The sequence below is a fragment of the Grampus griseus genome, assembly GCF_964374135.1.
Source record: "Grampus griseus genome assembly, chromosome: 11".
Taxonomy (NCBI): Eukaryota; Metazoa; Chordata; class Mammalia; order Artiodactyla; family Delphinidae; genus Grampus; species Grampus griseus.
The window spans coordinates 43,861,476-43,933,564 of NC_139005.1; the positions used below are offsets into that span (position 1 = coordinate 43,861,476).

The 72,089-nt window shown below is 41.6% G+C and overlaps 1 protein-coding gene across 1 annotated transcript; it reads right to left on the reverse strand.

Moving 5' to 3' along the window:
- Window positions 1-7,701: 7,701 nt before the first annotated feature.
- Window positions 7,702-38,109, reverse strand: TESPA1 (thymocyte expressed, positive selection associated 1; the record flags this gene model as incomplete). The annotated part of the gene is made up of 10 exons (XM_082666729.1): window positions 7,702-7,907; window positions 19,386-19,479; window positions 20,641-21,437; window positions 23,005-23,213; window positions 28,186-28,284; window positions 28,558-28,594; window positions 29,340-29,393; window positions 30,157-30,206; window positions 36,767-36,809; window positions 37,947-38,109. 10 exons carry the CDS (start codon window positions 38,107-38,109, stop codon window positions 7,702-7,704), a joined length of 1,752 nt encoding a protein of 583 aa, XP_082522855.1.
- Between the last annotated feature and the right edge of the window lie 33,980 nt (window positions 38,110-72,089).

Here is a 72,089-nt window from a genome sequence, read left to right on the forward strand (position 1 = left end):
GTCAAGATTTAGGCCTGCCTTGCAGGTTTACCTATTCTCCCCTTCCCACCAGCATACCGATTTATTATAAATATTTTTTAATCTAAGACTTCCGGGCACCATGTTAAATATTTCACATATTAAATAAAAGTTTCATCTTACACCAACTTTTAAAAGTAGCAAATTGTGAAGAAGTGGAAATGGATGTACAGAGATCGTGTGTAGCTGTTCTGGACACATGGCATATATGGCCAAGAACTGTTTTGTATTCAAGTAGTCTAAGTTCAAGTAGCCTAAGGAGGCTGTTACTAACATTGCTTTATATTATTTCACTGTCTGGCCATATGTTGGCACATGATCAAGGATCTGTATTGGACTGCCTGTGACTAAAATTTTGATCTTCCTTCTTTTCACAGTAAGGCTGTCTCATTGCATATTTTTGGAAAAAGATTTAATAAGTCTTGGGATTCTTCTCATTGTCAAACTTTCAGCTTGTGGTAGGCTCCTATGCTGGGCTGCATAGACCACCACATTCTTTTGGAGAAAAGTTGATCTTCTCCCATGTACTGGGCTCTAGGAGCTCAAAACTCAGATCCTTTGACTCTTATGAATTCAGTGACATTAGGCACTGTTGTTCCCCGGCAGGTAGTATATAAGGGAGCCACATTCTGTAAACGTCTATGGAACTGTCGACAATCTCTCTCTCTTTCTCTCTTTTTTTAATGTGTGTTACAGTTTTATTTGCATGAATTGCCTCACTAGTGGGGGATATTTGGTGAAGTCACCCAGCTGGTCAGTCATAGGCACACGTTGCCTTTTCTGCCTTTGGCCCTGCTGGGCTGGAATGTGCCCACAGTTCATCTCACCTGATTGCCTACCTTCTCTTCCCATCTACTCTTCTCAACAAATGTATCAGTATTCAAATAAAGCCACATTAAAAGTAAAATACATTTCCTCTTATAAAACTATCCAGATAGGAATGGAGAAGTCTCAAGGAACAGAGTTAGAGCTGCACTTTGGAAACTTAGAGTAATAAACATGGAGCACCTGCATTAAATAATATAATCTGTGATATAAAATGTGTGCTAAACATGCAAAAGACCTTAAGAACCCAGGTTATAGGTAGTTTCTTTCTGCCCGAAATGATAGTTTTTTTGTCTTTGTTTTTTTTCTGCCTGCTTAATTATTTAATCAGTATAACCAAGTTGGTCAATCTTCTTTCGTTGAAGACAAACCATCAAGGAAGTAAAGGAATGCAGGTGACCCAGTGGAATCCTGTTATCAGCTGGACGTTGGGTAGGTAGACGAATATTCATTACTAAGAGGCAGAGACCATATTTGTAGAACGGCCTTAGCTGGGTGTCCAGATTTACGGTTACTTATAGTAAATAATCCCAGAATCTATAGATCTATAGCACAGATTTCTGGAAATGGCTATGTCAGCCATACATTTCATTTAATCATTTCACATATAAAAGTTTGTTTTAGGGCTTCCCTGGTGGCGCAGTGGTTAAGAATCTACCTGCAAATGCAGGGGACATGGGTTCGAGCCCTGGTCTGGGAAGATCCCACATGCTGCGGAGCAACTAAGCCCGTGCACCACAACTACTGAGCCCGTGTGCCACAACTACTGAAGCCCACGTGCCTAGAGCCCATGCTCTGCAACGGGAAGCCACCGCAATGAGAAGCCCGTGCACCACAACGAAGAGTAGCCCCTGCTCACCACAACTAGAGAAAAGCCCGCATGCAGCAACGAAGACCCAATGCAACCCAAAAAAAAAAAATTTTTTTTTAATTTTAATCTTATACCAACTTTAGGATATATACATATCTTCTTTTTCAAATTCTTTCCCATTATAGGTTATTACAAGATGTTGAATGTAGTTCCCTGTGCTATACAGTAGGTTCTTGTTGGTTATCTATTTTATATATGGTGGTGTGTATGTTAATCCCAAATTCCTAATTTATCTCTCCTCTCCCCGTCGCCCGCACTAGCCCTTTCGTTAAACATAAGTTTGTTTTCTATGTCTGTGAGTCTATTTCTGTCTTGTAAATAAGTTTCTATTATTTATTTAGATTCCACATATAAGTGATATATGATATCTGTCTTTGACTTACTTCACTTAGTATGATTATCTCTAGGTCCATCCATGTTGCTACAAATAGCATTATTTTATTGTTTTTTATGGCTAATATCCATTGTGTATATATACCGCATCTTCTTCATCCATTTATCTGTTGATGGACATTCAGGTTGCTTCCATATAAATAGTGCTGCTATAAACATAGAGGTGCAAATTACAGTTTTCTCCAGATATATGCCCAGGAGTGTGATTGCAGGATCATATGGTAGCTCTATTTTTAGTTTTGAAATGAACCTCCATACTCTTCTCCATAGTGGCTGCACAAATTTACAGCCCCCCCAATAGTGTAGGAGGGTTCCTTTTTCTCCACACCCTCTCCAGCAGTTATTATTTGTAAACTTTTTTTTTTTTTTTTTTTGCGGTACGTGGGCCTCTCACTATTGTGGCCTCTCCCATTGCGGAGCACAGGCTCCGGACACACAGGCTCAGCGGCCATGGCTCACGGGCCCAGTCGCTCCGCGGCATGTGGGATCTTCCCGGACCGGGGCACAAACCCGTGTCCCCTGCATCGGCAGGCGGACTCTCAACCACTGCGCCACCAGGGAAGCCCCTATTTGTAAACTTTTTAATGATGGCCATTCTGACTGGTGTGAGGTGATACCTAATTTTAGTTTTGATTTGCATTTCTCTAATAATTAGCAATATTGAGCATCTTTTCATGTGCCTGTTGGCCATATGTATGTCTTCTTTGCAGAAATGTCTATTTAGGTGTGTCCATTTTTTGATTCAGTTGTATGTTTTTTTGATATTAAGCTGTATGAGTGTTTGTGTGTATGGGAAATTAATCCCTTGTCTGTAGCATCATTTGCAAATATTTTCTCCCATTCTTAGGGTTGTCTTTTCATTTTGTTTATGGTTTTCTCTGCTATGCAAAAGCTTTTAAGTTTCATTAGGTCGCACTTTTTAATTTTTGTTTTTATTTCCATTGCTCTCGGAGATAGCTCCAAAAACATATTGCTGCAATTTATGTTAAAGAGTGTTCTGCCTATGTTTTCCTCTAAGAGTTTTACAGTATCTGGTCTTACATTTAGGTCTTTAATCCATTTTGATTTTATTTTTGTATATGGTGTTAGAAAATATTCTAATTCCATTCTTTTACATGTAACTCTCCAGTTTTCCCAGAAGTGGGAAAGCAATCTTGAACTTTAAATCTGGAACACATACTGTAGCTCATTCCTGACTTACTACAAAGATACACACATACGATCAAAGGATTTTTGCAAAGCTAGCCAAACAATTCAATGAGGAAATATAAAAACTCTTCAACAAATGGTACTTGATAAATATCAATATTACAAAAGAGAATCTAAACCTTATGTAATACCATTCCAAAAAATAAATTTATGATAGATTATAGATATAAACCTAAAAGCTAAATGAGAAAGCTACTAGTAAAAACACAGAAAGGTATTTTATGAGCTTATGGTAGCCAAAAATTTCTCAGAAGGAATACAAAATGCATCAATATTAAAACAAAAAATTGATGAGTTGGACTTCGTCAAAATAAAAAAGTTTGACTCATCAAAACCACCATCAAGAGAAAATAAACAAGCCACCAATTGAGATAAAATACTAACAACACATATCTGATAATTAATGAAAAGACAAGCAAATTGAAATGGGCAAAACACCTGAAGATATAATTTACAATCAAAGATGTAAATAAGCACGTAAAAAACCGCTCAGGTTCATTAGCCATGAAAGGAATACAAAATAAAACCAAAATGAGATATCATTACATATCCACTAGAGTGATTAAAATGAAAAAGTATGACAACAGATGTTGGCAAGGATGTGGATGAACCAGAATTCTCATTCATTGCTGGTGGGAGTGTAGGATAGAATAAGGACTTTGGAAAAGTGTTTGGCAATATTTAGAAAATACTTATATCTATCCTATAACCTGGCAATTCTATTTCTGGGTGTTTATTCAAGAAAACTGAAATATGTCACAAATGGTTTCATAAATGATAATTCACAGGAACTTTATTTGCAATTGCCCAACAGCTGGTGAACCTTTCTAATTTTTTCTCAAGTTTAATAGAGGTATAGTGATGACTCCTGCTGAATTTTTTATATTTAATAAGAACTTTTTTTATTAGAATGGTAAGAAAGACATCCGTATATTAATAGGATGAGGACTAAATAAAGCCATACAACGTACATGCAGGATGATATGTGCATATTCTTGCTGAGTTTAATCAGCATTTGCCAGTCAGTAAATTCAAGCGTCTTGCAATTGCTGATTAGCTTTCTGAGTTCCTGTTTTTGTAAGTTGCCTATTCATATCCTTTGCTCATTTTTTCTATTAAAAGTGTTTTTTGGTTGATTTTCTGCAGTTCCCTCATTATTTTAAATATTGGACATTTGTTGGTTTTAGAACTAACTTTTTATGTCAACTGTCTATTAACTTTGCCCATCATGGACCAAGAAGAGTTGAGGAATTAGGCATAATTAAGAAAAACATGAGAATATACTGGCATTTCCCAATAGCAGAGTTTTCACCAATTACAGATAGAAATCTTGACTAGAATAAATATATTATACCCTGGATCTTTTGTAGCATATCCACACTATTTATTTGCACCATCCTTTGAAAAATCCTTAATCAATATGGTTTGTGTTAGTGTATTCTGTTAAAATGATGAAAGAGTTTGGGAAATTAAGCCCCACTTTGTAGCATATATGTGTTAAAACGAGCTCATACATAGGATATATTTGGCTTTGTTTTTCCAGACAATTTCATTCACTGGAATGATCCCATCCTGGCACAATAAAGAATCTCAAAGACTTGATTATATAAATGGGAACTAATTAAATTAAAAAAACTAAATATATGATCCAGCAATCCCACTCCTGGGCACTTATCCAGAGAAAAACATGGTTTGAAAGGATACATACCCCTCAGTGTTCACTGCAGTGCTGTTTATAATAACCAAGACATGGAAGCAACCTAAATGTCCATCGACAGAGGAATGGATAAAGAAGATGCGGTACACATGTACAATGGAAATTACTCAGCCATTAAAGAGAATGAAATAATGCCCTTTGCAGCAACATGGATGGACCTAGATATTGTCATACTGAGTGAAGTAAGTCAGACAGAGAAAGATAAATATCATATGATATTGCTTATATGTAGAATCTAAAAAAATGATACAATGAACTTATTTACAAAACAGAAATAGAGTCACAGATGTAGAAAACAAACTTATGCTGATCAGTGGAGGAGAAAGGATGGGGAGGGATAAATTGGGAGATTGGGATTGACATATACACACTACTATATATAGAATAGATAACTAATAAGGACCTACTGTATAGCACAGGGAACTCTACTCAATACTCTGTAATGGCCTATATGGCAAAAGAATCCAAAAAAGAATGGATAAGTTTCCCCAGTTTCTGTGGGAGGGTAGGAGCCTAACTTAGGGGTGGGGGGAGGAGGGCTAGTTCCAAGTCGCAAAACTACCTCCTGTCAAGAAGATACCAGAAAGTTTACTTTTCCTTTGGGTAAGGACAATTAGCAAACAGAGGTGGTCTAAGAAGCCTGCACTATAGCTCTTAAAAACTCTCCAGCCCTTTGTTTCCACCTAGCTAGGCAACCAGACTGGTCTATGCGCTATGACTGGCAATAGTATCAAAATAAAATAGAGTTCTGTTTGCTCATAATATCTGGTATGATTTTTTTTTCTTTAACACTCATGGTTATCCTTTCTGTCTAATCCCTTTCTCCTGATCTTTGCTATGGTCGACTAAAAAATTATTCACAACCTAAAAATTGAGAGCTGTTTTTTTAAAAATAAATTTATTTATTTACTTTTGGCTACATTGGGTCTACGTTGCTGCCCCTGGGCTTTTCTTTAGTTGCAGTGAGCGGGGGCTACTCTTTGTTGCAGCGCGCGGGCTTCTCATTGCGGTGGCTTCTCTTGTTGTGGAGCATGGGCTCTAGGCACACGGGCTTCAGTAGTTGTGGCACACAGTCTCAGTAGTTGTGGCGCACAGGCTTAGTTACTCCGCGGCATGTGGAAATCTTCCGGGACCAGGGCTCGAACCCATGTCTCCTGCATTGGCAGGCGGATCCTTCACCACTGTGCCACCAGGGAAGCCCTGAGAGTTATGTTTTATTTGGCGGGAATTTTTAGGACTTCAAGCCTGGGAGGCAGAATCTCAAGTAATCCTCAGAGTACCGCTCTGAGGAGGCCAGGGAGGGGAGCTAGGATACACAGGAGTTTTTAACAAAGCGCAGGTGGTCGGGAACATCAAAAGATTACTGTTAATTAAAGAAAACCAGATATGTCAAGTTAAGGAATTTCGTGCTTTTCTATGTATGAGAAGATGCAGGAATATGGGCTCACTGAAATCATTCCTTTGATATGCACCTCAGCTATCTGGGGCCAGTATCCTGTGTTTTCATATCCTGAGTTTCCTCAGGGCTCACCGACTCACATTGAAGGGCTGCAGTCACTGATGACTGTGACATCCTTTGTTTACTGGTATGGTAGGCAATATTCTAATTGTCTACCATACACTATCTTGCAGTGTATTAGGTAACCAAGTAATACATTACTGTAAGCGTGCGTGCACGTGTGTGTGTGACCTCTCCCACCCTATTAAAATTTTCTTCGAGAAGGAATATATCTAAAATGCTCTATACCACATATAGCCTGGTAGAGTCCTGTCAGTGTTCAAGCTCTGTTTATTGACAAAACATTTTCCTTCTGACACAAACCACAACTGCTTATTCTTTTTTAAAAATGCCAAGGTTGGGCTTCCCTGGTGGCGCAGTGGTTGAGAGTCCGCCTGCCAATGCAGGGGACGCGGGTTCGTGCCCCGGTCCAGGAAGCTCCCACGTGCCGCGGAGCGGCTGGGCCCGTGAGCCATGGCCACTGAGCCTGCACGTCCGGAGCCTGTGCTCCACAGCAGGAGAGGCCACAGCAGGAGAGGCCACAGCAGTGAGAGGCCCGCGTACCAAAAAAAAAAAAAAAAAAAAAAAAAGCCAAGGTTTAAAAACATATTTTTATTTGTATTGTTTTCTGCCAGCAGAAAATACTGTGAATTTTTTGCAATGGCCAAGAGGAGGGATTCTGAATCCCGCTCATCTCTTTTCTTATGAAGATCTAAAATTTAGGATACAGGGAGAAAATGGTTTTAGTGGGGAGGCTCCAAGAGTATCTCCTTGGATGAGGCCTCAAGAAGAAAAACAGGACCCTGTATGGTGGACGACTTCCTGGAATTTAATTGGGAGCACAGAGGGATGAATAGAGGCTCAGAGGGAATCCTACTGTAGGCTGCACCAAGGTTTCAGGGCCTGAAAGTGGGATTTGTGCTTCCTCATTTAGCTTGAGCCCTTTGAGAGTATTCCAGTAGCAACCCTTGTTCCTCAAATTTGATCATCCTTAAATCTTCTAACTGTCCTAGGCAGTGTCAAAGCTTGAGAGAAAATTAAGTATTTGTCCAGGTTACCACTGTCCCTATCATGTAGATCATGTATTCTAATACCCACAGAGTAGAAAAACCAAAGAGAAATGAAGTGACTGCCTAAGGTCTGTCTCTGTGCATGCTGTTCATGATAGCATCAGGATGGAGATTCCAAGTCTCTTACTCTGGTCTTCTGCCCGGTGTACCATGCTGCTTTTCTCCTACTGAGATTAGGAGTTTGTAGGGCCAGAGAGCAGGAGCTGGATACTGGAGGCCATACAGCCTCCTGCAAGAGGAGGTGGGAGTTAGGCTCTTCTATGAAGCTGCTGCTGTCAGAGCACGTGCTGTGGTGGTGGTAAAAGCCTGCAATGGGAATTTAAAAGAAACACATCATGCATTTTTTTAAAAATTGAAGTATAGTTGATTTACAATGTTGTGTTAGTTTCAGGTGTACAGCAAAGTGATTCAGTTATACATACATTCTTTTTCATCATAGGTTATTACAAGATATTGAATACAATTCCCTGTGCCATACAATAAGACCTTGTTGTTTATCTGTTTTATATATAGTAGTGTGTATCTGTTAATCCCAAACTCCTAATTTATCTCTCCCCCTCTCCCACTATCCCCTTTGGTAACCATAAGTTCTCTTTCTATGTCTGTGAGTTTGTTTCTATTTTGTGAATAAGTTCATTGGTATCATTTTTTAGATTCCACATGTAAGTGATATCATATGATATTTGTCTTTGTCTGACTTACTTCACTTAGTATGATAATCTCTAGGTCCATCCATATTGCTGCAAATTGCATTATTTCATTCTTTTTTATGGCCGAGTATTATTTCATTGTGTATATATACCATATCTTCTTTATCCATTCATCTGTCTGTGGACATTTAGGTTGCTTTCATGTCTTGGCTATCGTAAATAGTGCTGCTATGAACACTGCTGTGCATGTATCTTTTTGAATTAGAGTTTTCACTGTATATATGCCCAGGAGTGGGATTGCTGGATCATATGGTAACATTATTTTTAGTTTTTAAAAGAACCTCCATACTGTTCTCCATAGTGCCCGCACCAATTTACATTCCCACCAAGTGTAGGAGGGTTCCCTTTTCTCCACATCCTCTCCAGCATTTATGGTTTGTGGGTTTTTTAATGGTGGTCATTCCGACTGGTGTAAGGTGATACCTCATTGTAGTTTTCATTTGCATTTCTCTGATAATTAGTGAAATTGAGCATCTTTTCATGCACCTGTTGGCCACTTGTATGTCTTCTTTGGAGAAATGTCTATTTAGGTCTTCGGCTCATTTTTGATTGGGTTGTCACATCATGCATCTTTTTTTTTTTTTTTTGCGGTACGCGGGCCTCTCACTGTTGTGGCCTCTCCCGTTGCGGAGCACAGGTTCTGGACGCGCAGGCTCAGCAGCCATGGCTCACGGGCCCAGCCACTCCGCGGCATGTGGGATCTTCCCGGACTGGGGCACGAACCCGTGTCCCCTGCATCGGCAGGCGGGCTCTCAACCACTGCGCCACCAGGGAAGCCCACATCATGCATCTTTGAGACAACTTTGTGTACTGGATTGGTAGAAACTTTTATACCCTACCTGGGGAAATGTTTCTCACTACTATAAGTAATATTTAAAGTTATTATTATTAGCAGCAGCAATGGGATCAAAGAGTCATGTGACTTAGGCTTTCTGCTCTTCTCACCATGAAATGAGATTCCTGAAAAAGTTCACTTCTTAATGTTTAGACTTATAAAAGTATACCTACGCTTTTATTCTTATTCTTTTGCATAGACTGCTGAGCACTGCTGGAGAAAATGACAAAACTATTCCCAATCCATGTTCTGCACCTTGAGCTGAGCCCTAATGCTATTCACCAATTCGACTATTAATACGTATTTCTATTAATAAATATTATTCTTGTCCTTTCTCCATAGAGGTGATCTCAAATCTTTATGATCCTCCTCAAATTTCTTGCCTCATGCTTTTAATGATGACCCAACAGGAAAAAGAGAGAAACCAGTAAGCATATATTTCTTGACCTCCGCTCCAGACAACCAATGTAACTGTATTCACACCTGTCCTTTTTCCTTTCCTCTAAACTCTGGTAACCCCCATCTGTTCTCTGTATAATGAGTTTTGTTTTGTTTGTTTGTTTTGTTTTTAGATTCCACATAGAAGTGCAATCATATGGTATTTGGCTTCTCTGTTAGACTGATTTCCTTTAGCATAATACTTTTTTAAAGACGTTTTTATTGGAGTATAATTGCTTTACAATGGTGTGTTATTTTCTGCTCTATAACAAAGTGACATATACATATATCCCCATATCTCTTCCCTCTTGCGTCTCCCTCCCTCCCACTCTCCCTAGCCTACCCTTCTAGGTGGTCACAAAGCACTAAGCTGATCTCCCCGTGCTATGTGACTTCTTCCCACTAGCTATCTATTTTACATTTGGTAGTGTATATATGTCAATACCACTCTCTCACTTTGTCCCAGCTTACCCTTCCCCCTTCCCGTGTCCTCAAGTCCATTCTCTAGTAGGTCTGCGTCTTTATACTCTTGAGGTCCATGTATGTTGTTGAAAATGGTAAGATTTCTTTTTTTTTTAATGGCTGAGTAGTATTCCACTGTATACATATACCACCTCTTCTTTATCCATTTATCCATTGATGGACACACGTTGTTTCCATATCTTGGCTATTGTAAATAGTGCTGCCATGAACACAAGGGTGCATGTATCTTTTCAAATTAGTGTTTTCATTTTATTTGGCTAAACACTCAGAAAAGCATTTACTGGTAGTTCTAATTTTAATTTTTTGAAGAACCGCCATACTGTGTTCCATAGCAGCTGCATCAATTTACACTCCCATCAGCAGTTCATGAGGGTTCTCTTTTTTCCACATCCTTGCCAACACTTGATATTTGTTTTCTTTTTTACCATTTTGACAGGTGTGAGGTGCGATCACATTGTGGTTTTGACTTGCATTAGTGATGTTGAGCATCTTTCCATGTGCCTATTGACCTGATCTGTATGTCTTCCTGGGAAAAACGTCTATTCAGATCCTGCCTATTTTTTAAATAGATTGTTTGTTTTTCTTATTAATTGAGTTATATGAGTTCTTACATACTTTGGATATTAACCGCTTATTGGGTATATGATTTGAAAATATCTTCTCCCATTCAGTTGGTTGCCTTTTTATTTTGTTGATGGTTTCCTTCACTGAGCAGAAGCTTTTCAGTTTGATATAGTCCTATGTATTTACTTTTGCTTTGTTTCCATTGTTTCTGGAGTCAGAGCCAAAAAAAAAATATTGCTAAGATCAATGTTAAGGAGCCTACTGCCTATGTTTTTTTTTTCCTAGGATTTTTATGATTTCTGGTTTTACATTCAAGTCTTTAATCTATTTTGAGTTGATTTTTATGTATGGTGTAAGATAGTGGTCCAGTTTCATACTTCTGCATGTGGTTGTCTAGTTTTCTCAACATAATTTATTGAAGAGACTCTTCTTTCTTCACTGTATCTTCTTGCCTCCTTTGTTATAAATTGGTTAACCATACATGGGTGGGTTTATTTCTGGGCTCTCTTATCTGTTGCATCAATCTGTTTTTATGCCAATACCATATTGTTTTTATTACTATAGTTTTGTAGTATAGTTTGAAATCAGGGAGTGTGATGCCTCCAGCTTTGTTTTTCTTTCTCAAGATTGCTTTGGCTGTTCAGGATCTTTTGTGATTCCATATAAATTTTATGATTGTGTATTTGATTTATGTGAAAAATACCCTTGGTATTTTGAAAGAGATTGTACTGAATCTGTATATTGCTTTGGGTAGTAAGGAAGTTTTAATAATATTAATTCTTCTACTCCATGAGCATAAAATATCTTTCCATTTATTTGTGTTTTCTTCAATTCTTTCATTAATGTCTTATAGTTTTCAGTGTAGAGGTCTTTCACCTCCTAGGTTAAATTTATTCTAGGTATTTTAATTTACTTTATGATGCAATTATAAATGGGATTGTCTTCTTAATTTCTCTTTCTGATAGCTCATTGTTAGTGTTTAAAAATGCAACAGACTTTTGTATATCAATTTTGTATCCTGCACCTTTACTAAATTTGTTTATTAGTTCTCACAGTTTTTTGGAGGAGGCTTTAGGGTTTTCCACATATAAAATCATGTCATCTGCAAATAGTGACAATTTTACTTCTTTCTTTCCAATTTGGATGCCTTTTATTTCTTTTTCTTGACTAATTGCTCTGGCTAGGACTTCCAGTACTATGTTGAATAAAAGTGGTGAGTGTGGTCACCCCTTCCTTGCTCCTCATCTTAGAGGAAAAGCTTTCAGCTTTTCGCCATTGAGTATGATGCTGGCTGTGGGCTTGTCATATATGGCCTTTATTATGCTAAGTCATGTTCCCTCTATGCCCACTTTGTTGACAGTTTTGATATATTTAAGTTGATAGCAAGTTAAGTTCGAATGCATTCTAAAACTCTATATTTTAACGCCCCCATCCAAATTTTGTGGGTTTTATTTTTATTTATTTTTGTTTTTTAATTGAAGTATAGTGGATTTGCAATGTTGTACAAATCTCTGCTGTACAGCAAAGTGACTCAGTTTTACACATTATACATTCTTTTAAAATATTCTTTTCCATTATGGTTTGTCCCAGGAGATTGGATATAGTTCCCTCTGCTATATAGTAGGACCTTGTTGTTTCACATTTTGTGTTTTTGATGTCACATTTTACATCTTTTTATTTTGTGTACCTCTTACCTGATTATTTTAGTTCTAGTTATTTTTACTGCTTTTGTATTTTAACCTTCATACTGGATTTATAAGTTATTAATCCACTACCTTTAATATATATTTACCTTTACCAGTGAGATTTTCACTTTCGTATGTTCTCTTGTTAGTAATTAATGCCCCCTTTTTTCAGCTTAATGAAGGTTCTTTAACATTTACTGCAAGACTGGTTTAGTGGTGATGAACTCCTTTAGCTTTTGTTTGCCTGGAAAGTTCTTTATCTTCTTTTCAATTCTAAATGATTACCTTGCTGGGTAGAGTATTAATTGGTTGGAAGTTTATTTCTTTCAGCACTTTGAATATATCAGGCCACTCCCAGCCTGCAGTTTTTGCTAAGAAATCAGCTGATAGTCTTATGGAGGTTAGCTTCTGCATAACAAGTTGTTTTTCTCTTGCTATTTTTAAGATTCTCTCTTTATCTTTAACTTTTGACATTTTAATTATAACCTTGGTGTGGCTCTCTTTGGGTCCATCTTGTGTGGAACACTCTGGGCTTCTTGGATCTAGACAGATCCAGACATCTAGTCTGTTTCCATCACCAAGTTAGGGACATTTTCAGCCATTATTTCTTCAAATATGGTTTCTGCCCCTTTCTCTCTTCCCCTTCTGGTACCCCTACAATTCAAATGTTATTCCTCTTGATGTTGCCTCATAGGTCCTTTAAGCTATCTTCACTTTTTAAATTTCTTTGTTCTTTCTGCTGGTCTGTTGGGTGAGTTCCACTGCCATGTCTTCCAGATCACTGATTCTTTCTTCTGCTTCATCTAGCGTGCTGTTGAACACTGCCAGTGTACATTTCAGTTCAGTTATTGTATTCTTCAAACCTGTGATGTTTGTTTTCTACTTTCTTTTATTATCTATAACTTTGTTTAAAGTTCTCACTGTGTTTATCCATTCTTCTCCTGTGTTTGGTGAGCACTTTAATGACCATTACTTTGAACACTTTATCAGGTAAATTACTTGTCTCTATTTCATTGAGGTGTTTTTGTTTCTTTTCCCTGGGTTTTTATCTTGTTCTTTCATTTGAAACATATTCTTTGACTCCTCATTTTTGCTTGACTCTCTGTGTTGTTTCTATGTGAAATAGCTACGTCTCCCAGTCTTGAAGGAATGGCCTTGTGTAGGAGATGAACCTTATCATTTAACCTTTCCCTAGCTTGTTGTCTCTCAAACATTTGTGTTTGTCTAAGCAGCCTGATTTATTCTGGGTAGGTCCCAGTTGTTGAGAATGTGCCAGGACCTCTGAGTGTCCTAGAGGAGGGATCTCAGTTTGGGGCTGATTGAAAGTTAGACCTTCAGGCAGCAGCTTTTAAGATATGCAAATATATACGGTCCTGTAGGACTGAAATTGTAGACTCTGCTGGCATCAAGACCAAGAACCCAGAGGTGTCCCTTTGAGAATGTTGCAAAATTCTGGGCTCCAGTTGAGTGTATAAGCACCTTTCTGGGAGGTACTGGTGAGCTGTAGTGAAGTCAAGTGAGAGTACTGGCTAATGTTCCCTGAGAACACTTCTGTAGCATCTAGATGTGTGGTTAACTTGAACTCTACTTCTCAGGCTGATGCTCCAGGACAAGTAAATAGGCCTTTTGCATGGGAAGACTGGGGGTTGTTTCAGTCTGCTGTCTGTGCAGTGCCCTGCGGGTGGTAGCCTGCCAAGAACTATCTCTCTAATTGTTTCAGACCTGTGGAGCCCAGAAAGGCAATCCTACTGGCCATCAGAACTAGGTTGACTCAAGGAGCATTCCCAGTGTGGGCTGTGCTCACCTGGCCACTTTGGTAGGGCCATGGGGGTGTAGTGCGCAGGGGCAGGTCACTCACCTGGCAGGTTAAAACATGTCTCTTTAGGAAACTTGTAAATTCTTTGTTTCTTTGAAATGTATGTAAATCTTTTTTAAAGGCTAAATAAGCCCCTTGAAACCTTTACAAACCAGAAATGTCTCTCTCAAGGATATGGAAGCCATTGCTTTGAAATGTATCAAGGATCATAGAACCCCCATCTCCCAGTCTCCAGTCTAACTTAGATGCCTGGCTCCAACTGCAAAACCACGAATTGCCATAAAAACATGAGAGGTATTTATTATTCCTTTGGCTAAAGGCAATAAGCTAATATGGTTGGCCACCTCAGTTACCAGGTGAATCTAGGATGAACTATGTGTGAAAAATGGTGCTGTCAAGTCCTCTTACTTGAGGACTAGTTATTGTTTATTTTGACAACATGTATGTAATGGGTTGTATCTTCTTGGATATATAAGAGGGTAAGACCCCTTTCTGTCTCTGCAATCTCTTTAGCACACCCTTTGCCTGTGATGCACATCATATTCTGGTGTAATGTTTATTCAAAAACATAACTTTTTTCTTTCTCTTATACCTTTCCGGAGAGGGATTCTGGGGTGGCAGAAGGTTTTGTTTTTAATTATATTTACCCCACAGACACAAAACAACCTTGGGAAGAAATGTAAATGAGGCAGAAAAATAATTATCACATTCTCATAGTCCTCTCTCTCTTTCCTCTCCCTTTTCTTGTCTCTCTCTACACTTCCTATCTGATAGTTCCTCTTGAGAATTTATTTTGGTATAAAAATAACTGTGCCCAGGGTCATCACCTATAAAATGGGGAACAATAAAGCAACCTATATCACAGGATTAAATGATTTAATTCCCACAAAGTGCTAAGGATAGTGTAGGACATGTAATAAGCACTATATATATTTGTTATTGTTAATATTATCATATGGCAAAATCTTTCATCAAGGAGCAAGTCTGTAGCTACCTGGCTCACAGAGTTTCCACCAAGTACAAACAGATAGTGTGTTGAGTTACCCACCATTTGGGATTATCTCAGACTAGTTTTCTTCTTTATCCTGTGCTCTGCACCAGCCTCCCCACCTAATCCTTCCTGACTCTTCTCCCACTGCTGCTAGCAGTGTTGATAATAAAATGAAACCTCTCACTTCTAGATATGATCACTTCACAAACAGGATATATATTATGCTGTACTACCTCAGATCTGGTAAAAGAAACAACAACAACAAAATAAAAATAAAAATATTCTCCTTAGCAGTGCTTCTCATAAATGTGGTAAAGGTCAAATGATTTAAATTTCAGCAACAGGGCACCAATAAAAGGGCCATGAAGCTGAAATTCTTGAGCAAGGTGCAAATTATGAGGGATGAGTGTCATTCTTTGCCAGGAACTTGGAGGAAGATTAAGACTTCTCTGGAAGAGACTAAAAGATGGAGTGGGAGGGATGAAAGCTGATAGCTGGGAACAAGATCCTCTTTTAACAGAAAATGTGCCCTTGTGCTAATTACAGAAAGGTGCTCATCTTATATAGATAAATTAGGGGAAAAAAATAAACTCTCTCTTAGAAGAAGACGACCCTTGAGATTATGGAAGGTAAGCTCAGTAGAGCTGGGTTCCAACCCCTATTTGCCTCTTCAAGTGAGTGTCTTTGTGAAATATGAGGACCACACCACTAGACACAGCTGCTGGCTGGGTGCTGCTACCACTTTCTATCCATGCTTGCACCTCTCCTATGCTTGACAACAAGTAGTAGATTAACACCTGGGACTAGATACAGAGATCCTGGGAGATAATTACAGATCCTGGAAGGGGCAGTAGATCTGAGGAACTGTCCCACCTAGTTCTGCCTTTGATGGTGGTGAGTGAATTTCCCTATCCGTGTTTCTTATGCAGTCTTTAATCTTGCCAGTGCTGAGCTGTTTTCATAGCTACTTCCCACTCCATGTGATCTCTTAAAGGATGATAGAGGAGTGGATTGAGAGAGATAGCTTATAGCTTTGTGAGAAGATTAATAAAGAAACTCATAGAACATTGGAATGATTTGGGAACCACTGTGACCCCCTGCCTCAGCTGAAGTCTGTGTCAGTGAAGAAGAGATCTCTCATCTTTCTAGGGGAATCATAAAAGGAAAATCTATAAAATCACCTCCTCATTTACCTGAGAGGCTAAGTGCATTGAATTTCTAAAGTTACTGTGTTTCATTGAATCAGATAAAACATTGTTTGTAAGACATAATTAATTTTGTATTCCATTAAGAAGACAAATATATGTATTATATATATATATATATATACACACACACACACAAGTATATTGGTTGACACTGCCAACTGTTAGACTCATTCTATTTCAGAGATATTCAAGTGCAGAAAAATGTACATCTTAGAATAAGTGAAATATAGCATCTCTAAACACAGTAACTCCTGCTGTAATGAAATCCCATCACCTAGCAGAAAATGGAGTCTAGTTACATCTAGTTACTTATTTGAAATGTTTAATTCCTAGAAACTTCCTCCCTGGCAACTCAATTCCAATCTTTCTGTATACTGACCTTTAGTCAAAGATGGGACGTTTGTGAGAAGAACTGACGTTTTGGGTATTGCATGAACTGTCTAGAAAGGTATAATCATATAGATCCTACACAGCCTGCTTTGCTGGACAAATCGGCATTTTCTTGTGCGAGGCTGACATCTGCTGGACAAGTAACACTTGAGCAAAGCTTTGTTTTGCTATTTTAGAATAAATTAAAATTTTTGGCAGGGAAACCTAGCTGTGGTGCATATACTCCACATTTTCTATTCGAATTTGATAAGTTTAGCAGTTAATTTTCTTTTCAAATTTTGTATGCTGTGGCTGAGTTTCAATGAGCTTTAGAATGACAGCTTACCCTCAGGGCAACTTTAATATGTGAGGATAAAGCCCTTTAATTAAACTAGTCTTTCTTAACCCTCATGGGGTGTCAGAATCACTGTCTGTGAGAGACTGTTTATAAATATGGCCACAGCAACCCTCCCATTCCACATTGCCTTTTCATAGCGTGACTTTGCCACTCCTATTTAAAAAGTAAAGTCTGTTTTCCTTCCTTTCGAATCTAGGTTGGCTTTGTGCTTTGATTTCAGCAATAACATGTGGTAGAGGGGGCACTGTACAACTTAAAACGTATCCTTAAAAAGAGCCATTGCAACTTCAGTTTTTGCTGAACATCCACGTAAGAAAGACAAGTTAGACTGCTGAAGAATGACTCACCACATGGAGAGAGTGCCTGCCTGCCTGCCTGACAGTCAGCAGAGAGATTCAGCACCAAGGCTAGCGCCAATAGGGTGAGCCCATTTAGACCTTCTAGTCCAGCCCAGTCAACTAGCCAAAAACAGCTTGCATAAGTGAACCCAGATGAACCGAGCAGAAGAATCCCCCCCAGTAAACCCACTAAACAGCAAGAAATAATAAATAAGTTTTCCTTTAAGTCACTACATTTGGGGTGGTTTATTATGCAAAAATAGGTAACTGCTAACACTAGAAAACTTTTAAAGAAGAATAAACAATAATGCCCAAGTCCAAACCTAAGAGATTTGTATTTAATTCTATTAGGTGGAGTCCAGGAAATAGCAATTTTTTAAAAAGCCTGTAAGATTGGGATTCACGGATCTAAATATTTTGCCCATGATTACCTTTTCTAAAATCAGTAGCAGCAGCAACAGCAACGTCGTAACGGTTATTCCAGCATGGTGCATTACCTACACAAACTCTCTGTAAGGTTTCATGGGAGCAAACAAAGTTAAGTGAGCTTGGCAAGATTATTGAGCTAGCAGGAGGTAGGTCATTTGACTCCATATCTTAAATTTTTTCAACTACATATAGTAGATTGCTGTCTTCTGACATTTACCTCTTTTGTGAGTGACTGATACATACAAGCTACATATCTGGAGATGAAAGTTATGGGTAAGAGAGAACGTAGAGCGATTAGGACCCTAAACTCACAGATAATTAGAATTAAAGGAGTTAGAATCATAAAGACCTTTGTGACTCTGGACCAGTAACAATGAAATTTTGGTGTTAAACAAAAAGCTATTGGACTAGGAAGTGCAGTAAATAGTACTAAGACGTTCAAAATGGAGGGATCCCTAAGCAAGATGATTCATTTACTTAATTCAAGAAATATTTCAATTCTTCCTATCTTGGGAAAATCAGTATATCTGATGCCATATTCTCTGTGGTCCTAGCGGATAGGCAGTTGAAGTACCAGGAGATTAATTTCTGCTTAGTTTAAATAATAAATCTTTAGTCAAATTTTTCAAAAAATAAAGGAAAGCTCTGAAAGAGTTAATACTCGAAATTCATATCTAGGGGAAAGACATTTTAGCTGCAATAACTACCTACATGAGATTCATTGTCCTTCTTTGAGGAGAGAAGGAGAGCTATGTACATCAGATCCTAGCTGCAGAATGGAACTCAGAGCCTAAATGAACATACATGTGAGATACATTGAGGACTCTTGCCTAAGTCCTATGATTTGGGCTGATTAGAAAGTAGCTAAAAGCAGGTGCTGGGGTATAAATCTCCATGGTTGGTCTTCATCTGGTTGGTCTTCACCTGTTGCAAACTACAATGCTTCTCAAACTTCAATGTGCAAGTAAATCACCTAAGAATCTTAATAAAATTTGATCCATTAGGTCGGGGGTGGGGAAGGGCTGGGATTCCACATTTCTAACAAAATCCCAAATGATGCTAATACTGCTGATCTGCAGACTACATTTTGAATATTAAGGTTATACAGAATTTTCCCCCCGAGCAACAGTTCTCAGACTGTGATCACCAGACCAACAGCATTGACAACACTTGAGAATTTGTTAGAAATGCAAATTCCTAGGCCCTGTCCAGATCTATTCAATCAGAAACTCTGGGAGTTGGGACCCAGCCATCTGTAGTGTCACAAGCCCTCCAGGTGATTTTGATGCTGAAGTTTGAGAACCACTGATCTAGAAAAGTATTTATCCAGCCATAATAGAATTACACTAGGAGCTTTAAAACAAAAAAATTCAGTCCCTGGGCTCCACGCCATACCAATTAAATCAGAAGGCAGGATGTGGGACACTTCACTGTGAGTATTTTTAAAAATCTCCCCATGTGCTTACAATGTGCAGTGAGGTTTGAGAAACACACACACACACACACACGAGAGAGAGAGAGAGAGAGAGAGAGAGAGAGAGAGAGCTCCACTTCACTTACTTCCTGAGTCTTTGCCAGCAAAAGTCTGGTAGAGGTGGTGGTTTCTGGATCTGCTGGGCCAGTGGCTCTCTTCCTCCTCACTGTTGCTTTGCACCTGTAACCAAGATCCCGGCAGAACTCAGTCAGTGCCAGTGTTGGAGAAAAGTGCAGAATGGCAGATAGCTGTAAGGGGAAGAGGCTGAATGTACTTGAGAGACTTGGCCTCTTCTCTTGTGGTAGGAGCCTGGTAGTGAGGAAGGCAGGATCAGCTCTACATTCAATGAGAGGTGACATACATGCAAATGACACTGCAAATCATCATGGCTTCTCTTTGTGGCAAGGATCTGAGGGCTTTTCCTCGAGACTCTAGCACTTGATGGCAGTACTGTCCATAGACCCAGGCAAGAAGAATTCCAAGTTTTAGAGAGCTCATGGGATGAAGAGTTGGTGGACCTAGAGGGTGTGTCCACTTTGATCTTGTACTACCCCTTCTAGACCATGCTCTGGATACCCAGAATACCCCCAAATGCTATTCAAATGGCCCCAAGTCTGTTTCAGGGAAATGCATTGGCTTTGCCTCGTGTCTGTTCTCTCAAAGACCAGCCTTTCTCCTAGTGTATGCACTCCCAGGCCTGAGTGATGACTAATGGTGGTTATATGTGTGGGTAGGGGGTTTGTGGCATTTGTATATGCAGGCTGGGGTGTTCACATATGTATGTGCAAAATCCCTTATGGTGCAGGGCAGATCTGGCCATGGGAAGAGAAGGGGACAGGATGGGGAGGGTCTCTGCCCACGCTGCCATGTTCTAGCACTGAAGTCCTAAGAGTGAGAATTCTAGATTTGAACCTGAACTTCTAGGACTTTGCGGTTACATGCTTGTCAAGGTAGAAGAGAAGATTTTATTTAATCGTGTTTAGCCTAGTGTGTAACCTCTATCTGTACTCTTGTGTGGATCCCACAAATGACAGGGGCAGGTGTGCTTGATGAGAAACTTCAGTGAAGATCAGATTAGATAAGGAATTAGGAAAATAGTGCTAGAAACCTGGGCACTCTTAAGAAACCAGGCTCATTTCTTTTTCTCCCTCCTTGTATATTAACCCATTCCCAAAGGTTTCTGAATATAATTCAAGAATTGAAAAAATAAAACAAATAAATAAATAAATAAATAAGAATTGATATATCTGGCAAGGAAAAGGAGCCTGGATTTCCTTTACCCAAGGGAAGGAATCCACAGCCTTTCTCTGCCAGCCTCTCCCTCACTTTCAACCCACTCACCTCCAAGTCCAAAGTGTCCTGCAGCTGCTGGGTTAGAGATCGGTGCAGTTCTGTTCTCTCTTGGCCCTGTTTCCATTTCTGTTGGATGGTGGACAGGTCCAGTGATTTAACCTTCCTGCCCATGGGATTCTTCTGAAACAAACTCTTTCTTGCTCTGCTCTTTCTTTTCCAGAAGGTCTCATCCTTGGCTGAATGGGCTTCCTTACTGGTGGCTTGTAGACCCCACAGCTGTCTCTTTACCTGTGCAGGGTCTGTGCTCCACTGCAGATCTGCTCTGGGCAGAGAATGTGTGCAACAGGGGTTAGAATCCAGAGTTTCTGATGGTTCTTGCAATGTGGACATCCCCTGCTGTGTTTCCTCTTTAAAGCAGAGGGCACATGGACAGGAAGAAGTGGGCAGCTTTGTACCCCTGATGGGGGGCACAGGATCTCCCTGTGGGACTGGCCCAAACCCAGAGTCTTGCTGGAGGACCAACTTCTCTCCTCGCACTCTGTCCATCACTTCCCACACCACCTGGTCTAAACTGTTCCTTTTGGGGGTGTGGTCGGGTGGTGACAGCCTATCTCGTGGGCACGTGTACAGGCACATTTTGGAGATGGCTTTCCGGAGGCGCTCTCTGGGTGAGTGAGGTTCAGGTTCTGGGGCCAGAATCTTGATGGATGGCACATCAGTTGCGTTGCAATTCCAGAACATGTGGGATGGTGTGAACTTTTGGACAGGGGTCTTAGATACGTAGGAGTAGAGACAGAAGAAGGCATCGGCGGTGACGGCCAGTGTTTGCACTTGCTTAAACCTGCCTGAGTGCAAGGGTTGAAGATGGTGAGTCTAGGGGTCATCAGCAAATTACTTCTTGAATCTTTCCCTTCAATAGCCTTCCTAAAACCCAAAATTCAGAAAGAAGGTGCCATTTTCCCTACCAGCGTTTCTCCCATTTAGATTTCTGACACCCAGGATTCTCTTTCTTGACCTTCTTGACTTTTTGACTCCCTATCCCAAATAGTCCAAAACTTAATTCTATACGGGATGAAAAACTTTTCTGTATCTTGATTTAGCATATCCTTTCTGCTGTCAGTATACCATGGTCTCTATCACTGTGTTTGCCATAGATGACAAACATGACTAAAAAGGGCAAAACTAACATTATTTTCTTAGTAAGAAAACTTTAGGGTTATAGAAGTCTTCTTTGATAGCAGCAAATTTGAGGGATAGCAATTACTAGGCAATGGACAGGGGTAGAGAAATTTAGATGAACTGTATCATTTCTGCTAGACTTTGCTTCTCAAAGTGTGGCCAGTAGTCCAGTAGCATTGGCATTACTTGGGAATTTATTGCAAATACAGACTCTCAGACTGTAACCCACACATCTACAATATCCTTCAGTAATTCATACATACACCCATGTTGGAAAAGCACTGTGATAAACCATATATCCCTTAAACTGTAAGTGTCCTAAAGGCAAGAATCATGTTTCTCTTGCCTAGCTGCTGTTCTTCCAGAGTTTAACAACTAATTATGTACTTGGCACATAAAATAAATTCAATAAATCATCCTCAATCTTTAGTGTGCGTAAGAATCATCTAAAGTGCTTGTGCAAATACTCCAACTCAAAATCCTTGTTCCAGCAGGTGGAGCTCAGAAGCGTAGTTTTACCAAGTTTTTAAGTTGAATCTGTTGCAAAGAATCTGAAACAGCACTGTCAGAAACACTATGTTGGGGGGCTGTAAAACAATATAATTTCAAATATATTGTAACATATAGAATAAAATAGAGACTTTTATCCCTCATCCAGGTAGAGAAGCCCTTTCATATCTTTCCTTAGTATGGAATTGGGACAACTTAAATCATTGTTTCCCTAGACGTGGTCTAAGTATTATATATAAGAATCATCGGCGTGCTTACTTAACATAAATATTCCTGAGCCCTTCCTTCTCTGGAAGAAAAGCATATGACTATGAATGTTTTATTAACTCCTGCACAATTTAACATAATTAACAGAACCACTGCCCTAAATGGAAATGATTTTAATGTAGTGGCTATAAATGGGGAACATTCAATAATTCCAACTGAGAAATAGAAAATGGGGACAAGATTTAAAGACATTGTTCCTATTTGATTCAGCTAAAAGAGAGAAGATCTAAAGAAAGTAACAGTGATATGAGGTCTCTTGAAGACAATTTCTTCAAGAGAGAGAAGAAGTCAAAGTTCTCTATCTTCACTGAAGACAGCATAGGAAGAAACAGACACAAGAGACAAAGGGTCGAGTGAAGCTGACCAAGAGAAAGTAGTATTTAGAGCCACTGATCCCTGTTGTGAATGACTGCAGGCTGGGAGAGAAGCTGAGCATGTATCTGTGGTAACACTCACTGGCCAGCATGAGGCACGGGTCTTCCATCTCAATCCTCCGCACCTGGGACTTCAGGAAGAGCTGGAAATCAATGCCTTTGGCCTGAGACGGAGTGGTGAAAAATCGGGCAGGAATTCGAGAAGTGTCTTTGTGGTCCTCCTGGCCAAAGCCCAGACTGAAAAGGACATCTTCTGCATCTTCTTGCACCTTGTCCAGAATCTCTGAGATGCTGCAAAGAGGGGGTTTGGTAAACAAGCAAAGCTTTGAGACACAGGGTAATCCAGAGTTATCTAATAAAAGCGTCAGGAGACTGAGATACCTTTCTGGCCATTTCTCCATCTACCACTGTGACTGAGAAAAGCTTTCACTGCTCTGAATCTAAACTCTCTGTCTGAAATATGGGAATTACAATCTCGCCCTGGTTTAAAAATTGAACGAGATTCTGTCATGACTACAGTGATTACAGATGAATGAAAATTTGCTATGAGAGGGACCTGAAAAATCAAAAGCAGTCTAGGTGCAAAGAAACCTTGCAGTTGTGTTATTAACCTGTCAGTTCCCACTTGCACATACTGTGACACAGCTGGCTTTTGCCAAGCGCTTTGTAACTTGTAGCTTGTGCCAATGGCTGTGTGGAACACCCAGGCAATGAGTGGGTAAGGAACATAAAACTCATTTTATTCTCACCCTGAGGATAGAATTTTATCTATACAGGTATGCTCAAAACCTGATTTTGAGAAGTAGGCCCCTTTACAGCACAATTTCAGGACAGAAGTCCTGCATTACAGACCAAACACTTTCTCTCCGTCTCTGTCTCTCTCTCGGTATGGCACCAACATATGTCTACATCCAAAGCTTGGTAGCACCGAGCTGGGTGACACTAGAGCTCACCAATTATGTGCTCCAAACAACCATGTGGGTAGGGGAGCTGTGAATTATTGGAGGCTTTGACTAATCACTGTTACTCTCTTCAGAAAGGATGCTGGGCTTTTTGATCTAAATCGAGACCATCTTATTCAAGTAATAGCTGGATAATTCGAATACCTGGATCTATTCTCGTGCATTCCTCCTAACTGCCAATTTTTTTTTTTTTTTTTTTTTTATGGTACGCGGGCCTCTCATTGCTGTGGCCTCTCCCGTTGCGGAGCACAGGCTCCGGATGCGCCATGGTTCACGGGCCCAGCCGCTCCGCGGCATGTGGGATCCTCCCAGATCGGGGCACGACCCCGTGTCCCCTGCATCGGCAGGCGGACTCTCAACCACTGCGCCACCAGGGAAGCCCCTAACTGCCAATTTTATCTTCATGATCCTAAGTTTCCTTATCTGAATTGTGGGCATACGACTAGATCACCGAGGAGGGGGGAGATCAAGGTGGCAGAGAAGGAAGACGCTGAGTTCACCCACCCCAACGAACAGATCAAAAATACATCTCCATGAGGAGCAACTCTCGCTGAAAACACATTGGAGACTGATACACTCTTACACAGCCAAGGCTGTAAAGCAAGATCTACATGGAATTGGGTAGGAAGAGTAGAGAAACAGTCAGGTCAGGACCTGCATCCCTGCAAGAGGACACAGAGGAAGAGGGGGAATTACATGGGCTCTGAGATCCTCCCTGGGGAGTGGGCGGTTCAAACCACAAATTGGGCACCCCAGCCCTAGGGTCTGATGCTGGGCAGAGGAGTCCTATTAGCTGGCTTGAAAACCAGTGGGACTAACAGGAGGGCTGCAGGAACCCTAGACTCTGCTCGCAAAGAGAGCGCGCTCGCTCGCTGACTCCCTGAGACAAGGAGGAGGAAGCAGATTGAAAGTGCCTTGACTTTGGCCATCTTCCTGTGACCCACACGGGGCACCCACTCTAGTCCCTCTTGCTCCATGGTGCAGCTCTCCACTAGGGTGAAGGCTGCCATTACTGAGAAGAGCGTGTAGCTGTGGGCGATGGAGCTGGCTTGGACCTGGCGCTACATCTGAACCAGGCAATGGCAGCCATTACTGGCGCTCCCAGCAGAGGCAGATGGAGAGCGGTCTGGAACTCTGACTCGTGTGCCAGGACCGCTCCCCAATGGGCCCTTGCTTGCAGTGGGCACCTGCCCCAGCCCTTCTTGCTCCAGCCCTGCTCCCCTCTGGGGCGAAGGTACCAATGCTGGGATGCAGGAGAGCACACACTCAGAGGGAATGGAACCAGCTCAGACCTGACCCTCAGGAATTCTGCTCCAACAACTTAGGACACAGTCTTGCCCCGGATAGGGTGCTGTGAGCCACTGAGCACAGGAGAAGCCCTGGCTCACACCAGGCTCTGGCTCTAGCCCTTCCATCTCCAGCCACAGCTTCCACTAAGGTGACAGCTGCCAGCACACCTCGGGGGGGAGAGGTGACTTGTGTCCACTTCAGATCCGGTTATAAAGCTATAGTCATCAGAGCAGTTTGGTACGGGCACAAAAGCAGATATATAGATCAATGGAACAGAATAGAGAGCCCAGAAAAAAAACCATGCACTTATAGTGCATGAGTATACAATGGGGAAGCAAGAGTATCCAATGGGGAAAAGACTGTCTCTTTAATAAGTGGTGCTGGGAAATTGAAGAGCTACATGTAAAAGAATTCGAAAATTTTCTCACTCTGTATAAAAAAATAAACTCAAAATGGGTGAACACTGTTCCATAAGAACAGAAGTCATAAAACTCCTAGAAGAAAACACAAGCAGAACACTCTTTGACATAAATTGTAGCAATATTTTCTTGGATCTCTCTCATAAGGCAAAGGAAACAAAAGCTCAAATGGACAAATGGCACTTAATTAAACTTAAAGCCTTTTGCACAGTAAAGGAAATCACTGATAGAATGAAAAGACAACTTACTAAATGGGAGAAAATATTTTCAAATGATATGACTGATAATGGGTTGATATCCAAAATGTATAAATAGCTCATACGTCTCAATATCAAAAAACAAAGAACGTAATTAAAAAATGGGCAGAAGACCTCAATAGACATTTTCCCAAAGAAAACATACAGATGGCCAGTAGGCACATGAAAAGATGCTCAACATTGCTAATTATCAGAGAATTGGAAATCAAAACTACAATGAGGGGCTTCCCTGGTGGCGCAGTGGTTGAGAGTCCGCCTGCCGATGCAGGGGACACGGGTTCGTGCCCCGGTCCGGGATGATCCCACATGCCGCGGAGCAGCTGGGCCCGTGAGCCATGGCCGCAGAGCCTGTGCGTCCGGAGCCTGTGCTCCTCAACAGGAGAGGCCACAGCAGTACCTTTTTTTTTGCGTACCGCAAAAAAAAAAAAAAAAAAAAACTACAATGAGGTATCACCTCACACCAGTCAGAATGGCCATCATCAAAAAGTCTACAGGGCTTCCCTGGTGGCACAGTGGTTAAGAATCCGCCTGCCAATGCAGGGTACATGTGTTTGATCCCTGGTAGGGGAAGATCCCACATGCCGTGGAGCAACTAAGACCGTGCGCCAAAACTACCGAGCCTGCACTCTAGAGCCCAAGAGCCACAACTACTGAGCCCACATGCTGCAACTACTGAAGCCCACGCGCCTAGAGCCTGTGCTCCACAACAAGAGAAGCCACTGCAATGAGAAGCTTGCACACTGCAATGAAGAGTAGCCCCGCTCGCCGCAACTAGAGAAAGCCCACGTGCAGCAACAAAGACCCAACACAGCCAAAAATAAATTTAAAAAAAAAATGTGTACAAATAATAAATGCTGGAGAGGGTGTGGAACAAAGGGAACCCTCCTACACTGTTGGTGGGAATGTAAATTGGGAAGTCGCTATGCAGAACAGTATGGAGATTCCTCAAAAAAACCAAAAACAGAGTTACCATATGATCCAGCAATCCTACTCCTGGACACATATCCAGAAAAGATGAAAACTCTAACTTGAAAGATACATTCACTCTATTGTTCATAGCAGCACTATTTACAACAGCCAAGACATGGAAGCAACTTAAATGTCCATCAACAGATGAATGGATAAAGAAGATGTGGTATATATATATACAATGGAATATTGCTCAGCCATAAAAAAGAATGAACTAATGCCATTTACAGCAACATGGATAAATCTAGAAATGATCATACTAAGTGAAGTAAGTCAGACAGAGACAGATAACTATCACATGATATCACTTATATGTAGAATCTAAAAAAATGATTCCAATGAACTTATTTACAAAACAGAAATAGACTCACAGACATAGAAAACAAACTTAAGGTTACCAAAGGCGATAGCAGAGGATGGGGAGAGATAAATTAGGAGTTTGCAATTAACACATATACACTACGATATATAAAACAGTAAACAATAAGGACCTACTATGCAGCACAGGGAACTAGACTCAATATCTTGCAATAACCTATAATGGGAAAGAATCTGAAAAAGAATATATATATATATATATATATACACACACACATATATATGTGTATATATATATCTGAATCACTTTTCTGTACACCTGAAGCATTGTAAATCAAATATACTTCGAGAAAACTTTTCATGCAGATATTTGAGTCTCATCTCCAGAGATTCTGTGTTAACTGAACTGGGGTGTTGCCAGGGCTAAGGTTCAATAAAGACAAATCACTAAAGGTAGTTAAGAGCTAATAAGGTCTCAAGTTCAAACTCGGACTCCAAATTCCAAACAATTTTGATTATAGCACACTAGTTTTCATCACTTTCCATCTTGTTTTAAAGTTATTTGTGTGCGTATTTTGTTCACCCTATAGGCTTGGTGGGCTCCTGCGGGCAAACTCTTTGTCTGCTTCATCTTCAAATTCCACACAGTCATTGCCTGGCCTGCATTTGGGGGTACAAAATTATCTGAATGAATCAATGTTTTATTGCCTCAATCAACCAATCAATCAATCAATTAATACATTTATTGATTGTTTACTGAGTACTTATAAGTCCAGGAACTGTGATGGTACCGATACTACACCTCTTGGGGTACAAGGTTCAGGGGAGGAGACACCTGTATTTTACACACAGCATCCAGCTCTGAGCAGCAGATTCCTCTGCATCCCTGCTATTCTTGAAGCAGATATTGTTATGCTTGTCAAGTATGTGACTACATAAAAGCTCTAGCAGTATATCCCAGAAAAAAAACTGGCAACGGTTCTTAGTTCCATTCTCTTCTACCTCTCATCTTCCCCGCCCTTACACCCCTGCCAAACTTGGCACCTACCTTGAACTAGTCTTGTTGGTCCCACCAGTCATGCTACTGGAAGCCAAACTGCAGCCAAGATCCAGTAGCTGCCCAGGCCGGGCTGTCTCCAGGAAGCTCCTGCAGGGATCAACGCTGAAGTCATACTAATCTTGTGAGCAGTCTGCACCCTGGTTCCTAGACATGCCCTGCTGGGCACTGTCACTCCATGCTGGGGACCTTTGAACCATCTACTGTAAAAACTCAATCTATGGTCTCATTCTGAGTTGGAAATCTCACCCTCTATTGTGAATCTGCAGCTCTTTGTTTTTAATTTCTTGGACTCTGACACCCACCCCAGTTCAGTAGGTCCTGAAGGAGACATCGTTCAGCCTGGCTCAACCGAACACTTACCTGGAGAAGAGTTTGCTGTTGGCGGCCAACAGTGTGGCTGGACAAGGAACAGAAAGGCAAAGAAAAAGTTAGAAGGGAAAATGCAAATCACCTAGGCTGTCCCTCCAAGTTTAAAACTCAGCCCCCTCTGTTCCCCTCTGCCACTACTATAGGCCCCTGAATCCCATGAACTCTGTTCTTTATATAAGTATCTGAAGATTATCAAACACAGACCTGGACAAATATAGCAGAGAAAAACTGGCCCCGAGCCTCTGAACTTCTGAACCATGCCTGGTGTCCAGACAAGAGTTTCTCTGTCCTGAGGAGGACAGAGTCATTCAGGCACCCAGGCTAGTGTTCCTGCCTCACCACGTGAGTCTCTACGGGTCCCAGAGGACACTGGTAGGTTGCGGTACCTCCATCCTTTATCCCAGCCCTTATTTTCCTCCAATGGAGTCTCTCTCTTACACCCAGTACTCAGACTGCCTGGGGCTTCCTATACAGAAAACCATCTCAAAGATGTCTGGGCAGCCACTTTTATGGTGACTTTATATATTCAGGGGCCAAAGGAAAGCTCCAATGATGGACCAGTAGATGTCTTGATAGGCTGGTGAGGAAGTATTTCTGGGCATGTGACACTTTCTGAGTTTTCCATTAGATCATATGAGATGGCTCTTTCCCTGCAGATAAGACTCCAGGGATGGGCTGCTTCTTTCTGCAGTTCTCCCCTTCCATTCTATCCTTAATTCATCCAGTAGATGGTCTCTTCCGCAATTCCAACCTCAGAGAGCTGTGCCACTTACCTTCTGCTCCGAGGGTCAAGTCATCTTCAAAGCTGGTTCCATGGCTGGGGCACCCTGTCAGATAATAAGGCAAAGGCTGCAGAAAATCAGGCTTGGACTCACACGCACACACACAATCACACATTAGTATACACATCTACAACCACACAATTACATCATACATCCACATGTTTGAAAAACTACCCCAGCCACACAGATACTAACTCAGAAGTCACATTCATGTTTTGATTTAAAAAATCACGTAAAAACTCACCTATAACTAACCTGTCCCCTATATCACATAGTCACGTACACAGTCCTCTGCCAAAGAACGGGCACATGGGGGTATGCACTCACACATACACACACATATATAGACACACATTTTATTTTGAATTTTATTTTATTTATTTTTTTATACAGCAAGTTCTTATTCGTTATCCATTTAATACATATTAGTGTATATATGTCAATCCCAATCTCCCAATTCATCCCACCACCACACCCCCGTCACTTTTCCCCCTTGGTGTCCATACGTTTGTTCTCTACATCCACACATATTTTATAAAGCTCGTTTTCCATAGCAGTGGTTGTTAGCTGAGCAGCCACTAACAGAAGCTAACCTTTGAGGACTAGTCAGCCTGTGGGCTCTGACCCAACACTTACTCTATCCTCTGGGCCTCCTGGACTGTCTTATGACCACTAATAGGTGTTCTGTAGGCAGTGAAAAGATAGCATCTTACACACGCATACACACATGCACACACACACACACACACAGCCGTGTCACTGTCTAAGGTAGAGGAACAAGAGGAGAAAGAACAGAGCCTCTGCTTACCGTTGTGGATCGGCTGTCCTGCTTCCTCAAAAAACCCTTCTTCAAAGTATCTAAAAACCAAAAAGAATCTCATAGGTTTAAATCACTACATTTTCGAAAGGGCTTTTCTTCAAATATTTCCCACAAGTTCACGTAATTTTCCAATGAGAGTCAGTAGTATTTAAATTGCTTTTATGTTGAAGAAAATGGAGAGTGATGATTTGACTGACAAATCCATAGAGGTAGTCAGAAGGTGCTGTATTTTATTTTATTTTATTTTATTTATTTATTTTTTTGTTCATCACATTTATTCATTTTCATCCTAATTAATAATAAATATAATTAGTTAAAGCAGGAATAATGGATTTGAGATTTGTTAGATAATGGATTTGAGAGTTGTTAGAGATCTTGCCAACACAGAGACACACAACACAATTTCTTACATAAAATAATTTTACATCCCAAGGAAATTATCAGTATGACACACACACACACACACACACACACACACATATATATATATATATATACATAAAACTTCATAAACTGCCAAGGTGCTGTATTTTAGATTGTGCTGCCATTGTGCTGTAAACAGTGTCCCAAGTCAGTTTAGCAATGATTCTTCAGTAGCTAGGAAATAGGAAAGATACGGAAGCAAAACTGGAGAAATATATTTACAGAAGCAGGGGTCTGGGTGCCATAAACTTTCCATCAGAAATACAAATATTGAAACTAAGAAAAAACTCTTAGGAGGTCATCTTATCTACCTACACCTCCTCCCTTTTCTTTGAGCCCCATTGTCGCTGAATATCACGTCTTTCAGGAAGCAGCAGGAACCGCATCTTGGTTAGAGATTACATTTCTACATTTTGAGATATGGGCTTATCAAACATTTACTGTCTCCACAGGAAGAACAATTGGAATTCAGCATACATGGTAGTGAGAAACAACTTAAATGAGGAAGAAATTCACTGTCTCAAACGGGTGATTGAAGTTGTCTGTGAAAAAGCTTTGAACAGGGACTGGAGCACCTGGACTCCAGTCCTGCCTCCTGGCTGCTGCTATGTTCCCAAATATTAAGTAAGGGGATTTAGATGCCTAGATATTATCATTATCTAAGTTCACGTCAAACACCGACCTGTTGTGAGTTTTATAGTTAGCTTTCCTGAAAGTTTTAAAAATGGAAGTTGCACGTGATGCTTTGAATGTAATCTCAAATGGAGGCTGGAAGAGAGAAGAGTTGTTCAAGTGAGTTAACAGGGGAACTGACTGGAGAGCATCCATTGGAGCTGGTCTTAAACGAGCCTTCTCCTTTATCAGTCTCCAGAGATCTGGGCACCTCTCAGGCTATTGGAGTATCAGTTCACGAAATGTTTATTAATGAAAATGGGCTTACAGACTCAACGTCTGTAGAACGAGCTGTGTTTAATTTGACAAAATAAATCCCTACATATATAGACATCTTTTGCTGGTACTTTCCTTTCAATAGTGAAAAAATCAACCATATTGTCTAAAATCTGGATTTTTACATGTCCTCATGAGAAAAACTGTACATCAATATATGCTATAAAATGTGGAATGATACTCAAGGTAATTAAGAATGGGTAACTCTAAGAAACACAACTAGAACTACAAATACATACTTCTCTTCCTAATATACAATTACATAAAGATATATATTATAATACTACAAACGTGTCAGTGTATATATAACATTACAAATATTAGTATAAATTAATATTTCCTATTACTATTAAAAAACATTATGATAACAATATAGTCAACTACTAGAATGCTGAGATCTACTGTTGCATTTAATGCTTGTGCTGGAGCTACACAGTAATGCAACTACTAAAGCCTACAATTACTATAACTACAATAAAACACACTACTGTTACACGTCTAGGTATGCAATCAATGGAGATGCCTGTATACGTTCACCAAAAGAAACAATGTTTATAATAACTCAGAATTGGCAGACCTCCAAATCTCTAGTTATTGTAAAACGGATAAATTGCACGATCAATAGACAATGCTACACAACAATGGAAAAGAATGAGCTATTGCTGGATGCAAACACATGGATGAACATCACAAACATAATGCTGAACAAAAAAAAAGACACATGAAACAGTGCATATTGTATGGTTCGATTTATATAAAGTTTAAAAAGTACAAAATTTATCTTTGATGCTACAAGTCAGGGTACTGGTTACCCTTGGAAGCAGGGCAGTGAACAGAAGGGGACAGAAGGAGCTTCTGGAGTGCTAGTGATGTTCTATTTCAGATTTCACCACTATATTCCCTTTGAGAAAATTCATTGAACCGTGTATTTAAGACTCGTTTATTTTTCAGTAAATACTTTATACTTCAACACAATTTATATTGCTATTATTTTATATTTATATGTATACATATGTATATTTATATTTACATACAGCTTTATTTAGGTATAATTGATACACAAGGAGCTGCACATATTTAATGTGTGCAATTTGATGAGCTTGGACATAGGTAAACACTGGTGATACCATCCATCACCCATCGAACTAACAGACACATCCAACAACTCCCAGAGTATCCTTATTTCCCTTTGATTTTTTTTTTTTTTTGGAAGTAAGAACACTTAATATGAGATTTACCCTCTTAACAAATTTTGAAGTGCACAATACCATATTGTTAGCTATAGGCACTATGTTATACAGCAGGTCGCTAGAATTTATTCATCTAGCATAGCTGAAATTTACATCCATTGAGTTGCACGACAATTTATATTAAAAAGAAAAATGCTACTGATATGTATGCTATACTTCAATAAAATTTACATTAAAAAATACCACTGATAAAATTCCTTATTTGCCCAAAGCAAAATTTAGTAACACAATATTTGTTGGGTGTGCATCTTTCATTTCTGTTTTCTAGCTGTGCCCTACCAGGCATGTCCATAGGCTCTAGATGAGGACCAGCTCAGGCTGACCCTTGTGATGGTATGCTTTTCTGTGTGTATGTGGAATACACCACAGAATTATGGACATAGGCCTGGATCTGTTGATCCATGCTCAGCTCCTCTGAGCATGGTGGTTTGAAATTTCATGTCCCTCATCCAAGTCCCAGGCCTTTCATGAGTTATCGCTTAGGACATAAAATCAATGACTAGAGACTAGATCCATAGCTGCTCCTCTCCGCATTTGTGCTGAAAGGTCCCTTAGCATCATTTCAAGTCTGACATAGAAGAGCCAAGCTACTGCTCTTCCTGTATACCCCATTCATAAACAAAGAGTAGGGAGGAGGATTGGACTGTGAGAAGAAGCATGTAGCTATTTTTAGCTTCTTCCAGAAATTTCCATAGACTTTGCCTGCAGAGACTGATGAAATAAAAATTCATTTTAAGGCAAGACAAAAATTTTTTTTCTGCCCATTTTGGCCTCCTTCCTCCCCTCTGGTGTGCACTGTGCACCTGCATTATGCATTAACCAGACCTCTGCAATGGCAGAAATATCTGCTCGACCGTAGAGATCAATTTTTCTTCTTCTGGCACCAGCCATGTAACGCCCTAGATGATATTTCTTTCTCAATCCTACGTATGGGGTCGTGATGACCCACCTCTCGCCTTGTACGTGCAGACATCTTTGGTGAACTTTATGTACAATTCCAATATGTCATTTCCCTTAAAGATAGGGACTGGTGCAGAACAGACTGGTCAGATGACCTGGGGAGATACAGGGCAGCACCTAATAGAATTTCTTAGCTTCAATACTTACTTATGACCTATTAATGTTACTAGCTACGTTACTTGTAATCTTATTTTAAAAGATTATTTTTTCGTGCATTACCGTATGTGTGACTGAGCTTCAGATCAAATTAATGATGATTAGGTGACTTGAAAAGATTGATCAAATATGTAGTTCTATAAGATCAGTGATAGTGTAAGTGTAGATATAGGAAGAAACAGCAAGAGGAAACAATTTCCTGGACCATAACAGACCAGTATGACAGGTGGTCCAGAGGCTTTCGGCTACTGTTAACAAGGCCTGGTCCAGTAATAGTACATTGAGTGGCCTATCAAAGAAGTCCTCACCTGACCTGGGAATAAGCATTCCTAGTGCCATGGGACAAACTGGTCATGAAATGCCTCTCAAAGCTTGGTCGAAATTAAGACTGAAAGGGAAGGGATTGTAAAATGAAGAATGTTGCCCACCATCCAGTTCTACAAGAATCAAGTCATTAGCCACTGCAATCGCTGACCTACAATACACCTTGAAGGAATTTCAGGGCAAAGATCAGGAGAAGGCACGTTTGCGCTCTGGGAAAACTGACAGAACTGGCCCTCAGATAGTTAGATATTTTCAGGAGAAGTTTTACTCCCATTCCTTCCTAACTTTCTTCCTTCCTAGAGGTAATCACTGTCCTAAAGTTGATATGCATCCTATCTGGACACACTTTTCCGATAAATAAAAGGATACAGATAGATGCCAGGTAAATAGATAGATGGACTTATTTTGTGAAATTTTAAAGTAGCATAAAACTCATCTTTATAAACTTCATGTAGGGGAGCAAAATTTGCCACCCTGAAATGTCCCTTTGGCATGTGGATTATTTCAAGCTGAAGACAACCAAGGCTCAAAAGACTCAGGAAGAAACTTTGACCTTCTGCCTTAGCTGCCTAAAGAATTTGGATAGAGGGACTGTAACAGGAATAGAGATCTCACTAGAGAATATGAACTAGGTGTGTTGGAAATCAGAGTCTGCTTAGTATCCCATTGTCTTTACATAGTCCAGTAAATGTCTGTTTACCAAACATTTGCTTTTTCATCTCCGTGTGAATTGCCTTCCTCCCCTTTGAAGTCCCAAACCACTATCCCCAATATCATCTTTTGTCTTTAGCTGAGGATGGTATTTAAGGGGAGGGTTTCACCATTTGGGTGAGTTACTCAGTTCTCCGGGGTGTCTCCCATGGATACATGTTTAAACTTTTGTTTGATTTTCTCCTGTTAATCTGTCTCATGTCAATTTAGTTCTCAGAGTAAAGAATTAAAGAAAGACCCAGAAAGATGGGTAGAGGAAAATTCTTTCCTCCGTGACATTCACCACTCACATACTACTACAGACTATAAAGCACTTGTACACATAGATCATTTAAATCTCGCAAGAATCTTTTGGAACTTTATTATTCTAGCTCTCCACTTTACAGAAGAGGAGTCTGAGATAGAATTTCAGTTGTTTGCTTACAGCTGGTTATACAGATGCTTAGCACAAGAATTAGGCTCAAATCTTGGAGGCTTTTCACTCACCAGACTACTTTTTCATCATAAATTTTGGTTCAGGGTTTATCCTGGTAGAATATAGGTAGGGAAAGGTGATTTCTGGAATTTACAATCTTGTATTTCTGAGAATTTATTCTTTTCAACTAGAATGTAGTATGTTTGTGGTCAAGGAGCATATTTTAAACTACTTGGCACCCCTCTAGGCCATTTAGACAATCAGACAGTTAGCAAACGCACGGTCAGTAATTAATTATTGACTTGAATTATAAGACTGTAGAATAGTTAATGGGATAAAGACAGTAACTGAGCCCACTGGTTCTCCTGTACGTATCTGGAGAAGCATTTTAAATCCTAGGACAGTTCTCACACACCCAAACCTGCAAACATTACCACCATCCATTTACTTCCCTATATTTTGATTACCCTTAATAAACTTTGAAATTCTGAACCAGATTATGACAATAAAGACAACATGTTTTGTACACAACAAAAACACAAGATAAATTCTTCCTTGCCTTACCTCCCAGGGCAGAGTTAAAATAAACAACCTTGGATTATACAGTGTTATTTATTTCCTACCAAATAAGCCAGGATGGGTTTATTCATATGTTAATAAACAAGTTTAGATGAAAGGCTATATACAGCTTGAAACATTTCTGAAGAGGAAATAAAGAGTAGGAGGGAGTTATAAGTTCTGAGAATTCATTATCACACAAATGATCACACTTAAATAGGTCACAGAAGCTTTCCCTCCAGGTCTGGGTAGACTGAACCTAAAATGGTACAGGCAGAGGGGGTGTAGGGTTTCAAATTTTAAAGTGTTTCTCAGGAAAGAGGTACTACATTTTGCCTTGAAGTACCTGCTCCAATTCGTCACTGCTTTGAATGACTGGGGTAAACCCTTAGCCCCTCTTCCTGTGTTCTTCAGTAGAAATAAACAACATAATGATTCATAATGAAGAAATACTCTGACCATAAGAACAATTAGGTTTCTAAGTCCTCTTTTGTTACACAGTGTAAAACTCCAGTCTGAAGGGAAAAGCAATGGGGCAGGAATCTGGAATTTAGCCCAGCTCTCCCCTGTGGCTACCCATTTCCATCCTTCTTAGTTTTAGACCAGGTCCAGCCTGTACTTCCAGATCCTCACCCTAACTTAGTCTCAGCCCAGAGATGCACTCGATTCATAGCCCCAATCCCCACACCCACCCCAAATCTTTACAATCCCCTCTCCCTTATTTCAACCTCACTTCTAATCATTACGCCCAATTAAAATTCATGTCCCTGCGCTCTGAGTTCTCAAGAGTCAGAGCCTGTTAACACACCCAACCATCAACCATGCTCAGTCCAGCTGCCTCGCCAGCACTTACCCACAATCCTGCAGCCAGTCTTCAATCTTGTTGATTGGATTCCCTAGAAAAGCCAGACATCAGATCACCGTGGAAACTGAAGGAAATCAGATTTCCTCCCTGAAATTCACCCCATTCCACAAACATCATTATATAAGCCACCTCATGACTCCTTTTTGTTCCCATAAAACTTTTCTTTAAGATAAAAGAGGAATATACCCGTGTATAAAAATAGTGGATAGGGCTTCCCTGGTGGCGCAGTGGTTGAGAGTCCGCCTGCCGATGCAGGGGACACGGGTTCGTGCCCCGGTCCGGGAAGATCCCACATGCCGCAGAGCGGCTGGGCCCGTGAGCCATGGCCGCTGAGCCTGCGCGTCCGGAGCCTGTGCTCCACAACGGGAGAGGCCACAACAGTGAGAGGCCCGCGTACCGAAAAAAAAAAATAAATAAATAACGGATATTTCTTCTCTCTCTGCCTCTGTGCCCCCTTTCTCCCAGAAACTTGGAAAATACCCCAAGGTTTGGGAACAGGAATAGATCCTTCTCTTCAAAAAAAAAGGAAAAGAAAAAAAGAAAATAAAAAGCACAATTTTGCGTTTGTGCTTTTTGTTTCCTACCAAATAAGCGAGGGTAGGTTCACTTACATAAGATTTATTTTTAAATTTATTTTTTACTTTTTACTCTTATGTCTGCAGCGTCATTGGAACCTAAAAGAAGCTCTGAGAGGCATGTGGAAAAGGTACTATTACTATTTCAGGTACTAATACTTCAATTAGACAAGCATGTCCTAGAGCGGTGAGTGACTTGCCAAAGGTCACGTCACACAGCTGAGTTGCAGCCAGAGTCCAGGCACCCAGATTGCGTGTAACCTTGTTACACAGACACAGAAACACTCCAAACATTCATAGAGAACCCTGGCCTCGGATCCTCACAGATAGCTGCTCAGGACGAGGCAAAAGTGTGCCTCTTCCTTTTTCCTAATCTTACGCTGTTTCTTTCTCACATAATTCATGCCTCATATTACTTTACTCATCTTCCCTTAAACTCATTTAACCCAGTCAAAATAAGCCTCGTGGTGGTGGGGGGGGGGGGCTAGCCTAAACCCAGGACCCGCTGCCCGCACTGCAGACCTGGGCATCTGGCACGTTTTCCATATCACAAGAGAACGTGCAAGTCTGTTTGATGTCTAATGGCCTCTTACCTTCCTGGAAAACATCATCCAGGCCAGAAGGCTCGGGATCTGGGACACCCTGCAGGGCTGCGGCAGCCTCCTCTTCCAGGACCTGGGTCTGCCAGTGCCGGCTCTGTCGGAGCCAGGCCCGTCGCCTCTCCCAGGATGTGGGGCTCAGCACAGAGCCCTCCATGGCGCTGGTTCAGACTTCAGGGCCTCCTGCCACAGGGATGCTGTCCTGTGAGTTGGAACACAGTGCTGCTGCCTCATCCTCTGGTCAGTAATCACCACTCCCAGGGCTGCCCCCACATCTTCCCAGCTCTGCAGAAAGGAGCGTAACCCTCTGCCCGTTCCGGAGGAGGGAGGAGATGTCTGGTTCCTCCTCCATCTTCCAAAGAAAGGAATGCGCTGAGCAATCTAAACACCAGGTCTTCCAAGTTTGGAAACTGGAAATATCATATGATTTAAGGGACACTGAGAAAGCGCTTCTGACTTGAGAGTTGCTACTTCTCATGATAGGTGAAATGCTGTATTAGAAAACATTTTCTTTAGTTCTTAAGAATTTTGTCTCCCAGAATCTTCCATTGTAATTAAAATATCTTTAAATTTGCCATGTGTAAATTTCACTTTATTTGGTCCTCATAAAGATACATGAAGTCTCAGATCTCAAAGGTTAGACGGATTTTCTAAGGTCTCACAACCAGGATGTCAGTCTAACTACAGTCATTCTGGGCTTGTTTTGTTTCCTATCTAGCATAGGATTTCTCTGGGGGCAGTAGGGATGAGGGTGGGGAGAACCCCATAATAAAAACAACAAGGAGACATTGCCTGAAGCAATTAGCAGTTACCACTTTCAGGATCATCACTTTCTAATTCGTCAGCTTGGGTTTCTCCATGGCTCTGAGTTAATTGTCCAGTTCATCAGTGTGCTAATACTTCATTTAACACTGCCTAATCAACACCTCTGTATTCTTCCAAGAGATATATTCTGATGGCACGAGCCACTGATTCAAAGAGGAAGACAGAGAGGATGAATCATTCGATTGTCCCAATAGAGCTTAAAAAGGCTTGAGGCTAATGTACAGTCATTGGCTTATAGTCTGTCCTCCTGCCTCTTCCCCACCAGCTGCCCTCACAGTCCCCACAGTGAACAGGTGGAGGTGGGACCAGCCCTTGTCACTGGAGCTGCCATAAACGGTTCATCCTCATGGCTACACCTTTAACTGCTGGAGTAAGGAAAAATAAAAGGGGGAAATAAATAAGAAGAGTGCCAGTTTCCAGAGACTTCTGCTTCTCCAACACTTAAAAACAAAATCATCAGTGAAGCATTCAACAATGTAGGCACTAAAATACCTATTTTTGAAAAGAAAGTCCTGAACATAAAATGCATTCCTAGGGCAATAAAATTCTTTTGGACGTTTCTGCTTGTGACAGACAAAACATATCCAGAGAAAAATAGTACATAATTACTGCTGTCTGATCTAAATTCTTTTACTGCAGGTCCAGCCTAAGGCATGTCTCTCCCAAGGAGAGACAGCAGTTGGCACTATGAAACTTTATTAACCCTGGACACCCGGCCCTTTCTCCACTGCCTGTGCCTTTAAGGGGAAATTAAACAACTGAATGGAGTCTGTGGTGTATAGTGAAGCCACAAAGAGGGGTAGCAGAGAGAATTTGTTGTCCTTTGGCCAGAGCTGTTATGAGGTGATAACATGAGGACGAAACTGCCACTATGAAGAATTTAGGGAAAGAGTCTAAAAAGCCTTGTTAGTGTGAATTTACCTAGTACTGCACCTCCATCCAAAATATTTAATATGTTGGTGTCAGTCAGTCCGGAGAAGAAAATATCAAAGGCTAACTTGCCTATTGTCTTTAATTTCCAGAGCAAATAAATCTCACCTAAATCACAAGAAATCTTCAGGTCACAAGAAGAACTAATTTGGTGATCAGGGGAATTTAAAAGGAATTCAGAAAGGAAGGGAGGGAGGGAGGGAGAGAAGAAGGCAGGAAGAAGGGAAGGAAGGAGGAAAGGAAGGAGGGGAGGAAGGAGAAAAAGAAAGAAAGAAGGAAGGAACCTTCAACTCCCACACTTTATTCTGTCACTTACTAATGGTATAGCCCTGGCGAATTCAATCCCTTTCTCTGGGCTCAGTTTCTCAATGAGGATGTTACAGCCTAGCACAGTGTCAGAATCTCACTAATTGAGATGAGTGATGGAGGCCTCTACTTTGGTTTCAGCATCCTCTGTGATGTGAATCTGTCCCACACTCCTCCTACATCTTTGAAAATACGCCAGACTCACACAGGCTCATTTCCCCTCTGCCCCCTGAAAATGCTTATCCCCCGTTCAACCCTAGGCTTTCCCCGTGTTTTTCCCCTCCCTCTTCTTCCCTCCCAGCCTTTGGCACCCTTAACCTGAAAGCCCAACTCTTAACCAGTTTCTCCGTGAAGCCAGGCCTGGCTTCCACAGCCTCCAGATGACAGGCGCTTCCACTGAGCTCCTTCCCTGCTTGACTTTCTTCTTCATTGTTCTTATCACTAACATACTTTATGTTTTATTTGTTAATGCAATTTATTGTTTATTCTTCTGATTAAAATAGAAGCTCCACAAGGACAGAGATTTTTGTCTGGGTTGTTCACTGCTATGTCCCTGAGGCCTAAAACAGAATCTAACTGATTTTCCCCAATCTCTGCCACACGGGGGTTATAGAGACCTGTTCACAGGGCATTATGGGGGAACACTGTAAGTACAGCAGGATTTGGAGGCTGGGAGAAATAGAATTGTCTGGTTAGCGGTAACAGCTGTGCTGCTTGGCGATGAGAAACCGGGTGTTCTCTGTGGAAATCTGGAGGAAGCGGCACGTGATTATCAGACACGCACGTCGGCAGTGAGAGTGTTAGAAAGAACTGAAGGACGGATGCACACAGCTGTCAAGATGGCACCTTTGAGAGCATGGAGGGTCCTTGTGACAGACAGAGGGCATGTATGACTCCAAACGAGTCATACAAAAAACACACACCTGGAGGTACAATGGAGTTTGGTGCCGTGAAAAGAGCACTGATGGGAGTCAGGAGTCTTGGGCGTTCTTCTAGACTTTCTGTCCAATTAACTGACTTCTGGCAAGTCAATTAGGTTTTCTATTTGGGCATTGACTTCAACCTCTAGAAAATGAATTGGTGGGACTCAATGTTGTAAAAGTTCGCCTCTAATATCATTGTTTATGAATTTATTCCAATTGAGTCTGAAATATTTGTAGGAATAATACCTGTACAAAAAATGCATTTGTGTAGTTTTTCCTGTAAGAATTAGGAAACGGCCCAGTGGCCTCTGGAGTTACTTGCCACTTAACAAATTCCCTTTCAAATTAACACTGACTTATGAGGTTCTTGGACTTAAAACCTTCAGTGACCCAGGAAGGTGGTGAGCCTGGATGAGGGAGGCTGAGAAGGAGCCCAAGGAGTGTGATTCAGTCAGGAGAGCTCAAGGACCCCCAGCACTTCTTGAACTTTTCTGCTTCTTTGCTTTAGCTTACCCAGTTTCAGCCACCTTCCTCTCTACCCAAACACATTCTACATTTTGAAGGGCTCCTCAAGTCATCTCCGTTCTCTTGCCCACCACTAGCACCCAGCACGTGCGCCTAGACCACATTCAACAAGTCGTAAGTGGCTTACCTTTCTGGCCGTTATCCACCATTGCTTGTAACCTGTCCCCTAAATCCTACCTCAGGGCAGTGCATGGTACATTGCAACAGAAGGGGCTCAGTAGATACTGTACCTGCAGAGGACCAAGAGTCACTCTGCTGCTGAAATATTAACCCCCTCTAGTGTGTATCATAGGCCAGGGGTTCCCGACTTTCCACATGGTCTCAAATCCTAATGTATGTATTTTGGATACCTTCTAATGAAGAGGAAAAAGGCCTGGGGCATAGTCACGCCACCCCTTTATTGATAGAACATAGGGCCACACAAATCTGACTGAACTTATAAGCTGAAACTACCAACTTCTCTTGTCCTAAAAAAAAATATTTTCCAGAATTTTTCATTGTAGGTTTTTATTCCCTGGTCAAAAGTTCCTTCTGGAATCTGAGTACCATTTTTCTTGATGCTGGTTTAGATTATAATATTACATTTAGTCTATCTTCTGTGGGGATGAAAGTCTGATGCCTGCTGATATATTTTCTCTGACATTCCCACTAAGTACCTCCCCACCCCCAAAAAAACAACAACACGAATGCCACGCTGGTTCTGTTTCTACTTGCCTGAACCACCCCAAAGCCTCCTTTCCCCCTCTGCTATCATTTTCAGTCCTCTGTCTTTTCTTCTTTCCTACATTTTTCTAGGGATTTACTCCCAAAATATTTCTCCACAATCTGTTGAGTGCTCTGGAATCTGACTACAACCAAGTACAGTAGGAGAGAATTCTCTTTTTCTGAGGATGTTATAGTTCAAAGCAGAAATTGCAGCAGCCATGATTGAAGTTAGACAAGAGGAATCACCATTAATGGTTTAAGACTAGGGAGCTGGGGACTTCCCTGGTGGCGTGGTGGTTAAGAATCCGCCTGCCAATGCAAGGTACACACGTTTGATCCCTGGTCAGGGCATATCCCACATGCCACGGAGCAACTAAACCCATGCGCCACAACTATGGAGCCTGCACTCTAGAGCCCGCGAGCCACAACTGAGCCTGTGAGCCACAACTACTGAAGCCCGAGCGCCTAGAGCCCGTGCTCCGTAACAAGAGAAGCCACCGCAATGAGAAGCCCGCGCACTGTAAAGAAGAGTAGCCCCCGCTCACTGCAACTAGAGAAAGCCCGCACGCAGCAACAAAGACCCAACGCAGCCAAAAATAAGTAAACAAAATAAATTTAGTTTAAAAAAAAAAAGACTAGGGAGTTGTTTCAGAGCTTTGAAAGGAATATCTTCCAACTAAAATCATCAGCAGAAGCAGTAACTTTACTAGCAGAGAAAATCTTTATGGGTATGTGATTATTACTACACTGAGAACATCACTTACTTCCAGTCTCTTTTCTAAGGAATGTAGTCAGAGATTCACTTTATATAAACATGGGCAATTCAAAGCAATAGGTACTCATAATAACTGAGATGTATAGAGTTCCTTATATTTATCCATAAAACTGTCCCATTTGTCAAGTATATCTAAAAAAACAAAAAAACAAAAAAACTGTCCCACAAACTACTTCACTTAATCCCAACAATCTCCTTGGAGCTAATTATTGTTATCTGAAGCTCAGAGAGATATGTGACTAGTCCAAGGTCATATATTTAGGATCTTATGGTGCTGAGATTTAAACTCACATTAGTCTGACTCTAGTTGTATCATCTTTCCACTAATAATGGAGTAAGAGAATAACCTAAGATCACCATGCAGGTGTCACTGATAAATGTAATTTAGGATAAAGGAAGAAGAAACTATGTTAGTAGATTCTCTATTTCACATGCTAGATGAACTCTCCATTTTATAGTCTAGTATAGAAGAGGCAGATAAACCAAAAGTAATTTATGCTTGACTTTGTGACAATCTTAGTAAAGGAAGAGTTGCTTTGTTTGGTTATTAGTGTAGTTTTCCTTCTTGACTCCAACTAGATGGTTATGAGGCAGTTTTGCCTTCCTCAAGCTTAGAGTGGTTTAGCAGCCAGGGAGGGCCCAACTAGGTTCTAGCTCAGAGGAGAGCGTCCGCCTGGAATTTCCCATTACTTGTAGACTGTTGTGGCATTCAGAACATTTAGCAATGGTTATGGAGCAGCACAGGCAACTCAGAGGTCATACCAGTCCCAGTCCTGTGACTGGGCCCTTCAAGTGTGTGGCTAGCTTGGTCTAGGGAGTCTTGTGGGAAGAGCTGGGGTAGCTGGGTTAGTGATGGGCACTCAGTGGTCTTGGAGTGATGAATATTTACCAATTTGATATGAACGTATTTTAATATCTTAGCAACCATATGGGCCTACCAATCTAAAATACGAGCTCTAGTTACAGATGTCTCACCAAGGGGATACTCTGAAGGGGTCTAGGAAGGATGGCCAACTCTTGAGGAGGAAAACTGTAGAAGGAGTGTGGGGCTGTGCAATCAGAGTAAAGCTTGTCTGAAACCACAATTCTGCCTACTTACTGCATATGTGTCCTCAGTGACATCCTTATCCCCTCTAAACCCGAGTTTCTTCATATGTAAAACAGATAGTGTACCAAACTTGTTGGGTTATTGGGGTTTCAAAATCAAAACTCAGATAATGCATACTAAGTCCCTGATGTATAAAGGAGGTGCTTAATAAATATAGTTATTATTGTTATTAATTTCCCCTCAGTCTAAGCCATTCACTAAAGTTGGAACATTTTCAGGAATAAGGAAAGAAGGAAGGAGAAGGAGTGGGCAGAGCAGGGTACAGAAGTGTGCGTCAAGTCCAGACGGTGAAAGAAGGATGATGCTGTCGAGAAGAGATAAAAACTAAGCGGTAACTAGGTCCTCTGTTCTTACTTAATGCCTAAAGCAATCAGAGAGATCATCTAATCCTGATCACTCATTTTGCAGTGAAGGAAACTGACACAGAGAGAGAGACAGAGAGACAGAAAGAGAGAGAGAGGCTTATCTTAAGTCACATAGAATATTAACTGTTATCAACAGGACACACACAAGTTCTGAGTCCCAGGTGTGTGCTTTCTTCCTTTATATCACACAGCCTTCCTCCTCACTCTTGGTTTCCAAGACCCAGCCTTAGGTTTCTCTTGAGCACGCTGGGCCTCCTCCCGGGATGTGTATCAAACAGACCTCTCTTCTCTTCTGGCTGTACTGTGCCTATACCCCAGCAGTGCCTGTGAACTGGGACTGAGAGTGAAAACAAGCGTGGGAGGAGAGAAAAAGGAAACGGAGTTTCCATGATGGGGCCTGTAAGACCTTCCGCAACTTATGCATCTTTTCTGCAGTCACAGACAAGATAGACATCACCACTCTTGCAAGGGGTTGTGGGAAATCCCAGGACAGCCAATTTCTCGGTTTTCAACAAGGACAAACTCCACCTCAAGCCAGGTTGACTGCCCCCCATTCTCCATACCCCCAACCCCTGCAACAGGCTCTCACACTCCTTCACAGATAGGCAATGTCTTGCTAATCTCTAACCCTCTCCCATGTCACTGCCATTTGGAAGAACATCAGAACAAAAATTACCCTGAGTGCAGCATTTTTGCATCCTGAGACTTCTTGTGGTCTAAGGGAGCAGTTCAATTGATTTGAGGAGAAAAGAGGGATGCTATTTGATAAATAATACCAAGAAAAATGCCCACTCACTTTCGTAACTCGTTTCCTCTCTCTTTTCATCTCCTCCCTCCCACAAATAAGTTTAGCTGAATAAATCCCGAAAAAAGACCATCTACAGCCTCTTTTTCTCTCCTCTTTCTTACTTACTTCTACCTCCATGATGTGGATGAGTTTTATGGGGGCCTTGTAAACTCCTACAGGAAATATTAAAGTTGTACATTTGGAAAAAAGGGATCACGTGCTGTCCATGTTGGGAGACACTAGATTCTTTCATCATCAAGGCATCAAGAATAAGAGACATCAGTTTGCCTGGACTGGTTTACAGGTAGTTCAGTCTAGAAACAGGAGTGAGAATAAGCAGACTTCTCAGTCATTGAGTTAGTTCTGTGAATTCCTATCTTTAATTCTTCAGTCTCATTTCCTTGGTAATGAAGCTCTGTCCCTCCGATACTCATGTTTATTCTTCCCTCTTTTTCTTTCACAATATCTACACCCTCTTTTCTTCTTCTCAAAACCTGTGTTTAAGCCTTTTTGCAGTAGGCCCGTGTGTGGGCCGGGCACACAGTACTGTGGGTACTGGAATACCCACCTTTGTCTTGTCCTTTAGGCTGTAAACAGAACAGTTGGCAGTTATCAAGTGGAGATAGATGTCTGATCATTTCCTCTTACTGTGTGAATCATGATCTGGGCTGGGACCAAACTTCCTCTCCATTTTCTAACAGAATATGAATCATTAACCAAATGATGGTATTGGGTCTCCATGGCTACTACATTATGCTTAATCACAGGACTCCATCTAAGTTTCAGTAGAGCAAAGGAGTTATGAGAAAGTGTCTTTAGTATGGTTGTAAAGAGTTTCCTTGGGATGCACATGAAGAAAAAATCATTTGTAAGATCTCTTTCTATCTCTCTTGCGATAGCTTTAGCTTGTTATCTCTGATAGTCTCAGTAGAGATAGATAATAAACCTATCTTACTTTATTCCTAATAATGTTTCAAGTTACATGAAAATTAGACCAGATCTTTAGCTCTAATCACTCAAGCCTAATAACTCAAGACTGGACACACAGGTCGAAAGTCTGCAACCTCCAACCTCCTATCCTGGGCGCTGCTGTGTACTGTCTAGAAAGTTCCCTTGCCTCTCTATTTAGGGCTATTTGTGGTAGACAGAGTCACTGGGGATCTCTTCCAAACACTTGGGGTCTTATCAATTCTGGGGGGCTCTTTCATCGTGTCCTTGTTCTACACTGGGGACACACCTCTGCTCCTCCACCCACTGGTGGGTTCAGTAGCAAGTAGGGCACGGGAAAACCCCAGCGTAGAGGATCTTTCCACTCCTCTACCTTCCCCCAAACTCATGCAGGTGGTGACATGCTCAGCCTGGCTACCACTGAGACCAGGTGTGTTGGAGGAGCAGACCCCATCCCTCCTCAGGATTACACAGGTCATTAAGTGGTCAATAGATTCATCGATCCATCTCTGAGATGTACGGCTTGAACACGAAACCTGACAGGTGGTTATTGATCTTGAGCCTTCCAGTAAATTTGGCCCGGTGTCGTCCAGTTGTATAAATTCTCCCTCCCCTTTCACCCTAGTATATGTTGCTATAGTTATCTCCTCAACAACTTTCTTCTACAGCTTTTGAAGAAAGTGGTCATACCCACAAAAAGCAAAATTCATTCTGGCTAGGTATTCCCGAGAGTCAGAGTTAGGGATGCTAGAATGGGACCCAGATGAAGCTAACAAACTTTTCTCCTTGAGAACTTTTCCAAGTGAGAATCAGACTGAAACGCACTAAAAGTGAGGACAGCAAGACACAGAGAGGAACTTCTCAGATGAGAAAGATGAAAAATTCCTAAATATTAATTCAGGCCGTCGAAGGAACCCATGTTCTGTGACCCTAGCAAGAGTACCTCTCTGATAATAGGAAGGAAAAAAAAATAAAGAGACCTTGTTCCAAGAGGCGCAGTGATGTATTTTTTAAGGTTGAAGTCAGGGATGTGGGAGCTTTTCTCCTGACATTTCCATTTTTTTCGCAGCCTGATTTTTCTCTGACTTGTTTCCTCCTATCTCCCAGCACCATCCTAAATCAGTACAGTCTTAAAATTGAGGTGGAAGTTGTACTCACCTGTTCGCTGGTAAAGAGCTGAGTTTGAGGCAAAGCAGTTCTCAGAGCTGGGCACAGCCCCTCTCGGCTGGGATGGAGGTGAGGAAAGGGAGAAGGTATCATATTGCATATTGTATCTTTCTCTCTGTCTTCATTAAAATGCTGTTGCCAGCTTGAAAGGGGAAGCGGAAATGAGAAAACACACACACACGTACACTCACATATGTACAGTCCCCTCCTCCTATCCTGGCCACATCCTCTGCTCTTTATCTCTGCAGACTGACTGTAGAAGAAAATATCTGCGGTCCCCAGAGCTCACCACTAGGGAGCCCGTCCCATCACAGAGCTGCTGTGGTCTTTGCAAGACAACAGGAGATCTTTTCCTGTTAAGGGGAAGGTACAGCTCATTTAAGGATGTGTGTATAGGAAAGTCTTCTAACCATATAACTGCCTCAAATAACCCCACTGCCTCACATAAAGCTTCTGTCTCCAGGAGGAGAGGTGTCTAAAAATGGTAAGGCTATCTCCCGAAAATTATCTCACATTTATCTCAGGAAGATGCTTACAGCCCCGTCACACCCTTGAGAGGGCTCTAAGCCAGAGTGGATCTGTTTTCGTAACTCTTTCACACTCTGGTAAATTCCCCAGAAGCTTGTTTTCAAATACTGCACCATTGTAAGCAACTGTTTCTCTGTTGACTTCTTTTTTTTTTTTTTTAAGCAAGTTTCTTTTCTTTTCTTTTCTTTTTTTAATTTTATTTATTTAGTTTTGGCTGTGTTGGGTCTTCGTTGCTGTGCGAGGGCTTTCTCTAGTTGCGGCGAGCGGGGGCCACTCTTCATCTCATCATGGTGCATGGGCCTCTCACTGTCGCAGCCTCTCTTGTTGCGGAGCACAGGCTCCAGACGCGCAGCTCAGTAGTGTGGCTCACAGGCCTAGTCGCTCCGCGGCATGTGGGATCTTCCCAGACCAGGGCTCGAACCCGTGTCCTCTGCATTGGCAGGCAGATTCTCAACCACTGCGCCACCAGGGAAGCCCTTGACTTCTTAATATTTTGTTTTCATGCTCAAACCAATTCCAAGTATTTCTTTTTGTAAATAAATGATTGCTTTCCGAAGGTTTTCCAAAATCTGTCACATCCTGGAGATGTCTTCAATTTATTGGCTTTCAGTTCCAAGAAGACTTACTAGACTCTAGAATTTTTTCCCATTCCTCTATCACTTTCACCTCTTACCAGCATTCAGCATCCTTGACAATAGCTCTCCTTATCTCTCCAATATTTCCTAATATTTTTTCTTCTTTGATGTTGCACCATTCAAGTTATTTCCTATCTTTCTTTCCTGGTCCTAATTCTGTTTCCTTCCCTGTGTCATTTACTTATAAATATGTATCATAATATTTATTGTACAAGACACACCTCTGATGTGCTAAGTAACTGTGACTGACTTTCGCATATTCATTCTTTTTTTCCCAAAAAATGTATGGCTATAGCTACAGCTGGATCTCTTTTTACCATGTTCCCAAATTCCATTTCCAATTGCCAACAGGACACCCTCATTGGATACTCACAATATATAGTATCGTGGAGAAGCCTAAATAAAATTTCTGCTCAGCAAATTGTTCTCTAAACATTACTTTCTTCAAAGATAAGTAGTATTAAAATAATAATTCTTGATGTCTCTCTCTCTCTAATACAGAGACACACACAATACATTCATTTATATGTAGGGATAAAAATGTCTAACATATTTTCCCAGTACATAGTAGGTGCGTTTAAACATATGCTTTTCTGAGAATCAACTCAAAATCAACAAATAAAAAAGCCAATGCTAGCACTCCCTTGGTCTCTTTAACATTATTTTTTTCTGTACAAATTAACTACAAAAACTAGCTAATGGAACTCTTAAAATTATTTTTAACCTTAAGTTTCTGAAATTCATTAATTTCCTTGACAGTTATTTTCAACATGCTGGGGACAGGGAAAGTACCACCTCTATAGCGCATTTTAATTTTTAGCGTGATAGGAAGCTGCTCCTGGTATTTAGTGCCTGAGGACCAAAGATGCTGAACGTCTCCGAAGCCACAGGACTGTTCAGCAACAGGAATGACCGTCCCAGCCATAATGCCAACATTCTGATAAACATGGGTGGTTTCACGGTTAGGAGATTCGGTTCTGGAGTCACACCCTGGTGCTAGGTGACTCTGTGGTCCTGGACACATGAATTAACACCTCCAGGCCTCAACTTCCTATCTGCAAAATGAAGATAACCTTAAAGGACTGGTTGCAAAGCTATAGGAAAAAAGGAATGGAGAGTATATAGTCCAGGGCTGAACTCACGGCAAATGCTCAACAAATTGCAGCTATTTTCTTAAGGCTCTTGAATACAACGTTTTCAATTTATCTATCAATTGAAATGCTATATCCCTGTATCCATCAAAGTGACCTTACTGATTAAAGAAGCCATTTCACAAGGAAATTTCTAGAGATTCTGTTTGTTAAAGAAATGTTTGCTTCTTTATAAGCTGTTGCTGAAAGATGAGGATGGGGCTTCCCTGGTGGCGCAGTGGTTGAGAATCTGCCTACCAATGCAGGGGACACGGGTTCAAGCCCTGGTCTGGGAAGATCCCACATGCCGCGGAGCAACTGGGCCCGTGAGCCACAGCTACTGAGCCTGCGCGTCTGGAGCTTGTGTTCTGCAACACGAGAGGCCGCGACAATGAGAAGCCCGCGCACCGCGATGAAGAGTGGCCCCCACTCGCCGCAACTAGAGAAAGCCCTCACACAGAAATGAAGACCCAACACAGCCTAAATAAATAAATATATTTATAAAAAAAAAAAAAAAGATGAGGATGAAGGCTATATGATTCCCAGGAGGATAAAGAAGGCCAGAATATTCTTCTATGTTTGTCTTCTTCCTCAGTTGTAGAGTATTTCTCTCTTAGCTACTCTTCCTCTGTCCTTTAATAACATTAAGAGCCTCAGTTGACACTGTAAAGTTCTCTGATCATATATTCCACAGACTTCCTGAAACTTTGACCAATTGTCCTTTTTCTGCTAGATGCAGTTCAGGATTTCAGGAGCTTTTTAGGAGATTTTGTTCATTTTTTTTTTCTTGGTTAAAAATAAAAACGCTTAAACCATCTGAGATGTTGAGTTAGCTCTCTGCTGCCCATGCGATTCATCAGTTCAACACTTTATCACATGGCCAGATTGTCATTTTAGGGTGGCCTCCCTCCGTGCTTTATGAAATTTAGTAAAAACACTGAACTGGGAGTAAAAAAGCCATCTGGCTTTTAACACTAGCTATATGACAATTACTTATCTTCCCTGGCTATCAGTTTCCTCTTCTGACAAATAGAGGAATATTTTCTAAGATTCTCTTGGGTCTAGAAACCTATAATACGTACATACACTGTTTTTCTCTTCTTTCATGTACCCATGTGTGGTTTATTACAGAAAACGAAAATATTAAGTGACGGATCTTTGGTAAGAAATCACTAGGAAGATAAGACAGAATGCGTTAGGGAAAAAAAAAAAAAAAAACTTGTTGGCCTTTGCAAAGCTAAGTAAAAATTGCTTTTGCATGATAGTATCCTCCAGACATGTAACCTGATAACACTGGTAAGTAAGCACTGAGGTGTCATCAAACAGATGAGCTGGGGCTGGGCATGAGTTCTGAAGCTATAGAACGGAGAGCTAGTTGGCAGGCTGCCAGCCAGACCTGGGGCAGAGCCAGGACAGCTGCCTGGCGAGGCTGTCCCAGGATGGAGAAGCTGCTGTTCACAGCCGCTGCTCTGGGCCGAGCAGCTGGGCCTCCCGGCCCAGGCCCAGATGCAAGCGACATGCTTCCATCTCAGTTCTCAGCTTTCTCTTTTTCACACCCTCGGGTTTGCAAACAGCCATTTTCTACTGAGTCTGTCTCTTCAAATTACCAATGTGGGAGTTTGAGTGAGTTTGTCTCCTTCCTGTGCCAAAGGCTCAAAATTGGGGAGTGGGCATGGATGGAACCCTAGGGGAGAAGGTGAGGGTTCAACTTGTCAAGGAGTTGAAAGTTTTCTGAACTGTCTCCACACCAGAAAATGTCCTCCGAGATCATCTTGTCCTTTTCTCTGCTTCTGTGCTCTGTGAGTACAGGATTCCAAGAAATGGGATTTGCTAACTTTTCTATCGCACCCGTTCCCCTGAATCACTCAACTTAATTGCAGGAAAGTTCTTAGTTCTGTTTTGCTATCTCTTCCCTAGTTGGAAGTCCAGCAGAACTAAAGAGCAATATGTCACAGCCCTCTGCAGAAGGTGTTCCTGTAGAGATCTGAAATGATAATTCTATTTAAATTGTATTTAATTGGGTACCTTCTAAGTTCCAGAGATAAGCTAGATCCAGGGGGATACAAAGGGAGACAATATGAAATGCTATCTCCTAGAGGGCTTACTCTCTTGTGTGATCAAATAATTTGGGAAAATACATGGTTAACAAAAGAAAAACCTGATTCTTTAAGGTACAACTTCTCGAAGCTTTTAATAAGCTGATATGAATTGTGACTCTCTTAGGAGTTTCTATTTCCCAAATGTCTTAGTCTTTTTGTTTTGTTTTGTATTTTTGGAGGAACATCCCAAGAAAATTACTTATGGGGAAGTTGTCCTCCACTACATCCATTTCAGTTCTGCCTTCTCTAGATTAAATAATGACGTTCCTGTCTTTTGTCGTACTCAGATGATTTGAACACAGATTGTTTGACTATCTGGTAAGCCTATGTCCTAGCTTTCATCTGATCAAGTCTGTTTAATTCAGAAGCACGTTGTTGAATTTAAAGGTCTCACTGGGGTCTCAAGTGTGATTCACGTAGTGAGCTCAGTGTTTTATAACCCCTTTGAGGAGGACAGAGCCTGGGGTCCACGGATGTGAGTGGAGGAGAAGGGATCTGGGGATTTCACAGGATGGGAGTCAGAGGACTTTGGGGGCCCTGTGGACTTCAGGAATGAGAAATGTGGAATAATTTTCAGCTTGGTCTCCCTACCTAGAAGAAAAGAGGGCTTCTAGGAGGGTTCCTCTCTCTACCAGGAACCTGATACAAAGTCAACACTTATAGCAATGGTAAAACTGGTGGTAGGAAAAGAACAAGGGGGATGACTGAAATGCAATCAAAATGTTTGGGTGAAAGAGCATTTAAAGTGGGTTGAACCTTTGAGAAACTATGGAGCAAGTGCCAGCAGGCGAGTGACCTCACGGATTTGGGAAGCGTTTTAAGCTGGGGTCTTTAGGTCCAGCACTCTAAAACCTTAAAAGGATAGGCATGAAAAGCCACAACAGCAGGTAGAATTTGGAGGCTGCTGTAGATTTAGTATAAGGGAAAATATGTAGGGTTTGAGTGTGGGGTTAGGGTTTAGAGGCAGAACACAAGAACTTGGGTTCCAGTGAGGACGGGGCAAGAGTTAAACAGATTGGAGGAAGCGGGGGACTCTTTTCTAAGCCTACGTCCTTTGCTCATCTCTACAGAAGGGAAGCTCCAAAGCCCTGAGGCCATTCCTCCAAAGCGAGACTGCTCTCCCCAGACACAGTGGACCAGAGACCCGGTGGGCGGAGTGGACAGGCAGGCACGGGAGGGTGTGGGGCAGCACCCGTGATGGGGGTAGAACACCACACCAGGATTGCTGGAAAGATGTCAAAATGCTTCATCCGCGTCGTGTCAGTTAATCAGAGGAAGTGGGACAACCGTCAACCTCTGATCAGAGGGACTGCTGCAGAGAGGGAGACCGTGTAGCATCCAGCCCAGCCCTTGGTCTGGGCAGGAGTCTCGGCTCCAAGGAGAGTTCTCTCTGTTAGGGTTAGAGAGAAAGAAAGAGGAAGAAGTGAGGAGAAGAAAGAAGAGAAGACGAACCAGGGAGAAGCACAGAGAGAATCTGAAAGGAAGTGATTCACACACAAGAGAAAGTAAAACTGGAGCGTAACCTCCCCAGTTTTGAAAGGCGAGTTGCTCTAACCGACCTCTTACAGGAAATATCTCATCTTTCGCAGGCACCTGGTCCCGTCACAACTGCCCTCCTCCTTCCCTGGAGGAGCAGTTCCCTCCTCTGGAGCCCCTCCTGCCCTTACCAGCTCAGACCTAGCAGCTGGCAAGGCCCACCTTAGAAGGTAGGAGTAAATGAGAGCGTGGGTGTGAATGAGATTTAAACCAAAGTGTTCTACAATCACATACTATCATTTTTGCTGCGCTCAGGATGAACTTGTTTCTTTTGACCTACATTTGCTAAAAGAGTGAGGAGTCCAAAAGCCTGTCCTTTAGGCTTTGCTCTGAATCTCTCCTGGATTTCAGGATTCTTCACTACAAAATGATCAGATACAAATAAATGGTCTTTAAGGTTCTTTCCAGTATAATAGTTTCTGTTTCTAATAATACTAGTTACCATTTGTTGAGTAAATCTGGGAAAAACAATGAATGTCTATTAACTCTAGCCTTCAAAATCCACTTCTGTAGAGTGGATTTGATAACCCACAGATGAATTAAATGAGACTTTAAGCAGAATCTGTGTGTCCTGACGTTTCCCTTCCCGCAAACCTCTGTACTCACAGATGAATTCTTCAAATAATTTTTTCCCTAAAGACCACCAGGTGGCAGCCTATACCAATACTCTGAGTTCCGGTTGTGGTTACTTACTAGGTGGCATCAGCAACTAGCCCACAGCTCAGAAGGTTGACCTAACCCAAAATGATGAATTAACCCAGGAGACTGGCTGGATTTAGGGGCTAAAGTGGGTAAATGAGGGTTTCTTCTTCAGATTGGGTAAATTTTTTGGGGGGTCAAAAAGTTCAATAGGATTTCAAAAGGTTGAGGAAAAAAATGAAGGTTATGCTGGCAGATCTGAGCGAGCATTAAGTACCAAGGTGGAAAATACAGGTTAAGTTTGGGAAAACTCAAGTAGCGCAAGGTGAGTTGTATGACGAAGAACGAGAGGAACATAAGATTGTTAAGACAGTTTGACGCTAGATCTAAGAAATCCTTGGATGTCATGGTTCGGGGTTTGAACTTTGTTTTATTTTGTAAATTTTTCTTTTGTAATAATTTCGAATTTATGGAAGAATTGTAAGAAGAATAAAGAGAATTCCAGGACACCTGTCACCCTGACTGACATATTTTTCTTTATCACAGTCTCTTTTTTTTTTTCTGAACCATGTGAGAATAATTTGCAGATGTTATGCCCCTTTACCCTTTACCTAAAAACAAAGCTACTGATTTTTACACATCTAGTACAATGATCAAAATCAGGAAATTTGACAGTGATACAATACTATTATCTAATATAGATCTTATTCAAATTTCATTTCTTCCCCCATAATGTGCAGGATCACACACGGCACACAGATTTCACGTCTCTTTCGTCTCCTTTTGTCTGGAACTGCTCTTCAACTTCCATTTGTCTCTCATGACCTTGACATTTGGGAAGAGTATAGTCCTTCTATCCTGCAGGGCGTCCCCCAAGTTGGTTTTTTTGCAGTTGCATGTTATTAACGTTGGGTTAGACAACTTTCATGGGTCAGGATGATGTAAGTGATGTAACATCCTTCTCAGTGCATCACATCGGGAAGCCCATGGCATAAATTTTCCCATTATTGGTAACACAAAGCAGTATTCTCCTTTTGTTTTGTCTTTTATTGTAAAGTTATAATTTTCCTATTTAATTAATAAGTGCTTTTAAATATTTTGAAAGTAAACATCCTATTCCTTATCAAACTTTCAACTTTCACTTACTAGTTTTAGTATTATATTTTCTTAATGGTGGAGAGTCAAAAATATACCAAAAATGTATGGAGTAGGGTAGGATATAATTAGAACCATGTTTAGAAATATCATTCTGGAAGCTGTGTCTGTGCATTATGTGTTTGTGTGTGGTGTGTTTGTGTGTGGTGTGTGAGTGTGCGTGTGTGTGTGTGTGTGTGTGAGAGAGAGAGTGATTTTACTATCTTTAACTCCTGTTACTGACCTTCTTCTGCCTAGAACTCTGGTATTGGAGTTCTAACCTGCTTCAAGAAATCTTTTAACCTTGAGTCTAGCACATGACAACCCTGATAGATTAGAGAGGGAAAAAAATACCCTCTTCCAGGTCAATGCTGCCCGATCTCAGAGCACCCACCTTGGTTGTATTTGCTCGCTTGGGCAGACACCCCTGTGCAAGACACAACCAGCACAGTGATAACTGCAGGAGCCTACAGCTCTGGCTTGGATTTGGGGGCCATTAGGATCTGGGAGAGAACAAACATTTCTTAAGCTCTCACTATCCACCTACCTCTCTTCTAGATGTTTCACAATGCAGCCACTCAGTTAAATCTCACAGCAAGGAACCCTTCAAGGCAGGCATTATTATTCCTAACGTACAGATGAAGAAAATGAGTTCCAGCGGTCTCCGTTTAAGGCCAGGATTTCATCCCTGGTCCGTCTGATTATGAAACCTGTATCATTTCTGCTCCACTCATTGCCATGGCCATACCAAGAGCAACCCTTGTCATTGTCTCAGTAACTGATATAAACAGCTTCTTAATATGCATTTTCCTCCCAGCATGGTGGGCAATAAAGGGCAGACGCCATTTGTCTCATTTTATAGAGGAAGATGTTGCCACACAGCTAGTGACAAAATTCACCTTTTTGACTTTCAGTCAGAAGATTTTTCTAATTATAGCTTGTCCCTCCTTCTTCTGAGGAGGGAGGAAAGGATATGGGTGGCTGAGGGGGGAAAACATAGGACGTAAAAGCTGTAGGGATGGAGGATTTCAGGGGTAGGGAGACGCCTCTTCTGGCTTCCTGGACATGGGCTGTGGAGCTGCCCAGTGGTGCCTGTGGGCTTTGGGATGCAGGTCACATCTGAGCCCTTCTTGGCTCCTTTGCCAGAGCCCATGAGATTGGCAGGGACCCTAGAGAAGAACCACTCTTCTCTCAGGGGCAGGGCCAATGCTGAGCAGCTGAGCAAGCAGGACTGGGCAGGCAGACAGGGCCATCTCCTCCAGCTAATCGGTTGTCCAGAGTCCCTGGAGCATAGCTTCCCTCTGTCCTTCCTCCCTCCCTCCTTCCCTCCCTTGGGAGGCAAGAACTGACTTCTCTCCCTTCTTACTCCCAGTGGCTCTCAAGGCCTCCGGGGGAGATCTTTGCCTGGGAACAAGAGAGCCGAAGGAGTGATGGAACCTCAAAGTACAAAAGCAAAGGAAGAACCAGGTTTCTCCTCTGTTTTTTGCTTAAAAGACAAGAGGCCCCCAGGATATAGAACAGAGGACAAATTTGCAGGACATTGCAGGGGAGGGGAAAAGTTAAAAGCCACAGGAAAAGTTAACTCTGAGAGTAAAGAAAAAGAGCCCCAATAAATATCTGTATGTCTTCCCACTCCCCCAAATAACAGGCTGAAATGCGAGTGGCAACTGGCTTAGGATTGAAATAAAGGAAGATTTCTGTGGAGTTTTGAAGTTTTATGTCACTTTATGGGGGTAGATAAACCTGTCAGGTCCAGCTTGGACACTGAGGGAAGGGTGGGATGATGCTGGAAGGAAGAGTGTGTTTCACAGGAAGACAGTGATGAAGCGAGTGGTGGGCTGTCGGAATTTGAATCCCTGCCCCGCCATCATTAACCAGCGATGTGAGTTTGGACGAGCTGCATGGCCTTGAAGCCTTAGTCTTCTCATGTAACGTGGGACAGTAATAGTGCACATCTCTGGTGTAGTGGGAGTGAAATGAGAGGGTACATAAAGCTTAGTATATCACCCAGTACATAGTAAATGAGCAAAGAATTTAGCTGTTTGTTATCACACTTTTTTTTTTTTTTTTTTTTTTTGCGGTACGCGGGCCTCTCACTGTTGTGGCCTCTCCCGTTGCGGAGCACAGGCTCCGGACGCGCAGGCTCAGCGGCCATGGCTCACGGGCCCAGCCGCTCCGCGGCATGTGGGATCTTCCCGGACAGGGGCACGAACCCGGGTCCCCTGCATCGGCAGGCGGACTCTCAACCACTGCGCCACCAGGGAAGCCCTGTTATCACACTTTTTACTTATGATGAAAAGAACGTTGGGTTGAGGGTGAGGAAAACCATTCTTTTATTTCTACATCTTTCAAGATATCCAGTTCTTTTCCTGGTAAATAATATCTTCTTTCCTTTATATGTCCTTTATGCAAAAGGGCTGCATAGTGTGAGATCCAAGATCTGTTTCCAGTTGTGATATTAACTCACGTTTTGAGATAATGCAAATTATGTCGCTACTCCGAGCCTCAGTTTCCCCAAATATATATGGAGAGGATAACACCTATTTTGGGTTGCTGGTTAATAGCATAGTGTTTTGAGTCAGACAGGCCTGGATTTAAATTGTACCTTTAACACTTACTAGCTGTCTGACTGTGAGTATTGTAATTAACATCTCTGAGCCTCAGTTTCCTCCATTGTTAAGTGGGAATTATAATACCAAATACCTTGTTGAGCTTTCAAAGGACAATTTAAGACATTTAAGTATAAGCTGCTTAACCCAGAGCTCTGCACAAAGTAGGCATCCTCCAAATAAAATGAGTAGCTGGTAGCTTTTTGGTCTAAATGAAATTGCCTACGAAGTATTTTTTTCAATCACATTTCTTTTGCCTAAGACAAGACGTAGATAATGAGTGTACAAATTTAAAATCCTTCTGCTTTCCCCATTTAGACAGACCCACTGAAAAGGTATCTGAGAATATCAGTCCAGAATTCAACCACAACCTGCTCCAACACTCCCGTCCCCTGTCCCCTTCCCCTCCACACTAGCTAACAAGGCCCATCCGTCAACTCTCAAGCTCACCTTTGTCATGCAGAGTGGACGAGTCGCTAGCTACCAATCTCACCACCCCCCCCCCAAAAAACACACCAACACACGTGCACACATTCTGCGCTCCACACACATAATTTCTCAAAAGCCAAATTAAAGTCACCGTCCATCCACGGACAGAAGTCTCTCTCCTCGTCCCTTCTCCCAGGGGAATCCTCACTTTCCACTGACATCACCCTGCACTCCCCATCCTCTAACACAGGCACAAACTGGACACCATCTCACTTCTCCTCCCCTACTCTATTGCTCAGTAATTATATTCTCCGCCTCCCAGTGTCATGCTAATACAGGCTCCTGGCACAGCTGCCCAGATTAAATTAGAGCCCAAACCAGCAGGCTGACTAATTATATTTTCAGCGTGGAATTCTCTTCCCCCACCTTTGGGGTATGGAGCCAATGAGGAGTAAATTAGCGCTGCCAATATTTGCTGAGGACATTTGACTCTTCTTGCCTGGGTGGTTTTGTCTTCCCCATCCAATCTGGGCCCCTGGAATTAGATTAGATCAGAAAGAGAGAAGAGAGTTTTACTCAAAGGACCTTGCTAAATCCCATCCATCCTCCTGCCGGCTAGCTCAGCTGTGCGTGGCCACCAACATCAGGCCAGAGACGAAAGAATGGCACTGAACTATTTCTCAAGACTGAGATTCTACTCCTGCCTTTAGGAGTCCTTCCCCTCTTCCCAACTCCGAAGTCTCTTCTCCCAATATTCATTGCCACTTATCCTGCAATGATTGTGGCTGAGTTCTTCCACCTCTGTCTCAAGTGGAAAAGAAGGCTACTTTCTTTAACAGAATACTGTTTTACAGTTTATCCGCCAACTTTTGTCTTCGTGGCTGGAACATAATAAGTATTCCAAATTGCCTGGAGACAAGATTTGCCAGTCCTTCATTTCTTCATTCCATGAACATTTGTTGTGCACTTACCATACGCCCCATAATGAGATGGATGTGAAAGTATGGAAAGGCGTAACTCCTGCTTTGAAGAAGAGCAGGGACGCATGATTGGTCTAACTACGTATAGATGTGCAGGTGGATAGATCCTTTGAGAAATCTGTACTTCATGCAGTGCTGGCACAGAGGCTTGGGACAGGGATCAGCAAAGGCATCATTGAAGAGGTGACCCTTGCGTGAAGTTTTGAAAAGTTGTTCAGAAAACCATTAAAGGACTTCTCTGGTGGCGCAGTGGTTAAGAATCTGCCTGCCAATGCAGGGGACACGGGTTCGAGCCCTGGTCCGGGACGATCCCCCATGCCCTGGAGCAAATAAGCCTGTGTGCCACAGCTACTGAAGCCCACGTACCACAGCTATTGAAGCCCGCATGCCTAGAGCCCGTGCTCTGCAACAAGAGAAGCCACCACAATGAGAAGTATGCACACCGCAACAAAGAGTAGTCCCCACTCGCTGCAACTAGAGAAAGCCTGTGCACAGCAACGAAGACCCAACGCAGCCAAAAACAAATAAATCTATTTAAAAAAAAAAAAGAACACCATTACAGTTAGGACAGGAATTTTGAGAGAAGAGATCAGAGATACAGAGGCAAGAAAGGCACGGACATTCATGACCTGGAAGCATAAGGAATAAGACAAGTCAGAAGGATGAGTCTTGAGAAGTATAATAATGTTTTATTTCTAGATCTTTGGGGGCCCCTAATTCATGTCTTCTTAGCTCAGGGAGAACAACTCTGCCTCTCCAAGACCTGAGCTCCCTCGGTTAGGGTCCCTTCCTTTGTTATCAACTTTCCTCTTCAAGTTTGCTTGTAATAATCCCTCCTACCAAAAAATGTCTTATTCTTATACGGGACTATTTCCCTTGGAGGCACATTTAAGAAGGAAGCTACGATTTCCAAAGAACTGAAGGCAAAAAAAATTCTGGTGGTAGATTTGTTAAAAATAAAATAAAACCAGAAAAAAACAAAACAAAACAAAAACCTCTGACTGGCTCGTGGATGATTTCCCATATAGTTACCAATCTCCTGTACCTCTTCCTTGCTTCATTTGTTCATTTAGCACTCATTTTCCCAGGCTCTTTTCTATATCAAGCACTATTCTAGAAATGATCCAGCATCGGTGAATAAGACAGCCCTTCCCCTTGAGAAATTTAGTCTAGAGGAAGATAGACTGACACACTGATACTTAAAAGGAGAGTGTGGTGAGAGCACAGAGGAAGAACACTGTATTCATTTCCTAGGGCTGCTGCAGCCAAGTGCTGAAAGCTGGGCTGCTTAACACAGCAGAAATTTATTGTCTCCCAGTTCTGGAGGGTAGAAGTCCAGAATCAAGGTGTTAGCCAAGCCATGCTCCCTTGAAGCGAGTGGTGGGAAATCCTTCTTTTTCTCCTCCTACCTTCTGGTGTGTTGCTAGCAATCTTTGGCATTCCTTAGCCAGTATAAGCATCACTCCAATCCTCTGTGTTCACGTGACATACCCCCTGTGTAGCTCTGTCTTCACATGGCTGTCTTCTTATAAGGACACCAGTCATACAGGATGGGGTCCCACCCTCCTCCAGTATGACCTCATTTTAACTTAACTAATTACATCTTCAGTGACCCTAATTTCTTAATAAGATAGCATTCTAAGGTACTAGGGGTTAAGATGTCAACACATCTTTTTTTTGGAGGGAACACAATTCAACTTGCATCAGGTACCTAACTCTTCCTAGGTATATCATGAAGTTTCCTAGAGGTGTGATTGAACTAAGTTTTGATTCCAGAAAATCAAGTATGAGTGAGCCAAAAGGGTGATTTAGGGGAAGATGTTCTTACAGAGGAAATAACGTTAGAAGGGGCATAAAAGTATAGAAGGGGCATGAACAGACCAGGGAAGTGTGAAGAGTTTCCCGCAGCTATAGAATAGAATATTCAGAAATAAAGTAGTAATTATGGACATGAGAAGTGCTTGCATCAGATAGTGACAGGCACTAAGATGTGTAGACTTTTTCCTAGTGTCAATGAGATGCTGTGTTTTACTTAAGGACTTGTGACTTACCACTCTGACCACAGAAGAATGGGGCCCTTGGCTGTTAGTAAGTGTGATACAGGAAAAGGAAAGTGGCAGATGGCTCTTTCTCCATGGCTGAAATGGACTCCTATGGCCCTCCTTCAGTAGAGTGGGCGTGGGCCTCATCTCTGGACTTCCCAATAAGATACAAATCCCAAAGGAAACAGACTCTGCCTTATTCATGTCTATGTTCCCAGTTCTCTGCACAACAGCTGGTGCAATACAGTGCATGCTGAACTTAGATGGGCTGAGTGAATGGACAGATAGTAAGGTATGTTTAGGGCATGAAGACTGAGCAGGCCCTGTTGGCCAAGTAATATACCTAGACTCATGCCATTCACTGGGCCTTGGCAGGTAATAAGGGAAGACTCACAGAAACCTCCTTTAGTAGTCCAGGTTTACTGTAAGGCTATGTGGGGAAGTAAAGTAGCAGGAGAGCACATGGTAGCAGCAGCTCAATTATTCTGAGTCCAGGAATGCTAGGACTGTGATGCCCAGAGAGGGAGAAAGGGATAATTAAGGAAACAAGTTGAGCTCTCCTAACTCACTGTCTGCGCGTCCCTAAGTTTGCATTTCCCAAGAAATGATCTGATTAGGTCTCTTCACCAACATCTGAAATGAAGCGTCCCACTGGGTTTTGTTTTTTGGTTTTTTTTTTTTGGCTGCGTTGTCTTTGTTGCTGCACGCAGGCTTTCTCTAGTTGTGGCGAGTGGGGGCTACTCTTCGTTGTGGTGCGCGGGCTTCTCATTGCAGTGGCTTCTCTTGTTGTGGAGCACGGGCTCTAGGTGCATGGCCTTCAGTAGTTGTGGCACGCAGGCTCGGTAGTTGTGGCTCGAGGGCTCTAGAGCACAAGCTCAGTAGTTGTGGCGCACGGGCTTAGTTGATCCGCAGCATGTGGGATCTTCCCAGACCAGGGCTCGAACCCGTGTCCCCTGCATTGGCAGGTGGATTCTTAACAACTGTGCCACCAGGGAAGTCCCCCACTGGAGTTGTGCCCCAGGCCCTTTAGAGGGGACTGATGTCCTTCACACATAATCTATACAAGGTCTCCTCTGGCCATTGGTGCGATCAACTCCACTGTTGAGCTACAGTTTTTCGATAAAGCCTTAATTATAACTTTAGGGGGAATGAACCACCATCATCAAAAAGGGACAGTGGGCCAAGCAGACCCTTAAATAAATGCAATGTACAAACTTTATTTAACAAAAGTAACGGGTAAAGTCAAACTGGCTTTATATCAACTCAAACTTATGTGAAGAGAAAAACTGACCAGAAGAAATTTTATCTTAAACACCTTACAGTAACCTACTGGCATTTAGCTGAGCCCTGTTGCTGTGAAGAATACAGCTCACACACAGGTATGGATGAATAATTTGTACATCTTTCAAGCATTCACTGAATACTATCTTATATACACATGTACATTCATTTGAGAAAGATTTATCTGCCGATCCCTAGATATACTTCTTTTTTGTTGATCTTTTGGAGGGGTGGTCTGAAGAGAAGAACAGGTGGTCCTCACTCATGAACCATGTAATGCCCCCAGCCTGAACTCTTCGGATACCAAGTCTCCTCCACTCTTCTCTACTTCAGACATCAGATGGGTAGTGGGTATTTGTTTGGAAAGTTCTCTGGGTAATGTGACGTACTGGTACTTGTAGTGTTTGTCAAAGGACAAGTCTGAGCTGTCAGCGAGTTGCATGTCCACCTTGGGCCAAGGCAACGACTGGACTGCCGGACACTTATTTTTAAGACCCTTCTTCAGAATAAGCAATTGACTGTATCAGAATGAGATGGTCTGTGTCAGAAATTCCACGGCCCTTGAGGATCCTGCCATTTCCTCAGCATGTGCCTTGTACGGGCTTAGGCATATTTTATGGACTGCCTTTCATACTTTTCCTCACACACGGGCCTTATCTATCTCCCCAGCCACACTGGGTGATCAAAAGATTATGAACCTTGCAGTCAGGTAAGTGTGGGTAAGAGTCCCTCCATGGCACTTTACAGACGTGTACATTGTTTAGTTATTCACTTTCTTCTTAACTGCTCAGTCCTCATCTGCAAAAGACGAAATCATGTTTCTTTCCACTTTTTTGGGGAAATATTGTATCAGTCAAGGTTCTCCGAAGAAATAAAACCAATTATATATATTTATTTATTACAGGGATTGGCTCACTTGATTTTGGAGGCCGAGAAGTCCCATGATCGACTGACTGCACACTGGAGACCAAGAAGGAAGATAGTGTAATTTAGTCCCAGTCTAAAGGCCCAGTAACCAGGAGCACCGATAAGCTGAGGGCAGGAGAAGATGGATGTCCCAGCTCAGGCAGAGAGAGCAAAGTGGCCCATCCTGCACCTTTTTGTTCTATTCAGGTGCTCAGCACATTGGATGATGTCCACCTGCATTGGTGAGGACGATCTTTACTCAGTCTACTGATCCAAATGCTAGGTATCTCCCAGAAACACCCTTACAGACACACCCAGCAATGTTTTACAGGTTATCTGGGCATCCCTTAACCCAGTCAAGTTGACACATAAAATGTATCATCACAAACATTAAATTAGAAAACGGCGTGAAAGGCTAGGGACATAATCATTTTCTTTCTCTTTTCCTTAAGAGCACAGATGATTCACAAGAGTTCTTTGCAACCATTTTCCCAGAACCTGCATCAGAGCAGACACCCACAGTTTGCTTATAAATGAACTAAAAGCAATTCAGATACATTTGCACAAGAGAATATCTTACAAAGTGCTAATGAATATTACAGCACAACAACACTGAGAAACAACTGCAAAACAGTACAAATTGTTAAGTGTTCAATAAACCGGCACTGCCTTCAGAATATGGGAGAGGAACACATAATTAGTTTCTTCCTAACTTTGAAACTGCTGCAGGCCTCTGCAGTTTACTAGACCAGCTGCTTTCTCAGGGCCCTTTTTATCCCTCCACTGATCTTCTCAGCCACTTCCCCCCCACCACGTATTATGAAATGATGTCAGGTCGTCCTGCCAATAATGCGGAATTCTTGAGATAAACGCTCACAGTTCTGCCCAACACATGTAATAAATGTACTACGTTTTGTGCTACAGAGAAGACATTGAAAGTAAGATAAGTGTCGACATGAGGAGAGCACACATTGTGCAGGAGAAATGAACAAACAGCATGGACTGCAAAATGCAACATATGACAATAGTGCTATGATAGAGATTTTTTTAAAAAAAGGCTTCTTTCACTTACTGGAAGGACAGGCTGATTCAGTCTTGGAAGGAAAATCATTAAGGAGGTGGCATGCACTAGAAAAATGAATGGGTTTTTAACAGAGAGTGAAAATGATTTGTTGGGAGGCAGAATAATCTAATCTGAATATAATTTCGATATGAATAAGGGTTGTAGGAGATGAAGCAGGGAGCATGGGAAGATCAGGGTATTTGAGGAAAAGCAAACAAGCCAGGGATCCTGGAGGAGAGTGTGCAAGGTAAAGAGGATCCAAGGTCAGGTCAGAGAGGTAATAGGACAGGGAGGAGGGAAGGATGTGTAAGTCACTGGAAGGACTTTATGAGGAAAAGTGTGAAGCTGTTAGACGCTTTTGCGCAAATACTGGAGATAATTCTCACTTCACTGCTATGCTGAGAACAGACTATCAGGGATCAGGGATGTGAACAGGGGGACCAGTCAGGAGACTATGACAATAACCCAGAAAGAGATGATGATGACTCAGACCAGGGTAGCAGCAGAACTGGTGGGATTCTTCTTGTTGTTTTTTTTGTGGTGTATCATCTATACAGAAAAATGCACACATAGTAAATATAGAACTCAATGATTTTTTTTTTAACAAAGTGAACTTACTTGTGTAATACCCACCCAGATCAAGATATAAAACATTACCAGCACCTCGGAAGCATCTCTCTGTGCCTCTTCCCAAGTATTATCTCCCCAGAAGTAACTACTACTCTGACTTCTATCATGAGATTAATTTGACTCTATTTGAACTTCATATGAACAGAATCACACAGCATACACGCTTGTGTGCCTGGAATCTTTCATTCATTATCCTTGTGACAAGCATCCGTGTTTTACATGTAGCGGTACTGTATAGTACTTCATTTATTCATTTTATTTTACTCTATCGTAGGTAGACATTTGGGTTGTTTTACCATGGAGAGATTATGAATAATGCTGCTGTGAACATTTGTATACCTGTCCTTTAGTGCACACTATGTTGGCATTTCTGTTGGGTTTTTACCTAAAAGAGGAATGGCTCAGACCGTTTGGCTTTAGTAAATTCTGCCAAAAAGTTTTCCAAATAGTTTTTACCAATTTAAAGAACTGGTGGGATTCTGAATACACTTGGAAGGTTGGACCAACAAAACCTTGTTGATTAATTGGAAAAGTAAGAGAAAGAGACTGCACAGGAATGACCTTACGTTCTTTGGCCAGAGTCCCCAGAGAGAGGGTGTTTTTTTTTTTGCCAGTGGCAGCTGAGATGTGGAAGCCTGGAGGAGAAGATTTAGGGAGAGATAAGCACTCAGCTTCAGAAAAGTTAAGCTTGAGATGTCTCTGAGTCATCTCTTGGTGATACCAAGCTGGCAGTCGGATATATGGGTCTGGCGTCCAGGGGGTGGTCTGGGCTGAAGATACACACTTAGGCATCATCACTTATTGCAAAGATGGCTCATATAGAGTTAGATGCAGGACATTAGTATTAGTTGAGTTCGTATAGACTCAGAAAAGTAAATTATAGATGGAAGTTACAAACCAGTGGGATTTCAAAGTCTGTGTTTTGAACCACAATGTTGGATTGCTTTCAAAATGATTACATGTTCTTTGTGCCCTAATGATGTGGAATGTATCTCAAGAAACCTGAAGGGACTTTATTAAAATTATACAATTGACTAATAACTTATGTTAAACTGGTAAAACATAACATTTTTACTACCAAAAATAAAGAAAATAAAAATCAAACACAGCTTACTGCCTAAGGGATAACCAAAATCTGTTGTAATTCTTTCCTGACTTTTTTTCTTAGAATATGTGAAAATGCTGGATTCCACCAAAATTCTATCAAAATAGCCTCTTTATAAGGCAAAGCTTAATTTTTTGCTTTCCATGGCAAGGGAGATCACTATCTTGTCAGAGTCTTAAGAAAGTTTTCTTGTTTTGTTTTGTTTTTATAGAGGGACGGGGGTGGGTGTCGACGTATAATGTGGAGATGTAGTTTAAGAAGGAAGTTTCAATGTGAGGTGTGCAGATGATTAGATAAAGATAATGATATAATAGTTTAGGATTGAGAAAGAAAGCAAGGCAAGGATTATGAAGTGAGAATTTTGAAGTCTTGGATGGTAAACGGTCATTTGATACCATCATTCAATGTACATTTAAAAGTTTTTTTTTTTTTTTGAGCAGAATTCCTGAAATAAACAGTAAAGTATTTGAAACTATTTCCCTCCTGGGCAAGAGCTTCCTGAACAGGGACGTCAGGTTAATGTTTACAGTAAGCCCCGTACGGGTGTAGAAAGTCTTCAGTTCTTAGCACACGTTGCAGGTAACTGAGATCACATTGTGTAGAAAATTTTGTAGATTATGTTCTTTTGATTTACTTTCTGCCATTTTTCTAGGTCTTCAAAATCTGCTGTAGACACCGGGTAAAAGCTGCGAAGTTTTATTTCACAAATTTACCTAAATTGAATTATTCTGCTGAGCCCAACTGAGTTACTTCCTGTTTTAACTTATATAAATAGCACAGGGATGAATTTACTTATACACAGAGATATTTCTGATTTGAGATTGTTTCCTTTAGATAGATCATTTGAGGTGAAATTATGGGATGGAAGAATTGTAGTCGCATCTTAACACGAACGTGGCTTTTTGATTTTGTTGTGGTTCTTTCCAGATAAGTTCCAGTCACGTGGGTCAAGCCACCTCAGTGGGCAACCTCATTCAAGTTCACTCTCCCTTATGGGTATTTTATCTTTTTTTTTCCCCCATGCACAAAATAGTTTAGATTTTCTGCCAAGGGAGAAAAAAAATAAGGCAGATATTTAGAGCTCTCTGTATATATGAGCTTGCCCTTTATTCTCTATGGCTCCAAACTGTCAGAATTTTAAAAGCTAGTACAATCATGCAGCACATTTACCAGGAAATAGTTATTGAATTATCAACCCTCATCAAAAATAAGTAAATCTGCTGATTTTCCTCAGCAATCACAAACAAAACAACAAAACAAAACATCTTAGGGTTTCACTTAAACAAATAAACCCCTGTGAGTTTACTTATACACAGTATATAAAATAGGTTATGTGGCACTTTAGAGAAAAATGCACATAAATGCCCAGTTCCCAGTTGGTGCTGTGTTCATGGGAACACAAATGAAAGCCACGTCTGTCTGTCCGCCTAAGGGCACAGCTCAGATTCCACCTCCTACTGGAAGCATTCCCCTGAGCCACAAGACACCGTCTAGGGGCCTAGAGCCCATTTTGCACTCAACATCTTTTTCCTTGATTAAAGTTACCCATATGTGTGAAGAGCCTCCGTTAGACTATGAATCCCTGGAGTCCCTGGAGTGTTCCTATTTCGTTCACGTTTGTGTCTCCAACACCTTATAGGATTTGAACAAAGAGATATTTGTTGAATGGGATATAATTTTGGATTATCTGCAGTTTGGGATTTTCCACACCATTGCTCCCTACTGTCAATGTTCCTAATCCTGAATTTACAGATAACCCAAGATAGTGTTAGATCAGCAAGTCTTAATTATATTAGCATCAGGCATCCCAGTAGGAGAGAGGGCGCAAAGCAACTTCACTGGACCATACTTTCTCACTGATTTCTGTGGTTTCAAAGGCTTTCCTGGAGGGGATGGTGGGAATCAGGTTGAGTGAGGGTGGGGGAAAGCGGGGAAAAGAAAACCCTCAAGTGAGGCCTGAGATGGGAAGAGGTGGGGTAAGGGAAGTTTGCCTAAATCTTCCACAGCTCCCTTAGAAATTGCCCCTGGGAGGGGGAAGGGGGAGAGGAGGGGGTGATGGCTGGAAGCCAGGGAGAGGATGGTGAAAGGCTGACAGATGGAGTGCTCCCTTTGAGGGCTCTCTAAGGACCAACCGTTGCAAAGCTACACAATGTACAGAAGTAAATCAAATTGAGGTACATGTGCACTAAAGAAGGGGAAAGATGGGAGGGGGAAGAGGGCACACAGTAGAGAGGGGGCTGAGAGAGTGAAATGGAGACCCTCTCAGAGCCTGAAGAAGAGGGAGCAGAGCTGGTTAGGGAGAGAAAAAGGAAAAGGAAGCCAGGTCTTGGGAGGCTACTGTTTATCTGGAACAGCTGGAGAGGAAGGGGTAAGATACGGACAGGGAGGGTCATACAGCCAGACTATCCCAAGACCTCAGGGAACTCGGATGGGCATTTCAATTATTCTCAAATTTACGTAAGACTAAATTTTCAAGACCACCAATGGGTAATTGGGGTGGGCGGGGGGAGCAGTATCTAGAGAAAGACTCCATCAGCATCCTAAATAATAGGTGGCAACTCTCCCCATGAATTATTGTGGGAGGTTCCTAGAGGATAGCACAGTGGTTGGTTTCAGCCTGGCCTCAGCTGGTACCCACAGAAAATATTCAGAGCCTTAATTTAGCCTTTAAAGATGTTAAATCCCTTCTAGCCTAGGGGAATAAACAGCTCCCACCCTTAAAGCTGGATTTGGGCTTCTGACTCCTAGATTCATCTGGGTGAAGGTGGGAGGAGTTGGGGCTGGCTACCAAGAGGCTGAGCCTGGGGATATTTTTTCATGGGGTCACTGCATGTGGTAGAGAGAGGTTCCGTCTTTGTCTTTGCTTTTTAACCTCTCCTCTCTCACCTCACCTTTCTCAATTCTCATTTTCATCATCTTTTATTTATAAAGCCCCCACCCGCCAATATCTCCACACCCCTCCAACTCCCCTCATCATGACCCTTTTGAGCCTGGGGAAGGGGTGGGAGTCTTTACCTCTTTGATGGTGGAGTAAACTAAAAGGAACAGGGAGAATTAAGGTCCTCAAGCCCAGGAATGAGCAAGTTTGGAGCTTCAATGTAGAGCGTGTGTAGGGTGACCAAACAGTGTACATTAAAGCTGGGATATTTTTAAATGTGAAAAGAGTGCTAAAATTAATTAACTGGTATTAATTGTTCTACATCAGGTGCACATGGCGACTGTACTAGCAAACTAGAATTTATGGTCACCCTGGATAGGAATAAATTGGCATGTAACCCTACAGTTGTGTTTTGCCTCTGTGTGAGTGTGTGTGTGCACATGTATGTGTCTGAGGGGAGGGCAAGGGTGGGATGTAGAAACTGTTCAACTTGTCACAGAGAATCCCTCTTTTGTGGTAACTACCTAGGACTGTTACTTCCCTTTATCTAACCAAAATGACTCCTTGGAGGAGGTGGAGTATTAACTTATTCCATTTTCATTCAAATCATCCTCCTGGTGTTTAAGGATTAAAAGGATAAAATAATAATAAAAATAAACGAAAGGGACATAGCAATAAGCAGGCTTTCAAAGTACAGCATTCATTTCCTGGCTGTGCGATCTTGGGCAAGCTACTTGTCCTTTCTGTTTTGTTTGCTCATATATCCCCAGTGTCTATTGCATGTAAGAAGCAGTCAAATACTTATTGAAGGCATGAATTAAGGGATCTCATTTTCCTCATCTGTTAAAAAGAAGTGATAACAATAGCTCCCATGCCAAAGAACTGTGGCAATTAAATGAAGTAATGCAGGTAAAACTCTCAATTCAAGGTGAACGTTCAGAAAATGCTGGCTGTGAGTATTTCTAGAGGAGATAATATATGCAGACTACTGATGCAACAACGGTATGGTGCAGACACTTTGCAAATGTGTTTCCTCCTTTATTCCTACCCTTTCCCCACACTATAATTCTGGTGTATTAAAATACTCACCTTTGAACCCCCAAAGGGCTTCTGTAGTTATGTATTCTCTGTGTTACCTGATTCCCTGCCTTCCTAGCTCATACCAGGAATTGAAGTGTCAAGAAATAAAGGTCATTTTAGAGGAGAGAATAGGAGAGCAGGAGGAAGGGGAAAATGTCTGAGAAGTTCAGACAGACTTTTGTGGTTGAAAACCATTTACTGTAGAAGCAGAATGCCCGGGTTTGGGAACTGGGCTATGTGTCTGTTTCCTGTGTTCTTTTGGTATTTTCCCTTAAAATTAGTGGGAGAAAGAGAAAATTCCACCTGGAAGATGAGTTCCCAGCTGGTAAGTATACAGCCTGCTTCTACAGCTAGCTTCCACCATGGTCTTCTTTCCACACTCTGGTTGGCTCAAAGGTTTTATGTTTTATTTTCATAAGACAGGTTATTCTCTCTGTTCTGAATTCATAAAATACTGTCTGAGAGCAGGAGATCTGGGACAGAGTAGGGCTCAGAGAAGGCCAGATGAGTGAGGAGTATCTCTTCTACTGTAGGAGCTTCTAGGGACCAAGATGCGACCATCTCCTCATATTGCCTTATCAGCTGTAGCGCTAAAAATCTCTCCTGAAATTGAATCTCAGGCAAGTGTATTGTGGGCAAAACATGATTCTTCTGAACATGTCCTGAACAATGGGGAACAAGAGGAGAACGTCTTTCTGCCAGGTGCTTCAGTCTGAGACAGCAGAGTGGCCACTGTTAATCATTTTACTTTGTGTCCCTGCTGGAGCATCCAGGGGATAGATTCTGGATGTACAGTAAACTATCAGTTATCTGCTTCAGGAAGGCAATACGGTGTAGTGGACTATTTGTATCCAAATCCCAGTACCATCATTTAGTACCATCAAGTATCACTTCCGGTGTGACCTTGGGCAAGTGATTTAACCTTTATGTATTTAATCAGTTTATTTATAAAACAGAGATAACAGTAATAATAATAATACCTCATAAAGCTGTTGTGATGATAAAAATAATACATGCAAAGCACTTAGCCTCTAACACATGCTAAATGTTCCATAGGGACTAGCTATAATTACTACAGTTAGTAATTAGTTTCTTCTCATTGACTTCTACCCACTCAATTGATGGATGCTGGAGAGGTGACAAGACTGGAGTGTCCACTTAGAGTAACTGAGCTTTGGCTGTGATCTGAGACTGCCAAGGGCAATGCTCTCCTTGGTCCTCCCGGAAGACTTGGTGTTATTCATTTCATTACCTTAGTTTTCTTCCAGTAATATAAATTAAAGCTGGATTCTTAAGAAACCTCCACTGCCCCCACCAGATATTTCTCAGGGCTTGATTGAAGCCTCTTAAATTCAACTTAAAGTTTGCTGCTAAGACCAGGCGAATGCTCCTGGGGCTGAGTGTATGAGGGCAGAGTTGATGGGAACTAGTGAAGCAATCTTTTCATGGAATAGTCATACCACCATATACTCCAGAGTCTGGGGTTTGGCGGGGGGAGGCTATAAGATCCTTCAGAAAAATAAGTTAGGCTACTAGTGGGGAATGGGATTTTAAAGATAGCATGTTTTAACATCAATTTTACTTTCACAATTTATATATGAATACATTATACTTGTCTAAAAAGAAAACAATCTTTTTTTGATACCTGCCTGATCTCAATCTATTTTATCTCAGTCCTGAGATATTCTGAAAAGAAGACTCACTGTTACCAGTTTGTGTATATCTATTATTTAATGCATGTGTGTACATATTAAAAGTGTATCATGTTGATACACAGAAACTATTTCTAAAAATCATTTTACATTTTCCCCTACAGCATGTTAATACATAAAGTACATTTCTTTTTAGTATATATACACCAACTCACGCAAATTAAATAGTATTCCGTTATTTGGCTAAACCATTGGTTATGTAACATATTCATAAAGTACTTTTTCGCTATTAAAAACAATACTACAATGAACATCTCTAGTCCATACACGGTTCCTTGGGCACATATGTAAGTATGTTAGACATGGAGAGGGATTCCCTGGTGGTCCAGTGGTTAGGACTCCGTGCTCTCACTGCTG